This window comes from Monodon monoceros, unplaced genomic scaffold, assembly GCF_005190385.1.
Source record: "Monodon monoceros isolate NGI ecotype Baffin Bay Population unplaced genomic scaffold, NGI_Narwhal_1 Super_Scaffold_1, whole genome shotgun sequence".
In the NCBI taxonomy this organism is placed as follows: Eukaryota; Metazoa; Chordata; class Mammalia; order Artiodactyla; family Monodontidae; genus Monodon; species Monodon monoceros.
This window is the reverse complement of record NW_021703765.1, coordinates 23,078,689-23,149,608: the sequence shown is the minus strand read 5'-3', so window position 1 is coordinate 23,149,608 and position 70,920 is coordinate 23,078,689. Positions and strand designations below refer to the sequence as shown.

The 70,920-nt window shown below is 47.2% G+C and overlaps 2 protein-coding genes across 2 annotated transcripts; one reads left to right on the top strand and one right to left on the bottom strand.

The window, feature by feature from the left end:
- The first annotated feature begins 19,492 nt into the window (after positions 1-19,492).
- LIPG (lipase G, endothelial type) lies at positions 19,493-42,356 on the top strand. Its single transcript, XM_029216851.1, has 10 exons — positions 19,493-19,735; positions 22,638-22,819; positions 24,477-24,656; positions 26,187-26,298; positions 32,160-32,381; positions 34,659-34,901; positions 35,574-35,694; positions 36,628-36,846; positions 39,514-39,618; positions 41,674-42,356. Exons 1-10 carry the CDS (start codon positions 19,624-19,626, stop codon positions 41,693-41,695), a joined length of 1,518 nt encoding a protein of 505 aa, XP_029072684.1. The 5' UTR covers positions 19,493-19,623; the 3' UTR covers positions 41,696-42,356.
- A 14,238-nt stretch (positions 42,357-56,594) lies between these two features.
- LOC114892632 (apoptogenic protein 1, mitochondrial-like) lies at positions 56,595-65,798 on the bottom strand. Its single transcript, XM_029217786.1, is given in 4 exon segments — positions 56,595-56,700; positions 56,909-56,963; positions 56,966-57,260; positions 65,709-65,798. Coding segments are annotated over 4 exon segments (546 nt in total).
- Between the last annotated feature and the right edge of the window lie 5,122 nt (positions 65,799-70,920).

Below are 70,920 nucleotides of genomic sequence, written 5' to 3'. Positions count from 1 at the left end.
CAAATAAGGGCTGATGAGGCATCAGAGAAGCAACAGAAGGAGGAAGCGCATCCTGACAACTCTGAGGTCAGACGGTCGAAGGGAGGAAGTAGTATTATCACAGCCAGGGGCCAGGATCTCCCAAGGGAGACTGGAACCACAGGGGGTCTGACAGATAGCAGTTGGAGCCGTGGTGGACACATGCCTCCCCTGGAGAAGCTGCCAGAGACAGAGAGGGAGGGGGATGAGCACTGTGGCTTCTTCCTTTTTTCCATGGTTCACTGGCCATTGGCTGAAAGAGCAAAAATGGAACACGGAAGTAATACAGAGATTGTAACCACAGAAAGCAGGTGGGGATGGGAGACAAGCAGAAGAGGTTGAGGTATCGGGATTAGAATATCAGAGGAGGGGCCCCATGGAGGCTTCTGCGAAAGGGGCGTTTCCCAGCTCCTTCTGGGACCTCATGATTGGAGAACAGGCTCTGCTAAGTCGGTGCTCAGACTCCTGAGAAGGTCTTCCCTTCACCAAAACTAATATGGATACTGCTCTTACTGAGAGCCTAACCTGCCAACAGCAGGGGCCATTGCTATGAGGCAGGAGGTAGATGGGCCCCCGGGGTAAATGGTTGGAATTTGCTCCTGTGGACAGATACTCCGAGATGCGAATAGCAGAGGCTGAGCCCTGCCCAGATACAAGAGACGAGACCACATATTTCCCATTCTCGAAGTCAGGAGACCTCCCTGACTACACATGTGCAGAAAGGCTCCTTGGAGGTCAAAAGGGGAGTAATGCTGGGACTTCCCTGGTGGCGCAGTGGTTAAGACTCCGTGCTCCCCAACCTAAATGCCCATTGACAGACGAATGGATAAAGAAGTTGTGGTACATATATACCATGGAATATTACTCAGCCATAAAAAGGAACGAAATTGAGTCATTTGTTGAGACGTGGATGGATCTAGAGTCTGTCATACAGACTGAAATAAGTCAGAAAGAGAAAAACAAATATCGTATATTAACGCATGTATGTGGAACCTAGAAAAATGGTACAGATGAACCGGTTTGAAGGGCAGAAGTTGAGACACAGATGTAGAGAGCAAACGTAGGGACACCAAGGTGGGGACGCCGTGGGGAGGTGGGGATGGTGGTGTGATGAATTGGGCGATTGGGATTGACATGTATACACTGATGTGTATAAAATTGATGACTAATAAGAACCTGCTGTATAAAAAACTAAATGAAATAAAATTCAAAAATTAAAAAAAAAAAAAAAAGACTCTGCGCTCCCAATGCAGGGGGCCCGGGTTCAATTCCTCGTCAGGGAACTAGATCCCGCATGCATGCTGCAACTAAGAGTTCACAAGCTGCAACTAAGAAGCCATCGAGCCACAACTAAGACCTGGCGCAAACAAATAAATAAAATTTAAAGAAAGGGTCGGGGAGTGATGCTAAGTGATGCTAACTACCCATAGCCCTCTTCGGTAGAATCCATCTTGGCTAAGAGATTTGTGCACACACATAGGAAGGTCTGAGATATACCAAGTACAGACTTTGAACCCGGCAAATCAAAATGATTGGCCAAAGGAAACCCGGAAGAAATGTCCCATAAAAGTGATTCAAACTACCATGAGGGCGTGACTCTCTCTCTGAGTCCACCTGTGTGTTTATCCACACGCACTGTACTCTTTTTTTCTCCTAATAAATACTTTACTTGTTTCACTACTTTCCATCTTTGTGGGAATTCTTTTTCTGCAAAGCTGTAGGGCCAGGGCCTTGTCACTGACCACTGGTCTAGTGGCTAGGATTCAGTGCGCTTACTGCCACCACCCAACCTCAATCGCTGCCTGGGAACTGAAACCCTACTTCAAGCTGTTGCAGGCCAAGGCCACCCGAGATCAGCTAAGCCCCCAATGGAGCAGTTTTCCCTGGGGTGGGCAGGTCAGCCAGCCACATGGTGGCAGATTGATTACAATGGGTCTCTTTCATTCGGAAGGGGATAATGTTTTGTTCCCACTGGAATAGATAGTATTCTGAATATGGATTTGCCTTCTCCAGTCTTGACACATAGCACTGTCACCATCTATGAATTTATAGAATGCTTTATACACATAATGTATCCAAACAACATTACTTCTGACCAAGAAACTGATTTCAACAACTAACAATGGGCTCAAGCCCATGGAAATCAGTTCTTACCCTGTGGCCCCTTTTGGCCTGAGTGATAGAATAGAAGACTTAGATACAGCGCTAATTGGGCTTAACAACCTGAAATGCTGAGGTTTTGGTTTACAGGATGTAGAATATGCTTTGAATCAGTGACCAAAACATGGTGCTGCTTTTCCCACATATGGAACATAGGGTCTAGGAATCAGTGGCTCCCCTAATTATTATACTTAACCCATTCACGGAATTTTTGTCTGTGGCTCTTGCACCTTTGGGATCTGATGGTTTGGAGGTCTTAGTTCCTAAGAGAGGAATGGTTCCAATGGGAAACTCCATAATGGTTCCATTGAATTGGACGATGAGGGTGCCTCTTGCTTATGAAGTACTGCAGGCGTGACTGACCCCAATTACCTGGGGAAATTCGGTTACTGCCACTCAGTTGGGGCAAAGAGGACTATGTCTGGAACTCTGGGCGTTCTCTGGGGTGTCTCTTAGGACTTCCACGTCCAGTAATAGAAGCTAATGTAAAAATACAGCCACTAAGAAAGGCAAGCCCAGTGAAGATTCAGACTTTTCAGGAATGAAGGTTTGGGTCGCCTCACCAAGTAAAGAATGGAAGCGGTTAAGATAATGGCTGAGGACAGAAGGAACGTGGAATGGGGTAGTGGGAGAAGAAAGTCATAAATATCCACTATAGCCTTGTGACCAGTTATAGAAATGAGGACAGAAACAGCTATGCATATTTTCCCTCATTTATCCACTCATAGTGTTAGCTCACTCATATACGTCATGCATATATCCTGAGTACTTTCTTATTTTCTTTCCTCTTCCTTTCCCTTGATTATCTTGTTGTAGCATCTTTGTAGAACTGATAGTTCGTGTTAAAATGATCTGTTATGTGTCTGCCTCCCTGTTAGACAGGATCCTGGAAAGAAGGGACCTTTTATCTGTACCTCAAACACAGACCCAATCAGCAGGGCACACCTCCTGGCCATGTTCTGTTGCTTCTGCCCAGTGATTATCTGCCAGCTACTTGGTATTCCCTGCATAGAAACAGAGGGTTAATTCAGCTTGGGTTGTCACAGCCCATTAGTAACATTTATCACTTGGCTCAGCAAGCTTGCCCTTCTGGTAAACCTCACAAGTGAGGAGTCAGGCACTGTTTAAGGAAGCTGCTGTAATCCACGGAAAATAATAACCATTCCATATATACATTTATGTATTGAGTGCTTAATAATTATAGCTATTAAGAACTAATATTAATTGAGTATCCAGGCTGGAGATACAATGAAGACATAGTCCCACCCTAATGGGAAATGTACAAATAGGTCCTTGAGTACAGGACATGGTGATAAGTGTTATGCCATAGGTTAGGGGGTGGCTACAGGAGCATAGCCGAGCAACACTTAACTTAGGCTGGGAGAGATCTGCAAGGAAGGCTTCTTGGAGGAGGTGGCCCTTGAGCAGAGTCTCCAAATAAGAGTAGGAGTTAGCTTGCCCAGTGGGGTAAGGTTGTATTAGGCACTTTTGGTGCAGGAAACAATATCTCCTGCTAGAGAGTTTATGCTAGCTTTAGCAGTGGGGTTTGTTGTAAAGACACACACAGGCAGGAATCATCCACACAGAGGAGACCTAGTACAGCTGGACCTCAGGTTCTAAGGTCTACGGCAGTGGTTCTAAGGTACATCAGAATCATCTGGAAGGCTCGTGAAAACACAGATTGCTGGGCCCCACCTCCAGAGTTTTTGATTCAGTCGGACTGGAGCAGGGCCAGAGAATGTGCATCTCTAACAAGTTCTCAGGTGATGCTGAGGCTGCTGGTGTGAAGACCGCACTTCATCACCCTCCTGTCTAAGACAGTTCTGGTAACCTTTTATTGTTTTTTTTGGCCACACCCCAGGACTAGTGGGGTCTTAGCTCCCTGACCAGGGATTGAATCCAGGCCCTTGGCAGGGAAAGGGTGGAGTCCTAACCACTGGACCACCAGGGAATTCCAAGGTCTGGCAACCTTAAGAGCATAGTTCATGGACCTCGGCCCTTAGCCTCGTGTAATCACCATTATTGTGTTTCAGCTACTTTCTCTGTTTTTGATGTTTTCATCCTTCAGGAATTGTTCCTCACAATCCCCTGCTGCTTTGTGCATCTTTTTTTTTTTTTGCCACGCTGCTCGGCTTGTGGGATCTTAGTTCCTGGACCAGGGATTGAACCTGTACCCCTGCAGTGGAAACGTGGAGCCCTAACCACTGGACGGCCTGGGAATTCCCTGTGCATCTTTTCTTTATCTCCCATAGCTGGTTTTGGCTCACTTGGATCCTAACAAGCCCCCTCTGCCATTCTGTGCATCTTTTTGGCTTCCCTCTTCCGCTCCTTCTTGATTCTTTAGTATTTCTCAGATCAGATGCTGAAAGGAGAGAAATCTGATTAAGGTTCTAGGTTGCCGCTGCCAGCCGGTGAAGGGGCTTTGTTTGCTTAAGATCCACATGTGAAGGTGGGATCAGAGCACTGAGGAAGACTCTATTTCCATGACTATGTTGAAACCTCTTTCCTGAGGACCCTCCATAGTTACTGTTCTCCAAGCCCAAGGTCTCTTTTCAGTCCTCAACATTTATTTTCTTTCGCTTTACTTTCATCTATTTAGTTTTTTTTTTTTTAAACAAATTTATTTATTAATTTTCGGCTGTGTTGGGTCTTCATTGCTGTGCGCGGGCTTTCTCTAGTTCCGGCAATCAGGGGATACTCTTTGCTGCAGTTCACGGGCTTCTCATTGTGGTGGTTTCTCTTGTTGCGGAGCACAGCCTCTTGGCGCTTGGGCTTCAGTAGTTGTGGCATGCGGGCTCAGTAGTTATGGTTCGTGGGCTCTAGAGCACAGATTCATTTGTTGTGGCACATGGGCTTCGTTACTCCGCAGCAGGTGGGATTCTCCCGGACCGGGGCTCGAACCTGTGTTCCCTGCACTGGCAGGTGGATTCTGAACCCTGCGCCACCAGGGACGCCCCTCATCTATTTAGTTCTGAATAAGGTATTCATGTGGTTCAAAATTCACAAGGTTCAAAAAAGCTATGGGATTAAAAAAAAAAAACCTCAAAAAGTTATTTCCACCCTTTCCTCCAGCCACTCAAATGTCCTTCCCAGAGTCAACTAATGTTTCTAGTTTCTTCTAAATCTTTCCAGAAATATTCTATGAATATATAAACATGTACATATATATTTTGTTTTTTAAACAAAATTATGGCATACTCTACACACTCTTCTATACCTTGCTTTTTTACTTCAATTTATAAATTGAAGATTGGTCATATCATGACATAAAGTGCTTCCTTATTCTTTTGTACAGCTGCATATCATTCCACCACAGCCATGATTTACAGTTCGCTGTTGATGGACTTTGTTTATAATATGTTGCTATTGCAAACATGCTGCAATAAATTATCCTGCTGGTATATGAATTTGTACAGCAAAATGAAGGATACATTTCTTTAGATAAATTGGATAATTCCGAGGTATTGGTAGTTGTGATTGTCTTAGGATGGATTCCCCAGAAAATGAACTTTGAAACAGAATTTTTCGTGCAGGTGGCTTATTAGGGAAGTGCTCTTGGGATCTTACCTTTGAGGGGTCCAGGACAGCACAAGACGGCAGAGGGAGGAGTTGAACTGTGATGCTACAGAGATATCACAGTCAGTCCTGCAAAGCTGTGTTGAACTGGGGCAAAGGGAACCTGGCCTTTCTACCCCACAGTTGACGAGACATTATATACCGGCTGCCTTGGGGGAAGGGAGAGTGACTTTGGGCAGGCAATTCCCTTAAGCCAAGAACAAGCCCAGGGAGAGACTCAGCTATGGATCCTCAGCAGCTGACACTCCGATTAGCTGGGGGCAGGTACCTGCCTTGGACCTGCAGGGGCCATTTGGGTCATGACTCATGACATCCACTATGGTCTACCATTGACACAGTTGGCTCCTTTTGGTTTACAGTATAAATTCACCTCATCTGGGAACAGCGTCTCCAGAATTCTAGTTGGTTGTCTTCCGGGCAAGGAGGGTTTCATGGAGGAGGTGATTTCTGACTTAGACCTTTAAGGATGAACAGGAATTTGCCAAATGGACAAGACAAAGGGATTGGAAAGATACCTTAGAGTGTACTTCTCCAGTGGTTCTTGCTGAGGGTGTGGATTAAAATTGTGGATTCAAATCACTTAAGGTGTTTTTGCAAGCTGAGATCTCAGGTTGCTTCCCCCAACCCCCGCCTGTGTTTTCCAAACTATGTTGCTTCTGGTGAGTTTCAAGAAAAGATAAAACATTCTTAACTTAAATGGAATAACTGCCTTCTCCCAATTTGCAGAAAAAATTGACAAAAATAATATTCTCAAATTCAAGTGTTCTTCCATAATTTTAAAAACTTTATTTGGACTAATTTTATTTATTTATGGCTGCGTTGGGTCTTTATTGCTGTGTGTGAGCTTTCTCCAGTTGCGGTGAGCAGGCGGGGGGGCTACTCTTTGTTGTGGTGCGTGGGCTTCTCACTGCGGTGGCTTCTTTTGTTGTGGAGCATGGGCTCTAGGTCCGCAGGCTTCAGTAGTTGTGGCGCACGGGCTTAGTTGCTCCGCGGCATGGGGGATCTTCCCGGACCGTGTCCCCTGCATTGGCCGGTGGATTCTTAACCACTGTGCCACCAGGGAAGCCCCTTAATTTTTACTTTACAGAAAAGCTGTAACAATAGTCCAGAGACCTCCGTATCCCTTACCCAGCTTCTTCTAGTGTTGACATCCTGCATAAGCACAGTACAATGATCAAAACTAAGGACTCGGGCTTCCCTGGTGGCGCAGTGGTTGGAAGTACGCCTGCCGATGCGGGGGACACGGGTTCGTGCTCTGGTCCGGGAGGATCCCACGTGCCGCGGAGCGGCTGGGCCCGTGAGCCATGGCCGCTGGGCCTGCGCGTCCGGAGCCTGATGCTCCGCAACGGGAGAGGCCACAGCAGTGGGAGGCCCGCACACCGCAAAAAAAAACAAACAAAAAAACCCCAAAAAACTAAGGGCTCAACACTGGTACAATACCCTTAACTAAACCACAGTCTTTATTTCAATTTTACCATTTTTATTTATTTATTTATTTAGTTTTGCTATGTTGGGTCTTCGTTTCTGTGCGCGGGCTTTCTCTAGTGGCAAGCGGAGGCCACTCTTCATCGCGGTGCGCAGGCCTCTCACTATCGCGGCCTCTCTTGTTGCGGAGCACAGGCTCCAGACGCGCAGGCTCAGTAGTTGTGGCTCACGGGCCCAGCCGCTCCGAAGCATGTGTGATCCTCCCAGACCAGGGCTCGAACCCGTGTCCCCTGCATTAGCAGGCAGATTCTCAACCACTGAGCCACCAGGGAAACCCTACCATTTTAAAAAACTTTATTTTGAACTCATTTTAGGCTTACAGGAAAGACATAATTTTTCTTCAAGTTTTTGTGCTTTCTACTACTTGCGTGCTTCCAACAGATAAAAGAACACAAATAAGTAACAAAGGAGTAGTAACGGAAAAACTCAGAACTGGCTAATAATGCTTTGAAAGCTGGTTTTTCATCTGTATTTGTAATTGTGTTTTCACTTTATTTTGTAGTGTGTAAAGTTAATTAAAATGACATTTTAAAACAACGCACTTTAGCTAAACAAACAGTTTTATGTGAGATCATAGTTTATGTGCTGGAATGAAATATTTTAACATTTAATGCTCTTCAGCAAAAAGCATCAGCAAAAAGCATTTCAGGTGCTTTCTCATCTGAACAAGTCTGAACACTACTGCACTCTATACCATCCGTCTACTTAGAGATGCAAGACGCAGCGGGGGTGGTTGCTGATGTTTTTCTTGGGGGAGATTCAAGCTCTTGGCTTTCTGGACCAAGTTCATTCAACTAGTTACTGCTGAGACCTTGGTGGACCTCAGACCTCTGTTACTATTATGTACTGGGATAAATATTGCGTGTCTTTTACTGGAATCACTCTTTCATCCCTAATACTTAGCTCCTCTCTAGAGTAGTAATTTAGTTTATTTATATTTTTATATTTAATTATTCATTTCTTATGCATGCACATGGTGAAAAATTCAAGCTGTATCGAAAAGCATAAAATGAAGAGTTAAAGTCTTCCTTTATGCCTTCCAATCAATCTAGACCATTGTTCTCCAAGAGGAGTGCCATCTCCTGGGGACATTTTGGAAAACTGACAGTGTTTATGATTGTTTCAATGATTAGAGGGTATTACTGGAATTTGGGAAGAGACCAAGAAAGCTTATAATTTTGCAAAAGAAAAAAATTTTTTTTAGTTGTATCCCACACAAACTTTTAATCCTGGTGGATGTTCACATAAGTGAATAATACTATTTTCAATGATCTAAGTCTAGACTATAGATGTTTTTAATGGTTGTGGGGGTTGTATGCTGTCCAACCTAGCAGGTGTTATTCACATGATAGAAATCATAGATTTCAATATTTCTTATGCCATTTTTCTAGCAGATGGCAATGAAGTGTCTTGTCCTAACAAAATTAGTATAGCATGATAGCTTTTTCCAAAAGTAAAGCATCTTAAGGAGGGAAATCCTTTTTGTAATTTGCATGAAAGTGGCATATTGAATTGTTGGTTTTTTTGGTAAAATTTTATTGAAAATTAATAAAACAAGTTCTTGTATGTAACAAATAATTTATAACACAGTTTAAATTGTCTTTTGAATTTGTTTAAACTCTTTTTTTTTAACTGCAGACAAGTTTTAAAAAAATTTTGTGTAGTCAAGATTATTATGTCTTTCTTTTATCTTCTGTGTTTGTATTCTGCTTAAAAACCCTTCCCTATGAGGCCACTCTCGCCTTCTGAGATGGCCCACACTCTGTGGAGTGCGTTTCTCTCTAAATAAATCCACTTCTTACCTATCACAAAACAAAACAAAAAAACCCCTTCCCTATGATATTGGAAAAGTAGAGATTTTTGTATGGTAAATATGTAGTCACCCTTGTTACTGGATTATCTTATTTCTAATTTTTTCAAGCATCTGTTGAAATGATTTTTTTTCTCCATCTTTGATGTATATATGTGGCAAATTATAGATTTCCTTGTACTGAGCCATGTTTATATTTCTATGTTGAATGTACCTCAATTGGTCATGACATATTGTCCTTTTAATGCAATTTATTTATTTTAAATTTTGGCTGCATTGGGTCTTTGTTGCCGTAAGCGGGCTTTCTCTAGTTGCGGTGAGCCGGAGCGACCCTTCATTGTGGTGTGCAGGCTTCTCATTTGCTGTGGCTTTTCTTGCTGCAGAGCACGGGCTCTAGGTGTGCAGGCTTCAGTAGTTGTAGCATGCAGGCTCAGTAGTTGTGGCATGCAAGCCCTAGAGTGTGCAGACTTCTGTAGTTGTGGTGCGTGGGCTCAGTAGTTCTGGCTCACGGGCTCTAGAGTGAGAGTTCAGTAGCTGTGGTGCACGGGCTTAGCTGCTCTGCGGCATGTGAGATCTTCCGAACCAGGGATCAAACCCGTGTCCCCTGCATCGGCAGGCAGATTCTTAACCACTGTGCCATCAGGGAAATCTGTACTGTTGAGTTTTATTTGCTAAAATTTTACTTAAAATATTTGAAATAAAATCAATTTACAGTTTTTCTTTCTTTCTTTCTTTCCTTTTTCTTCATTTCAGTCTTTGTCAGATTTGGTATCAGTGTTATCCTGAATTTGTAGAAAACATTTTGAAGCTTTTATTTTTTGTCTGGTTCTGAAAAAGTTTAATTAGTTTCAGAATTTGTTCATGCATTTAGTCAACAAGTATTTAACAAGTCCTGGGGCTGGGAATACAGAAATGGTCAAAATGCACAAAAATCCCTTTCATCCTAGTGGGGGAAGGCACACTGTAGATAAATAAGTAGCTAAGATATATGTGTCAGATGGTGGTAAGTGTTATGGAGAAAAATAAAACGGGGGGGGGGGAGGTAGGAGGAGCTTTGCAATTTTCAGGCGGGTGTCAGGGAAGCACCAGTGACATTTGGGCAAAAATCTGAAGGAGGTGAGAAACTGTGCTCTGAAAATACCTGGGGATCAGAAGAAGGAAGAGCAAATGTAAAAGCTCTGAGGTGGGAACATGCCAGGTGTGTTGAAAGAACAGTCAGAAAACCAGAATGAGGAGGGGGTGAGCCAGGGGAGAAGAGTATGAATTAATATCAGAGAGGTCAAGGGGAGACCTTGCAGAGCCTGGTGCGTTACTATACGTTACTAGTCTTTACAGTGAATGAATTAGGGACTCATAGGAGGGTATTTCAGGTGGTTTATTTCAGATGAAAGATGATGGTGGTTTGCACTGTGGTGGGAAAAATGGAGGTGGTAAGCAGTCGTCAGATTCTGGATGGATCTTGAAGGTGAAGCCACAGGGATTTGCTGGTTATTGGCTGTGGGATATGGAAAAAGGGAGTCAAAGCTGACTCCAGTTTTTGGCCTGCGTGACTGGAACAGTTAGTTTTCCATTTATTGAGACTGGGAAGACAGAGTCAGGAGTAGATTTTGGGGGAAGATCAGGGATTTGGTTTCTTTTCTTTAAAACATTTTCCCCATTTATTTATTTATTTTAAAAATTTTATTTATTTTATGTTTGGCTGCGTTGGGTCTTTGTTACTGTGCAGGCTTTCTCTAGCACCGTTGCGGTGCATGGGCTTCTCATTGCAGTGGGTTCTCTTGTTGCGGAGCACGGGCTCTAGGCGCGTGGGCTTCAGTAGTTGCAGCACGTGGGCTCAGTAGTTGTGGCTCGCGGTCTCTAGAGCACGGGCTCAGTAGTGGTGGCGCACGGGCTTAGTTGCTCCATGGCATGTGGGATCCTCCTGGATCAGGGCTCCAACCCATGTCCCCGGCATTAGCAGGCGGATTCTTAATCACTGCGCCATCAGGGAAGTCCAGGAATTCAGTTTTGAACATGGTAGGTTTGAGATGTCTTTTAGGCATCTAAGGTGATAAAGAAGTTTGGATTTCAGGGAGGAGGTTCAGGCTAGAGGTGTATACTGGAGAATCACGTATAGATGGCTTTGAAGGCATGAGAGTAGATGAGATTATCAAGGGAGTGATTTTAGATGAACAAAAAAGAAGAGATCCATAGATGAACCCTGGGATGCTCCAACAATGAGAAGTCAGTCAGCAAAGGAAACTGGGGAGGAGGGACCAGATGAGTTCAAGGAGGAGGCAGTGACTGTGATGGAGCGAGGGGAAGACTGAGGATACAGCTGGCTGTGTGGGGTGACCTTGGTGGGCAGGGCTGTGGGGAGGAGTTGGAGCTCGAGAGGAAATGGGAGGAGAGGGCTTGGAATCAGGGAGCATAGAGAACTCTGTAAAGGAATTTCACTGTAAAGGGCAGCAGAGAAATAGGGTGAGTCTGGGGAGGGAAGTAGAGTCACTGGAATTTTTTTTTAAGGTGGAGAATTTGTAACTTGTGTTGGTATGTTGATGGAAATCATCCAATAGAGAGGGAGAAATTGTTGGAGTGATGTCCTTATGTGAGAGGGGATGGAATCTGGTGTGTTAATGTGTGTGTGGACACAGGGGGTATTTAGAAGCACAGACAGCTCATCTTTAGTAACTGGCAGGGAGGCTGAGGACACGGGTACAGATGCACATAGTTGGGGGTGTGACAGTGGTGGCTTGTGGATGTTCTCTTCTGATTGATTTTATTTTTCCAGTAAAATGGGAAGTCAGGTCATCAGCTCAGAGTAAGGATGGGAGAGATGTTGGAGATCTGAGGGGAGAGAAGAAGGTGTGAGAGCGTCATCTAGGAGAAGGAGTAGGAGGGGTCTAGAGAAATATGGTTGATTGCTAGGCAGAATTAAAAGACCCCTTGAGATTAGTAGTTACTAATTTAATTTAGCAAGCTTGTTTGTAGGTGTAGGTGCAGAAATAGGTGAAAAATGGGATTTAATCAAGGGTTAGTTTGAGGGAATTTGCCTGGGGAACCATATTCATCTGGCATTTTGGAGGTCTGTGTGGATAGGATGATTGGTCACTCTCAATATTTTCTTGTGGTTATTGGTCTATTTATTTATTTACTTTAAAAACAATTTTATTTATTTAGTTTGGCTGCGCTAGGTCTTAGTTGCGGCACGTGGGATCTTTATTGCGGCACGTGTGATTGTTTAGTTGCGGCATGTGGACTTCTTAGTTGCAGCATGAGGGATCTAGTTCCTCGACCGGGGATCGAACCTGAGCCCCCTGCATTGGGAGCATGGAGTCTTACCCACTGGACCACTAGGGAAGTCCCTACTGGTCTATTTAGATATTCTGAGGTCAGTTCTTTCTTTCTTTCTTTCTTTCTTTATTTTATTTATATTTATTTTTGACTGTGTTGGGTCTTTGCTGCTGCACGCAGGCTTCTCATTGCGGTGGCTTCTCTAGGTGCGCGGGCTTCAGTAGTTGTGGCGTGCTGGCTCAGTAGTTGTGGCGCACGGGCTCAGTTGCTCCACGGCATGTGGGATCTTCCCGGACCAGGGCTCAAACCCGTGTCCTCTGCATTGGCAGGTGGATTCTTAACCACTGCGCCACAAGGGAAGCCCTGAGGTCAGTTCTTTGTAACATATTTTGCTAGAGAATGGACCTTTTGGAATCAGGTTTAAATGTTTTTGTTTTTGTTGTTTTTCCCCACAGAGCTTTGGAAAGGCCCAGAGCATTTAAAAATGGACTTAGTTTGGTGATCCACCCCTCCAGTCTGTCACTGGAAACACTTTAAATGCTTCTCAATTTGGCAATGAGCCCCTTTGCCTCGGCTTTTCTTCTCTCTGTTCTGTGGTGTGGAAGTGATGGACAAGTGAAAGGGTCTGGCAGGTGGAGCAGCGGGGTTTGCTCAGCTGTGCTTCCTCCGAGCAGGGCTTGCTGCTGTCCTCCGTCCTCTCCCTGGGAGGTGCTGGTCTCCAGGCTGCTCAGAATCCTCAAGTTCTTCACTGATCCCGTAGCGGTCATTTAGCTTTTGTGTGCAGGGCTAGTTGCAGAAGACGTGTTTTAACATTGTGAGTTAAAATGGCATGTGAGCTGAACCACTCTGGTAGTTTTTTTTGGGAGGTTTGAGTGCAACTTGACAACCTTTCCCTGGGTCTTATCCTCTGGGTCAATTGATCATGTAGCCCATTATCATGCTATCTTTTCCAAAAGAAATGTGTCAGGCCTGACTCTTTTCTTAGGTGAATTCCTTTAAACTACCCCAAGTCCTGGTTAAACTCAATATTTCACCTCTTGCATGCTTGTATAGATGCAGGAGAAAAACATACAATCATTCATGAACTGCATGTCTGAATTTGCATAAAAATCTCTTTATTAAGAATAAAGAATAACTCAGCTTCCTTTAGATGTCTTCTAAGTGGAAGAATTCAAGGAATTTGAGCTTGTGGTTTGCAGAGGAAGGGAAACATAAAACAAAACAAAACAAACCTACCCAGAGCTACCTTCAGCACATAGGCGAGCTGAGGTCGTATTGCAGATGGAGATTTAAAATGGGGCTCAGTTAACTCTCTCTCTGTAGTTACAACCCCTAATCCAGTGCCTCCCAAGCTGTGTTCCTGGGGAATTCTGATCCTTCACTAAACCCCTTGTGGGGTGAGGGTTCTGTGGTTAACTTAATTTAGCAAAAGTTGAATACTTTGTCCCTTTCTTGGCGATTCATCACACACTTGCTTTATGTAATCATTCAACAAATATTTGATGAGCCTTCTATGCACCAGGTTTTATGCTGGGCTGTGGGAGAAAGAATAATAAGCAAAACCAAATCCAGTTGTTGCTTTCGTGGAGCTTATACACCAACAGGGAGAGAGACATTAATCAAATAACCAAACAAATAATGTCTAATTAAAGACCTAGGTAGGTTCTATAAAAGAAAGCAGAATTCTTATAGGAAACCTAGGCCAGGGGTCAGGAAAAGTTTCTCTGAAGAAGGGACACAAGCAGATATCTGAAATTTGAAAAGAGTTAGCATTAACTAGGTCAAAAGCCAAATCTTGATGCTTTAGAACATTCACTAGAAATATAATATGAGCCACATATGCAATGAAAAATTCTCCAGCAATCATTAAAAATGTAAAAAGAAAAAGGTGAAATTAATTTTAGTAATATATTTTACCCAACTCAATGTATCCATGATATTGTCATTTCTACATTTAATCAACATAAAAATTATGAATACAGTATTTTAAATATATTTTTTGGTTTTAAGTCTTTGCAATCTGGTATGCATTTTACACTTAGTTTAGACTTGCCACATTTCAAGTGCTCAGGGGGCCGTGCGTACCGGATTGGACAGAGCAGATAAAGGAGCTAAGACAAGGCCAGGGTAGCAGGAAGGCAGAGAGAGGAGAGGAGGGTGGTGGGAGACAGAGTGGTGCCTCTCGCCTGAGCCAGTCCATGGAGGGTGTTGTTGGCCATTTGAAGGGTCTTAATCTCGAACCTGAAGCTACTGAAGGGTTAAAGTATAATAAAGGTCCTGAGAAGTCCTGCAGTGAAGAAGCCTGTTTTAGCTTGTCTAACTCAGTGTTCCCATATTTATTCCATGTAACGCCTATTAACATCCCAGGCCCACATGGAGAAATGCTTCTCTAGCTTATTCCTTTTGGAAGAAATGTTGCTTCTGAGTGATATAAGCTTCAGGAGTTGGAGACCTCAGGTCTCTGAATTTATCAAGAGAAGAGTCTGGCGACTTTAACTCCTGCTTGTCACCCAGAACTAACAGCCGAGTAAGCAGAGGAATGCTACCCCCTTGTTGGAGGTTTGGCACTCCCTTTCCAAACTTTGTGGTCAGTACTTCACTCAGGGGGATCCAAGTGCCAGTCAAGAGTTGGGACTTAAGGCCTTTTCATTCTTTAAAGTCTTTTTAAGTCCCATCTCCACCTAATAGTCTTTTCTATCAGTTTGATTCACTTATATTTTTCTCTTCTCTGACCTTGGAAAGTAGAGTTTGAGTACGCTGTGCATTTAATTATATTTTCCATTTCTTTTTGAGTTGCTTATAGCATTTAGCATAATGCTGGGCCTATGACAGAGGTTTAATAAATATTTGAAGGGGTCCAGTTTGTGCTAGTTTTTTCCTTCTTTTTTTGAACCAGTGGTATGATTTTTATTCTAGACTTTCCGCTAAGTCTGGTCCTCTCAGCTCTCCATCATCTTCTCTGTCTTCAAACAGGGAGAGGAAGTCCTGGAATCAGAAACTTGGATTTGTGTTCCATCTTTGCTTTTTTACCAGCTCTGTGACCTTGAGCAAGTGAGTCAATCTGGTTGGGTCTTAGGCTCACTATTTGTAAAGTGAGATGGTTGTACTAAGTGATGTCTCAGATTTGTTTTAGGTTTAACACTCTAAATCTATGTATGCTGTCTAATAGGGTAGCCACTAGCTCCATGTGGCTATTGACCACTTTATATGTGGCTAATCCAATTTGACATGTGCTGTAAGTGTAAAAACACACCAGATTTCAAAACAAGAATGTAAATAGTCTCAGTAATTTTTTGATGACATGTAGAAGTAGTAATATTTTGGATATATTGCATTAAACAAAAAATTATTAAAAAATTAGTTTCACATGTTTCTTTTTACCTTTTTATGTGGCTACTAGAAAAGGTAAAATCACATATTTGGTGTTTAGACTGAATTGTGTTTCAACAATCCCTTCCCTCACTGCTATCCATATGTTGAAGGCTTAACCCCGAAATGTGATAGTATTTGGAGATGGAGTCTTTGGGAGTCCATTAGGTTTGGATGAGGTCCTGAGGGTGGGGCCCTAATGATGGGATTAGTGCCTTTATAAGAAGAGACACCAGAGAGCTTGCTCTCCCTCTCCCCGCCATGTGAGGACACAGTGAAGCTATCTACAAAACAAGAAGAGGGTTCTCATCAGAACCTGACCATGCTGGCATCCTAATCTCAGACATTTAGCCCTGAAAACTGTGAGAAAATAAATTCTTGTTGTTTGAGCCACCCAGTCTATGATATTTTGTTATGGCAGCTATAGCTGACCAAGACATGTGGTTTGTATTATATTTCTATTGGACAGCACTGGTCCAGATGTCTCGTAACTCCTACATACCACACTTTCAACATCATGTCTGTGAGAGCACGGATGGCCTCCTGAACATTCCTTGGGGTGCTCAGTGTTTTACTCCAGTAGCCATTCAGTAAGCATCGGGTGATTAAATCATCTTCTTAGTTATAAGCAACACAATCTTTGGCTCATTTATGCAGAAGAGGAACTCATTAAAAACATATTAGATAGCAATCAGAATATCTGCAGGGCAAAAGAACCAGCCTTGGAAAGTATACTCAGGCAGACTGCATTGCCCAAGTACCACTGCAGACTGGTCTGTGAGCGATGCCACTGCTGCCCCCCAAAACTAGAGCTGGCTGCTGCTGCCCCGCTGGTGGAGTGGAGTGGCTGTGTGCCTTCAGGCTCGCTTGCTTTCACCTCAGGGTTTGATTGGCTGAGTTTAAACCAGGAACTCTAGCTGCAAGGGAGGCTTCTGAAGTAGAAAGTGGGTTCCTCTCATGAGAGGGAGATTTATTCCTCTAACATAGGCAGGTGTCTTCAGATGACAAACTGCCTAAAAGAATGACCAGAACCTTTGCTAGAGTAACCTGAGACCCTGACATTTTGACTGCGACACAAACAGAAGTTTCTGCTGAAACTCCCCAGGCAGGGACTTCCTCCACACTGGGGGCTCCCCAAATCTCCTCATGGTTCTTCTGAAAAATATGTTTTGCATATTTTATACACATGTTATGCTTTGCATAACTGACAGTTGATGTTATCCATTACTTTAATACTGTGATTATAATTTCGTGATGTCCTTTGGAAGTTCTCACATGATGTTTCAATATAATGACACAGGAGGGCACTCTAACCAACCAGCAATAAAATGTAAAAAAGATGGGCGTTGATCTTGTTGAATCTACGTTTTTTTCAGGTAGGATAACCAACTTTGTAGGAGTACCTAAGCTCTCCTAGGGGATCTCACTTGTGACAGGGGTCCCCAAGACACACTCTCTACACTGTCCAGTTAAGGTTCTAGGGACTGTGATTTGAGTAACTCAGAACAGAGAGGGTTTTTTTTGTTTTGTTTTGTTTTTTGGTTGCATTGGGTCTTCATTGCTGCACACCAGCTTTCTACAGGGAGCAGGGACTACTCTTCCTTGAAGTGTGCGGGCTTCTCATTGTGGTGGCTTCTCTTGTTGTGCAGCATGAGCTCTAGGCCCACGGGCTCAGTACTTGTGGCTTGCAGGCTCTAGAGCGCAGGCTCAATAGCTGTAGCACGCAGGGCTTAGTTGCTCCGGGCACTGTGGGATCTTCTGGGGCCGGGCTCCAACCCGTGGCCCCTGCATTGGCAGGCGGATTCTTAACCACTGTGCTACCACTGAAGTCCCCAGATAAGGGGAGTTTTGACTCACAGGTTATCTACTGACTGGACCACAGAAGAGATGGAGACATGGCTCCCAAAGGCTCATATTTAGAGGTCAACTGGCTAAATCAAGCTGAGAGCAGAAGAGAGAGATCTGGTTGTCAGACTTGCTTCAGACCGGCAGCCTGTTCCTGAGACTCAGTTTTCCCATCTGTAAAATGGAGACGATACCTGACTTACGTCTGTATAGTTTGCCAGTGGAGAAGGAGAGCGGTAAGAGGAGGGAAAAAACATATCCGGGGGTGCCATTTACCATCCCATAAAATACATTGAGTTTTACACTGAAAAAATAAAGCCGGCCTGCCTCTTGTTAATGAATTATAGCACACAGGAGGGACAAAGCATGCTTTGCTGGGCAGCTGGAGTAACAAAAGTAACGAGGATAGGTTGGAACAGGACTTGCTCCTCCAGACTGGTTTCCCCACACAGATCTTCCAGGAGGGGCCCCCCGACACCAGGGAGGAAGGGGCGCGGGGCTGCTCGGGCCGTTTTCCTCCCCAGGTAGGAGCGGGACCGGTTCTGGCGAGGGCGGGGTTACGCCCAGTCAAAGGTGTAGTCTGGGAGAGCCAGTTCTGGCTGGAAGGAGGCGGGATGACGGTGATCGGCCCCGCCGAGGCGCTTTGTATCTCTCCCACCTCCTCGGCGTTCCTGAGGGCTGTTGAGGCGCAGCCGCTCCCTAGCTGTCCCGGCCGCTGCCGGCCTAGCGCCCCGGGCTTCCCGCCAAGGTCGGGGCGCTCGCCGCCCTCTGTCCCGGGGTCCCCCGGGCGGAGATGGAGCCGGCATCCGTGGGAGGAGCAGGGACACGCGCAATAAAGGGAAGGAGAGGAGGAAAAAATGAGGAGGGAGAGGAAGAAGCTGCCTAATTCCTCTCAATAAGTAGTTGCGCGCGTCAGCCGACTCTCGGCGCTGGTTACGCGCCCGAGATCCCCAAGCCTGGCTTACTGTTTCCTCTGGGGAGTGTCGCCTGACATCCCTCTAGTCCTCCACCCGCAGGTGTGAGAGTGCCTACCACGCGGCAGGCGCCGCACTGAGCGCTGTACTATAGTAAGTTTTAAAATTTCCCCAACATCCCTAAGCGACAGGAACTGTTACCGCCCGCGTACTGGGGACGAAGGAAAGGCCTTGGAGAAGTTGGGTGGCTTGCCGCGAGTTTTGCAGCTAGTGGCTGAGCGAGGACTCCGAGAGGGGTCTGAACGATCCTGATGCCCAGGCCACAGCCCGCAGCCCCTCCGCTCTGCCGGGTTATTGTCTGATCACGCCGTCTGCACCTGTCGCGGGCCTCGCTAGGCAGGAGCGCAGGAGGAAAGGGAGAAAAGAAGGACCACAGGGTGACCAGGTGGCTTTCCTCCATCCGTACCCTTGGCCCGGGGCGAGGAGAGATCATTTCGGGCGCGGGGATGGCTTTGCGCCTTGGAGAGGACAACCTTCCTTCTCCAGCGATCGAAAGCGCGGCGGGAACAGGGCTTTGGGGCAAGGACCCTCCTGGGGCTGCAGGGGCGACCGGAGAATCTAGGGTCCGGGAGTGGACACTAGGAAAAAGTGGGGTGGCGAGAGCGCGGCTGCCCGCGAAGCTGACTGGGGAGGAGACAAGGCGGCGCGTGCAGAGTGTCCACGCGGTGGGTGTGCGGCGCTTTCATTCAAACTTTGGGGAGTCTTTGGTTCGAGCGTCAGAGAAGGTGTGACCAATCAGAGTCCGGGGACGGGAATAAATTATGCAAATCACCATCTGGCGATGGGTCAGATGACTCCAATAGTTTAAAAAACTACCTCGCCGGAGAGCTCGCGGTGTGACAGTGGCGAGCCCTGGCTTCCCGGGCGAACGGCACGGGTGAGGGCAGATCTGGTTCTGGTTGGAGCATCTTCGCACTCCCCTCACCACCCCGTGGCTCAGTTTAGCCAAGTTTTCATTTTCCACCTTCTCCACCTGCAGCTGTCTAAGGCCACCACTCTCTCTGGTCGAGAGAAGCCTTCCCACTTCGGGTCTTACGGGCTCGGACTGCTGGAAACATCGAGAGGCGGCTCTTTTTTTGTGGTCTTTCTAAAAGTCCCGTTTGGGGGAAGGGGATGTGGCCGGGAAGGATGAGAAACTCCGGTCTTCTGCTCTGCCTCTGGAGCGCTTACTGTTGCTTTGCCGCGGGAGGTCCCGCAACCCTTGGTCCAGAGGGTCGGCTGCAAGGTAACGTGTCCTTGTTTTTATTAACACCCCACAACTTCTTTTCTGTGCCAGTTCCCCTCTGTCTTGCCCACCCTTCTTCCTCGATCCTGCGACATTCTTCTTCCTTACCCCCGTGCTGTCCATTGGGTCCTCCTAATCAGCCTTGGAGATCACTTGTTCCTCGGCGCTTCCGACGAGGACATCCCCGGCCAGGCGTCCAAGAGGCCGCAGGCTCGCCCGCGCTCGCTCTCGCCCCGCCCCCTTGTCGTTATACGGTTCTCCTCTCGGTGCTGTCCAGTCAGCAGAGTTGGCTGCCAGCAGCTGTTTTACCTTGTCCTCCTCTTTGAACCTGGGGTTTTCGAGGCAAGAAGGTTGTTAGAGCTCTATCACCTGGTGCCCTTCCTTTTAATCTCGGTGTAGGTGTCTTGAAAGTTAAGGTATCAGGGTAGCTGGCTCTGGTTTGAATAGTGCTTGCCGGGAGTATTAGGTGAGTAATTTGTGCAGAGAAGCTGCTGGGCTTATTCCCCGGGTTGCCGGCCTCCTCTTCCCCAAGTCTTTCCAGCCCTTGCTCTTCCTCTTCTACCTCTCCGTCCTCCTCCTCCTTCCAGCTGCCAGCTTTTCTTCTGAGTTCTGCGTGGCAGTCTTTTCTACTGGAGGGACCTGCCCCGAGGGGCAAGGGTAGGGTCACCCAGCGGGAGTACCAAGTCAATTAGTTAAGCAGAGGAGAGCGGGGAACCTCTGAACCACACACTATTATTTCATTTTCTACTATTCTGCTGAGGTTGGGTCAAATGATGTTGGTCCATGTTGCTTATGTGCATGCAGGAGGTTGATTGGAACGAATGGAAAAAACTTGTTTTATTTAACATGTTCCCAACTCTAGTGCAGTTGAACCAGGGTAGGTCGCATCTCTAGTTCCTCTCCTGTAAAGTGCTAACATTCCTTCCAACTTCTATGTTCTGCGATTCTGAGTATTTGGGGGCCATCTCATTCATTCAAAACAGTATTTATTTGCCAGGCATGCTTCTCGGAGTGAGGGATAGAGCGGTGAACAGAATGGGTGTAAACCCCTACCCCCATGGATCTTACATTTCAGTGGTGGGAAAACAGCTAGTCAACTAATTAAAATATATAAATAGTGCTCAGTGTTATGGAAAAAAATAAAGCAGAGGAGGAAAGTACAGAGGGCTGGTGGGAGAAGGTGGTGCAGTGTTAGCCTGGGACCAGGCTTCCATCCCTGAGGAGCTAACCCCTGAGCAAGGGGCTGAAGGAGGTAAGAGAATGAGCCTGAGGACATCCGGATGAAGGACGATCATGAAGTTCCAGAGGCTGAAGTGACTCAGGCTGGAAGGTGTAGAAATGAGCTAGAGAACTGTGGTGTCAGAGAGAGCCAGCTGCTAAGGTGAACCTTTTACGTCAGTTTGTGAGTTTATCCACAAGTCGGTGGCAGGAAGCCAGCAGACTCACTTTCCTTTTCTCCTGGACTTCCCACCTGGTCTCTGTGAGTGGCTATCTGGGTGGAAATTGGGAGATATTGAATGAGTTATGTCGGTGGTTCAAATTTCTGTCAGTTGGGGCTTTTGTTCTTTACTTTAATGACAAAGTTCTGCTCATGCATATTTAGTCGCATTTTCTGGAACCTTACCCTTTTTACATCTGGTGCATAGCTGTCCTCCCCCTTGTCCGCTTCACCACCAACCTGTCCCCCACTCTGGTCTCTCTTTCCATGACTCCATTTGTTTTTTAACTCTGGGATAAATGAAGCTCCTGGGATGGTCATTTGGTACCTTTTCACTTGATTTCTGGGTGACCGGACAGTTTGATTTTCTAATTTCCTAGCCTGTTATCAAGGGATGGTATCCTGGATGGTTGGAAGAATGCTAGATGAGGCTCATTTAGGACCTTCTGAAATAGTGTGGTGATGACGGTACCTAGTGTTAAAAGGCCATAGGGACCATCAGTGACATGGGCTGTGTTTTGTAGTAGGGCCATCTCCTAGACGGCACTGTGTGTGTGCAGTGGAGCTGAAAAAAGAGGTTTTGCTGCGCTTATGAGCTTCCCCGTGGCTTCAATAACTTATTTAATTTATTCAACAAACTAGAAGACTGTCTGGCACATGTCTGGTACCGCAAGGAGCACTGAGGATGCATGAGATCTTTGGAGCAAGTGTTGAAATCGAGATGAGAGCATTAGGGAGGCCCAACAGCTCCTTACCTCCAATTCCAAAATCCAAAATCTTTGAAAATTGAAAAATTTGTTTGGTAACTTGTTTGGCAGCAAGAACTGGCCTTACCTGACCTGAACTCTTACTCATTTGGCAGCAAAAACTGACCTGAACCGATAAGAGGCTATTTAGAATCTTTTTTTTTTTTTCCCCTCGAGTGTGAGTAGTTATGTATTTCCCTGCAGAAGTATTATTGGTGCATTTGATGAATGGGAATGTCCCAGAACCTGCTGGGGGTGTTATATAATAATAATATTATATATATATATATATATATATATATATATATATATATGCCATAATACCTTTCTAAAATCTGAGAATTTCTGAATTCTGAAACTCAACTGGTCCCAAGCATTTCAGGAAAAGAATCAAGGACCCATACTCTGAAACTAGTAACTTGAGGGAAGGAAAGAGCACTCGTTTGGATGGGGAAGAAGAAAGAAAAGCAAGAGAGACTTATTTCAGATTCACAGTAATTGATCCTAGTGACTCATTAATACTCAAATATTGGTGAGATGTCCCTTTTAGAACATCTTCGCAACTCTTCTGGGAGGTGAGGAGGAAACATTCAGCAGATGTAAAAACTGAAACCCAGTGGGGTTAAGTAATTTGCTCACGAGTGAATTAGAACTAGACCCTAGATCTCTCACCACCCAGGCCTGCTAGTTATACCCTTGCTCTGTTATTTCTCCCCAGATGAGCTCAACAAATCCAGGGTTGTACCGGCTGCTGCCAAACCCCCTGTGAGATTTAACCTCCGCACCTCTGAGGACCCAGAGCATGAAGGATGCTACCTCTCCTTTGACCACAACCAGCCCTCAGAAGACTGTGGCTTCAACATGACAGCCAAAACCTTTTTCATCATTCATGGATGGACGGTGAGCCTCTGGGGGAGGGAGCTCTACAGCTTTCCGGGAGATTTGGTTTCCTTTGTTTTCGTCAATTAGAAAGAATACTGGTGCTTCCAGATTCCACTCTGTCTCCCCCTCTTTTCTTGTGGGCTGCTTGTATTTCAGACAGCTGTGAGGAATGTAATGGGCACTTTGCTAAAGGGGCAATCTGGACTCCAGCAGGGCGGTATTTAACACTGGCACACAGCGGGCTTTCAGAAAGTGGCTCTCCTGAGGGCAGCAGCCCAGCTCCACTGGCTCTTAAGGGGCCCTCTAATTATGCTTAATTACATTGGTCAACCACTGCGTCGCGGGGGCCATCCCTCCGTAAGAGCTGAGCTGAACGGAAGCAACTTGACTGGCTCAGAGAGTCTGTGAGGAGGCAGCTGGCCTGGCTGGCTGGCCCTGGTTGGCATGGTGCCCTCCTGTTTGCATAGAGATGGCTCCGTTTAAAGGCACTGGAGTCTTTATGTGACCTAGCTGAGCAATTCACATTGAAAAGCCCATGACGAACTTCAACAAAAAAGGGCTTTAACACTCAGCCTCAGAAGCTTTTGACCAGCGAGGGATTTATTCATTCATCTAATGGCAGTCTGTAGGAAAATGGCACTATTAAGTGAGCAGGTTTCTGCCTGGGCTAATTGGGAGGGGACATTCCTCCTCTTAATGATGAGAAATTCATATCCGTTACATGCTTTCTGGGTCTTTAGGTCTATCACCAACTGTTGGGGTCAGGCCTGGTGGGGGTGGGTGGTATGTAGGCACCTACCTACCTAATGTAATTGAAGGGATGATTAAGGGCCTGCCATCCATCCTCACCCCACAGCCTATGATTAGAATTATGCATTTGAACCTTTATAAGGCCCCCTGTCAAAATGCAAGTACAAACTGCCTGCAACTTACAAATGGGTTGCATTCCAGAAAGTTCTTTTATAATCTGTTTGGAACTTGGAACAGCAGTTTCCCATAGAAGCAAGATTGTAAATGGCATTAGGGTTCCCAGGCCAGGCACAGAAAATTTGTTTATCTAATAATGTACTTGTGGATGGGTTTACAGCTGGACCTAGTCACCATTTACACTTTGTTTCTGTGGGAAAGTGTGTTCTGAGTTCTGATTTGGGATTCCAGGGACAGATCTTCCCTACTCTGGGGTCAAGAAGGATGGCAGAGATGGCTTGTGGGAAGGGGTCATTTGTTAACTCTGCATTTGCCTAAGAGACAGAATCTCCCTGCATCTCTGAGAAAGAAACTAATTCTCCAGGGCAACCCTTCTCAGCTGCCTTTGAATGATGGACCAGGCCACTTACTGGCCTGACTGTGACAGGGACTTGGGTTAACCTCAGGCCAGCATCGCCACCAACTTATATCTCATAGGGGGCCTATCGGTCAGTGGGGCAGCAGCAGAGGACATCTGACATCTTTGATGGGAAAAACTGGAGATGTCAAGCGCAGTGGAAGACAATCACCCATGTAGCAATCCTGCCTGTGGCTGGCCCGGCTCATGTGCAAGTGCTTGATGCCTGGGTAGCCAATGTGAAGGTTCCGGAAGTGGCTGGGGAGAAGGTCGTGGAACTGAATTCCATATTCATTAGGATTTCTGAAACCCAGAAGAAGAATTCTTTTAAAAGCCCTGTTTTCTCTGCAGATGAGCGGCATGTTTGAAAGCTGGCTGTACAAACTCGTGTCAGCCCTGCAGACAAGAGAGAAAGGAGCCAACGTCGTGGTGGTGGACTGGCTTCCGCTGGCTCACCAGCTTTACATAGACGCAGTCAATAATACAAGGGAGGTGGGACACAGCGTCGCCAGGATGCTCAACTGGCTGCAGGTAACGGGACCAAAGGGAGTCATCTCCTTTTACGAGCAGGACCCTGAACCCTTTTAAGAAATATAGGTCAGGGGCTTCCCTGGTGGCACAGTGGTTAAGAATCTGCCTGCCAATTCAGGGGACACAGGTTTGAGCTCTGGTCCGGGAAGATCCCACATGCCATGGAGCAATTAAGCCCGTGGGCCACAACTACTGAAGCCCATGCACCTATAGCCCGTGCTCCACCACAAGAGAAGCCACCGCGATGAGAAGCCCGCACACTGCAACGAAGAGTAGACCCCTCTCGCCGCAACTAGAGAAAGCCCGCACGCGGCAACAAAGACCCAACGAAGCCAAAAATAAATAAAAATAAAATAAATAAATTTATTAAAAAAATTCTAAGACTGTAAAAAAAAAATACAGGTCAGACAGGTCAGTTTTAGTGAACTTCAGGAGTCTGAGAATATCTTTGAGCTTCCAATTTTTTACGGAATTAAGTATTGCTTGAAGCATTTGGAAGCTGGGACTTTTAGAAAGCTTTCTAATTATTGACACATTTCTGGATTTTTCCTTTTACTTTACTTGAGGGAAGAAAATTTGCCTTTTGGTTCATTAATTGCTGATGCCCTCAGAAGCCAGGATCAGCTTGTAATCTTAAATACCTACTGAAGTCTGCTCTGGCCTCTTAAGGGTGGCTGGGCTGAGGGTACGGAGGGTTGGTTCAAACCAATGTAGCTTAGTGCCTTGCATAAAATGTGGAAAACAGATCTTGAGGTCTTAAATTTACTTTTTATAGGTTAATGATTTACCTGAGCTCAGTGGACTTAACGGGAGGCAGGGGTACACTGGCTGGTACACTGGCTAAGTGACCCTATAACCTGGGTAATTACAGCCTGAGCTTCCTTTTAGAAGCCAATGGAATCTAAATAATTTTGGCAGAATTCTGGTCATGAGTCTTGAACAGTCCTCAGTCCTCTACATGGGTTGTTGTTTTTTTGTTTTTTTTTGCGGTACGCGGACCTCTCACTGCTGTGGCCACTCCCGTTGCGGAGCACAGGCTCCGGATGCGCAGGCTCAGCGGCCATGGCTCACGGGCCCACCCGCTCCGCGGCATGTGGGATCTTCCCGGACCGGGGCACGAACCCGTGTCCCCTGCATCGGCAGGCGGACTCTCAACTACTGCGCCACCAGGAAAGCCCTACCTGGGTTGTTTTGTCGAGCTTGATTCCTGAGCCATGGGGTCAAATCACCACCTCCTCACCCCCACTGCTGAGTGCCCTGTGAGGGTCTGATGCTTCAACTCTGGGGTCCCAGGCAGGTTTGGGATGAGGAGGTCGGCAGCTCGTGGGCATAAGAGGGTGGGCAGTGGTCACCCTGCTGCAGGTTGTGGCTGGCACTTAGTCTCCAGTGAGCCCGGTGGCTTTGAGCTCCACACTGCCACCCCCCTCCCCCCTCCCGCGTCTCCCCAACGTGATTGACTTGTTGAATTGTTGGTGGCCTTGGGGCTCAGGACCACACTCTTCGTTCACACACCTCTGTGACTTCCTGCAGGGGAAGGAGGATTTTTCTCTCGGGGATGTTCACTTGATCGGCTACAGCCTTGGAGCTCACGTGGCCGGGTATGCCGGCAACTTCGTGAAAGGCACGGTGGGCAGAATCACGGGTAAGTGTTGCTCCCTTCACTCACGGCTGATCCTGGAGCTCCCTCAGCTGCTCTGCCCACCAGGCTTTCCTGAACCAGAGTACTCCCTAAGAGGCAGCAGGAGTGAGCTGTAGAGGGTTAGCCTTGGAAGAAACCTGGAGAACATCTAATCCAGGGCTTTTCAAATGTCCAAAAGTCCCAGAGCCCTTTTTCAAATTGAACCTGTGCAGGTCCCCAATGTATGAAACAGATAGAAGGTGTGTTCTGGTCAAAGCTGGGTATTTGCAAGTAGTGTTAACCTTGTTATTTGAGCCTCCCCCTTTTCTGGAGGAATTTCCGGGTCCCAGAGCACCAGGGAGCACAGTTTGAAAACCAGGTCTAGTGCAACAGGTGAGGAAGCACCCAGGGGCAAAGAGCTAAGACTCAGGGGCAGACCTGGGGTGGAGCCCAGGCCTGCAAGCCTCTGGTGCTCACTTCTAGTCTCTGCCCATGGTAATGCCAGGACCTCAAGGGAAAGGAATGAGAGATGGGCTGTGGTTTGAATTCTGCCTCTGGTTTCTATTTCATCCACTAATAACCTCTTTCCCATGTTTAGTTGGCATATTTATTAGTGATAATTATCTGTTTAGAATGAGTGTTTAAGTGTTGTCGTTAAAGAGACCTTTCTGTCTGATATTGGTACCCAGGTAGTCGATAGAAATTTGAATTTTCCATGTTAGTGAGCTTTTTTTTTTTTTTTAAGTGAAAGCAAGTTTATTTGGAGAAATATACATTCCATAGGCAGAATTGGTGACCTTTTTTTAAAAAATTTTATTGAAGTGTAGTTGATTTACAGTGTTGTGTTAATTTCTGCTATACAGCAAAGTGATTCAGTTATACATATATATATTCTTTTCATACTCTTTTCCATTGTGGTTTATCACGGGACATTGAATATAGTTCACTGTGCTATACAATAGGACCTTGTTGTTTATCCATCCTATGTATAATAGTTTGCAATTGCTAATCCCAAATTCCCAATCCTTCCCTCGCCCCCTTCCCCTTGGCAAATAATTGGTGACCTTTTGATATGAGAGTTTGATTTAAATCATTGAATGATAGTGAAAAGTGAAAAGGATTCTCTTCCCCATTTGGGGGCCCTCTCAAAAAACATACTCTCCTCTAGGAGAAAATTAATGGCAATTTTTTTTTTAAGATTATATATTTATTTTAAAATTAATTAACTAATTAATTTTTGGCTGCCTTGGGTCTTCGTTGCTGCACGCGGGCTTTCTCTAGTTGCGGCGAGTGGGGCCTACTCTTCGTTGCGGTGCACGGGCTTCTCATTGCAGTGGCTTCTCTTGTTGCGGAGCACGGGCTCTAGGTGCGCAGGCTTCAGTAGTTGCAGCATGTGAGCTCAGTAGCTGTGGTGCGTGGGCTTGGTTGCTCTGCGGCATGTGGAATCTCCCCGGACCAGGGCTCAAACCTGAGTTCCCTGCATTGACAGGTGGATTCTTAACCACTGTGCCACCAGGGAAGTCCTTAATGGCAAATTTGTTGCCCTGAATTTTTATCCCCCTGCTAGCATTCTTTTATTTGTTTTCCCTCCCAGCTTCTCCCTCACCTCCAACATACTAAGGGCCTAACTGGCCACCCAGAAGGAAAGAGTTAATCATTTCCTTCCTGGCAATGTTTTTGTTTGAAAACAGGGTTCAGGTAGAAGGGAGTCCTTAGCTAGAGAATGATTTAGTAGAGGTAGAGTTTCTGGTTTCAGCAACAAGCCAGTGGGGCAGATTTAAAAATATATACATTTGTGAGGTTTAGTAGCCCTGCTTAAATCATTGTCCCTGGGCTTAAGTCTAATGAGCACACACACACACTCCTTTAGAGCCAACTGTTTGATTCAGCATAGCTTGAGAGCTTTACTTTTGGTTATCAAGATGCGGGGCCTGAACTGTCTAACGGGCAATGTGGCCACACATGACTGCTCATTAACCCATCGCCGGAGCAAAGCCGTTGGGCCTCAAGACCCTCAGGGTTCTATTGGCTGAGCACCTCCTCCTAGCCCCCAGCAAGAGGCAAGATGTTGCAGAGCTCGGCCAGCTGTGCTCAAACTGGCGCACACACAAGGCCCCTGCCAGAGCACCAGGGCCAGTGTCCTTGGCAACAAAGACAAGCTGCAGATCCTCCCTCTTCCTCTTTCTAAATCTGAAATGAGATGGGGCTAGTAGGAGAGTTCCAGTTCTTTCCCCCTGCCTGTCTGGGTGGGAGCAGCTGAGATGCGGGCTTTGCTGGCAGAATGCTAATCAGTGCTCTGGGCTGTCTGCGTGGAGCATTGGGGCCGGCATGTCCTGAGCACAGCCCCTTCTCTGCGGCCTCTCTGTGGAGCAGGGGACCGGGGTGAACATAACAGGAAGGAGTGGCCTCTGTCCAGTTGCCAGGCAGCACCTCAGAGGGTACCTGGCTGACCTGACGCATGCTGCTGTGCATGTCTGAGGGGAGAGGCCTGTGCCCTCTCCTCTCCCCTCAGACTTCCCATGGGTCTGGGAACCAGGTGGTCCTGACTGGTAAGAGGACCAGAGACTGCAGCTCGTGTGGGGCAGAGGCCAGTGACGCCGCTGTACAGAGGCCAGCAGGGGTCCTTAGCCTGGACCTGCAGGAGGTACCTGAACCCAAGTCTTGCTTGGACCAGAGAGCTGTGGACTGAGGTTTGCTAAAGTTTTATCCTCTTAGGCTTCTGAGGGAATTCCGTGACATATTAGGGAAGAGGTCATATATTTCTAATTGACCTTGTGTCTTGTTAGTTACAAATAAATAAGCAAGCAGATCTGTTCGTTCATGCAAGAGATGTGAACTAAGTGTCCACCCTGCAGGCTGTGGGCTAGATGCTACCTAATGTCAAGCACTCAATGTGTGACAGGTATTTTATGCCATATGTAAGCCACATAGCGTCCAGGCAGAAGGGTCCTTGGGCTTCATTTTACAGATGGGGAAAATAGGACTCAGTACGTACTTTAATGATATCTCACACCCTGAGTAGCAGAGCTGGGATTCAAACCCGGGCAGGCCATCGGATTCCAGAGCCTGCACCTCACCACTGCACAGTGCTGCCGCTCTCCTGCTGCGAGAGATGCAGTAGCTGTTACAGCGCAGCAGCCTCTGCCCTGCCAGGCCAGAAGGTGGAGGTTTTCCTGTGTGTGTGCGTGTGCACGACAGGGTGTGTGCGTGTGCATGCGTGTGTATATTCCATTTGCTGGACAGAACACTTTGAGGGGAGTCTGACTGAATGGAAGAAGAGGTGGTTCTCCATCATCTCTTTTTTTTTGGAGGGGATGCGTTCACCCTCCCATTCCTAGTTAAGAAGTAAATTGTGAAACTTTTCCCCAGAGTCGGTGGGCCCTAGCTACGTGTCAGGCGGGGTCAGTCTGGGGAGGTGAAAGCTCTGCCTGCCAGCCGGCCTTTCCAGAAGCCCTGTCAGCCGCCTGCATTCCTCCAGCCCAGCTTGGTTTCCATGGCACTGACTGTCTGGTGGAGACTTTTGTTCACCGATACAAGAGCCCCTCTCTTATTGGCTGCAAAGCAGAATGTTCCTCTTCTTTCTTTTTTTTTTTTTCTCCAGAGGACATGGTGAGAGGCAGGGAGAGGCCACCTGTGTCAGTACTGCGTCCGCTCAGTCCCTAAAAAGAGTCATCGAGGGCTATTCCAGGAGGCCACTGTTTTTGTGCCATCTTTCTTTTGGGTCCTGGGCTAGAGATGAGCCCCCAGGCAGCCTGGGCTCCCTTTCTGCCTCTGTCATTCATACATTTTTCTCAACTTCAGAGTGTTAATCATTACCAGTTCTCATGAGTAGCGAGTTCCACAGGTTTACTGTCCGCTCTGGACAACAGTTCTACCTTTTGTTTATCCTAAAATGACCCCGCTCAAGCCTCACGATGTGCTCCCTTGGTCCACTGCACTGGGGTCTGGGAAACCCTGTTCTATTGCTCACCTGCTGCTTTCACAGCTCTGTTCTTGGTCATACCTCCTCCCTACTTTGGTGTTTCTAGATCCAGGTTTCTCAACCTCAATAACTATTCATATTTGGGGCCAGATAATGCTTGTGTGGGAGCTGACCTGTGCATTGCACGATGTTTATCAGCATCCCTGGCCTCTACTCCCTAGATGCTAGCAGCTTCTTTTCTCCCTCTTCGCCAATTGTGACAACCAAAAATGCCTCAGAGGTTGCCAAGTGTCCCCTTGGGAGCAAAATCCCTCCTAGTTGAGAACCACTGTTCTAGACTAAACAAACCCCCTTCCTCTGCTGCACATAATCTTTTCTTAACTTTCTCCAGGTCCTCTCTCTGTGTCTGTAGGGCTCTAGGTTGGGACGAATCCAGCTCCCATAATTACTTAAGCTTGGTAATAGTAGCTAGTATTACCTTGACAAGCCCTTACTCCTTAATATTGCACAAGAACTGTATGAATCAAGACATTCAGATTTCATTTTCGAAATGCTACTGAAGCATGGAGAAGTTTTTCCAAAATCTGGTCCACAGACCACTTATTTTTAGGATCAGCTGGGGAATAAACCTCTATTTCTGGGCTCTACACCAGACCTACCAATCAGAATCTCTTGGGGGTCAGGGAATCTGCATTTTAAGCTTTGCAAATTCTATTTTGAATGGTTTTACACTCATGTGGTTCCCAAACTATTATACAAGATGGTGAAAGTGTCTCTGTCTCTGCCACTATCTTTGCAGTTGCCTACTCTGCCTTCTCCCCCGGCACACATACACACAGGTGACCTGGGGCTTGTGCGTCCTCCCAGAGTTTTTCATAGCTACACGGTGGAATCCAAATTTGTAAGAAGCTCCCCAGAGATATTTGTGCTGTTTCAAATGTGAGAACCAGTGCTCTCTGCAGTGCTGTTTGTTTGATACAGAAAGTTTGCAGACAAAATGTTTTCTCCTTGTGGCTGCAAAAGAGAGGAATTCTGGAGGCTTGAGATATGGCTGCTCGGTGTGCCTGGTGTACCCCCCTCTTGCCATTCCACTCCTGGGCCTGATTCATAACTAAAGGAAGGGGAAGTGTAAGTCCAAATACAAATAGCTCAGTTTGGGGAGACTGAGTCTTCCCTCTTGAAGATGTAGGTAGCTTAGTTATTCTGTCAAAATTCTGCTAAAATTAAGACTGTGGAAGGCTCCCAGTGGCAGAATAAATGGAATGAATGGCTTAGTTTCAGCCAGCCCAAGTTCTTTCTAGAACTGCTTCAGTTCTTCTTTTTTTTCTTTTTAATTAATTAATTTATTTATTTTTGGCTGCATTGGGTCTTCGTTGCTGCACGCAGGCATTCTCTAGTTTTGTGAGCGGGGGCTACTCTTCGTTGTGGTGCACAGGCTTCTCATTGCGGTGGCTTCTCTTGTTTCGGAGCACGGGCTCTAGGCATGCAGGCTTCGGTAGCTGTGGCACACGGGCTCAGTAGTTGTGGCACACGGGCTCAGTAGTTGTGGCACACAGGCTCTAGAGCACAGGCTTAGTAGTTGTGGCTCACGGGCTTTGTTGCTCCGTGGCATGTGGGATCTTCTCAGCCCAGGGATCGAACCTGTGTTCCTTGCACTCGCAAGTGGATTCTTAACAACTGTGCCACCAGGAAAGCCTCTAGAACTGCTTCAGTTCTGACAGTGCATGGCCTCAGATCCACGTGTCACTTGAACCCCGTGGCCAATTTACTGAGTCAGCTGAGTTGTCAGGACAGGTGAAGGCTTCAGAAGAAAGCATACGTTCCTCTGCAGCAGGCACCACACCCTTTAGGATTCCCAGGGTGGGGATGTCTTCATTTTACACTTGCTGACTTAGCTATCCGTCAGGACTCACTGCCTTAGCGCACCTGACACAGCTGGTCTTGGCTCCCCCTTCTGCTGTAGGTTTGGATCCTGCTGGGCCCATGTTTGAAGGGGTTGACATCCACAGGAGGCTGTCCCCTGACGATGCAGACTTCGTGGATGTCCTGCACACCTACACGCGCTCCTTTGGCTTGAGCATCGGGATTCAGAGGCCTGTGGGTCACATTGACATCTACCCCAATGGAGGTGACTTCCAGCCGGGCTGTGGACTCAACGATGTCTTGGGGTCAATTGCATATGGAAGTGAGTTCCTTATTATTATTATTTATTTTGCGGTACACGGGACTCTCACTGCTGTGGCCTCTCCCGTCGCGGAGCACAGGCTCCGGACGCGCAGGCTCAGCGGCCATGGCTCACGGGCCCAGCCACTCCGCGGCATGTGGGATCTTCCCAGACCGGGGCACGAACCCGTGTCCCCTGCATCGGCAGACGGACTCTCAACCACTGCGCCACCAGGGAAGCCCCGAGTCCCTTATTTTTTGTTTTGACTCAATTATAGCATCTCCTCCTAAATCAGCCAGAGCTGTTCGTGCTCCCGACAGCATCCGTTTCATTGTTCCCACTACCCCCCAGTGGCCCTTCAACACTGTTTATTCTACAGTTCATCATCCTGCAAGCCAATTAACAGCCTTCCCGTGGTCTCTGCTTTGCTTTCTTGTGCTTTGAGGTCACAGTTATTATTGATTAATTTCTTTTTATAACAAAAGGAATACATATTTGTTGGGAAAATAAGCAAGCAATATAAAATTGCCTAAAGCAAGAAGCAAAAATACCGGCTCATTTCCCACACCTACTCCTACTTTCACTCTCCAGATGTAGCCAATATGAACATGTTGTGTGTATCCTTCCACTCATCGCTTTGCAAATTTATTTGTGTGTGTGTGTGTGTGTGTGTGATATTTTTCAAAATCACATTGAAAAAGCAACTTTGCTTTTTCAGTCCTAATATATATTACGGACATTCTTAGACATCAGAGTACAGATATCTACTTACCTTATTCTTTTAAAAGGCTGTACAATATTCTTTAGCATGGATGTACTATAATTTAATTTTTGGTAACATTTTAAAGAAATAAACTCAAGATTCTTCCTCCATTCACTTATAATCTGTCTTCCTGGATGCCTAAGCCTATTCCCAGCAGTCTTGGGCTGAAGTGAGTTTGCTGCTGAAACTGAGGTGCTTGGTTTCTCATTTGCTCACCGCCTTGCATCCTGGCAGCATTTCTAAGCCTTGGCCCCAGTTGGCTCTCTCCACTGTGATGCTCTGCTCTTGGGATGTCCACTCTGTCACTCAGTCTTAAGTTGCCCTCTCCCAAGGTGATAACATCCAAGGAGCCCCTGCGGGGCTTGGGGGTTCATGCAAGGGGAGTTCAGCCCTGCAGCGGGGATCAGATGATGGCATTTCTTAAGGCTGGTGATATTAATGAGGAAGGGGAAGGGGAGCTTTGCCAAATTTTTCTTAAGGTCCAAGGATTTACTGGAACTATTGGCTTTAGCCTCTGGTTACAAGAAATAATGATTACTGTGGGTCACAAAAATACAAATCATACTCCTAACTTTGCAACCAACTGACTCTGTGACCCTGAGCAAATGACTTCATCTCTAAGGGCATTTGGGCCCATAATCTACAACTGAAAGTATTGGACTAGAATGAGGTTGTCAAACATTTTCTTTCCTTTTTCTTTTTAAGTTTTTTTTTTTATAAACTTATTTATTTTGTTTATTTATTTTTGGCTGCTCTGGGTCTCTGTTGCTGCTCTTGTGAGCTTTCTCTAGTTGCAGCACGCAGTCTCGGTAGTTGTGGCGCGCTGGCTCTAGAGCGCAGGCTCAGTAGTTGTGGCGCATGGGCTCTGTTGCTCCGTGACATGTGGGATCTTCCCAGACCAGGGATCGAACCTGTGTCCCCTGCATTTGCAGGTGGATTCTCAACCACTGCGCCACCACGGAAGCCCGGCATGACTCTATCGGGACTTAGTGACTCTTACTGCACAACTGGTCTCCATCACACTGTTTAGTGCCTGTGCTATGCATTCTCTTGCTCTTTATTGCTTCATGTGTATCAGTGCTGTCTTCCCACCTGGAGGGCAAGCAGTCCGGTGGCAGGACTGGCTTTCAGTTCTAAAGACAGTATATCACTGGGCATGCATTAAGAATGACACAAACGGGCTTCCCTGGTGGCGCAGTGGTTGAGAGTCTGCCTGCCGATGCAGGGGACACGGGTTCGTGCCCCGGTCCGGGAAGATCCCTCATGCTGTGGAGTGGCTGGACCTGTGAGCCACGGCCACTGAGCCTACGCGTCCGGAGCCTGTGCTCCGCAACGGGAGAGGCCACAACAGTGAGAGGCCCGCGTACCGCAAAAAAAAAAAAAAAAAAAAGAAAGAAAAGAATGACACAAACAAGCATACTAACAGCGACATGAAAAGCAGTTATTTCTGATGAAGTGTACAGTACTTACTGATGGAGTGGGCGGATCACCGAGAAGCAGCTCAGCCTGATGGTCTCCATCTCTCTCAACCCCAGCAATTGCAGAGGTGGTGAGATGCGAGCACGAGCGGGCCGTCCACCTCTTCGTCGACTCCCTGGTGAATCAGGACAAGCCGAGCTTCGCGTTCCAGTGCACGGACTCCAACCGCTTCAAAAAGGGGATCTGCCTCAGTTGCCGGAAGAACCGTTGTAATAGCATTGGCTACAATGCCAAGAAAATGAGGAACAAGAGGAACAGCAAAATGTACCTAAAAACCCGGGCAGGCATGCCTTTCAGAGGTAACCTTCATCCAAACCTGCATTGCCTTGCGGAAGGACCTTTTTCCTCCTAAATACCACATTGTAGATGGGCACATTCCTGCAGTTAAATCAAATAACTGCAAATCACATTAAATTGTGTATGCCTAGGAAAGTAAATCTTTAAAAATAAATGATGGGGACTCCTTTTGTGATGTGAATCACCACTCTGTGATCACAATATCGCTATCTTAAATTTCTATCTTGCATTTAGCTTTTCAAAGCTGTTTCATATTTGTTTTCTCATTTGATCATCAGAATAATCTGTGATAGGACTAACAGTGGATCCAAATGATATCTCGCATTTTTATAGCATGTTATAAAACCGTAAGGTTTTGTGGGTATTGTGGGTGGAATTTGAGGCTCAAGAAGTTAATACCTTGGTCCTTAATTCAAGGTCACACAGCTAGAAAGTACCTAGGTCAGCAACCCCCAAAGGTCTCCCAAACCCAAAGTTCAGGGCTCCTTCTTCTATACTGCAGTGACCTTTTACGCCATTGGACAGAATGAGATCAAAGGGAGGCTAGAGGATGGGCTGGACCCAAAGGATGAGAGTCCCTAAAAACTCACTGTGCTGGGTGACTCAGTTTGGGTCAGGGTGACCTAAGATGACAAGCAAGGCTCACAAATGTCTTTGTTCTGCTGTCTCTGCAGTTTACCATTATCAGATGAAAATCCATGTCTTCAGCTACAAGAACATGGGAGAAATTGAGCCCACCTTTTATGTCACCATTTATGGCACCAATGCAGACTCCCAGATTCTGCCTTTGGAAATGTAAGTCACGGGTTTCCTTTGCTGAGTTCAGGACAGAGAACGAATTGGTTTGAAAAGGAGAGAGAGCGCAGGAGCTCTCTGTGTGCCAGGTGAACAAGTGCAAGGGAGCTCGTCTGCGTGCCAGGGAGGAGCTGTGTGGTTCCTCTCCTGCTTCACACTCTCCACCTAGCCCTTGATTCAGAACGTTTCTGGAAGGGCAGCTCCTGGGATGAATCAGCAGCGTGAGAATCTGCTGGATCGGCTGGGCAGAAACTGCTGTTTCATTTCAGAGAACGCCTGATTCCTGAGGCTTTAGGAAATTTGGAACTTGATAAACATCATCCCTGGCATGTTTCTAATTATCTGTGGGAGGGGCACACAGTGATCCGTATACGTTGAGCACTTGTAAGGTGCAAAGCGCCACGCTGAGTAATGCTGGGCTTGCAAAGTAACGTCATCAGAATGCTCGCTCTCAGGGCTGGGGTTCCAGCAGGAGGAACAGGCTTGTACGCACACACTCATGCACACACATGGGGTGAGACAGGCTCCCCCAAGCGCCACGTGAGAGGGACAGGCAGGAAGGGCTGAGAATTCCCAGGGAGATGGATGCCTGTGGGCTGAGAGGAGGAGGCGCTGTCGAGTGGGGATGTGACTTCTTTGCGCTTTCTCATTTCTGTTCTTTCCTGGTCTTGTCCCCCCAGGAAGTAGCATGAATGGGGAGATGCTCAGGAATGGTTTGGGGTGCGGTGGGCAATATTATCTCTCTGCTCATGTGGAGCACAGCTGAGTTTTCACCCCGGTCCTGCTGGTGGGACGTGGAGAACGTAGGGGGGACATCTTGTGCATTTCTCTCCCATCCGAGTGGGGCAGGTGCTGCCACTGCGTCAACCCCCACGGTGCTGCAGTTTTCCAGGTGGCGGGGGGACTGAGACCAGCTTCCCTCTCCCCTTGCAGAGTGGAGCAGATCGGGCTGAATGCCACCAACACCTTTCTGGTCTACACCGAGGAGGACTTGGGAGACCTCCTGAAGATCAGACTCACCTGGGAGAGGACTTCTCAGTCCTGGTACAACCTGTGGAAAGAGCTTCGCAGCTACCTGTCTCAGCCCCGCAGGTCCGAGCAAGAGCTGAATATCAGACGCATCCGCGTCAAGTCCGGGGAGACCCAGAGGAAGTAAGTGCCTCGCGACCCTTTCCCTGTTCTGGGTCCGTGGTCAGCAGAAGGCGTGCGTCTCTGCAGCGTCCTTTCCTTTGCTAAGCGCACAGCTTCCATCTTTCCGTATCCAGAGTACATGGGCAAAACTGCAAACCCTTTGCGAGGAGAACTGAATTCCAGACCAAGGCCTCTGTCAAGTGTTGTGCAGCTTGTACCCTGATCGCAGGCCCTGGGCTGAGAGGGGTGGGCAAGCGGGGGCTGGAATCCAGCCCTTGTTCCATTTGCCAAGCCCTGTGCTGGCCCAGAGGAAGAGGGCTTCTCCTGGACAGGGCTCTTTAGGAGTGCTGCCTTGTTAATTTGTTTGCTCTGGGGTCCGTGCAACCAAAAGCCTTTGCTTGCTCCAGTCCAGAGCAAACCAGACTATCCAGTTTAGGGAGCCTGCATGGATGAGGTCTGTGGGAGTCCTGGCTTCCCTTGCATCCAGTTTTCAGAGCATTATACCTCTCCTTGGGAGGCTCTGACTCAAGGACATGCGTGGGGCGCTAACGTCAAGTAACAGATTCCTCTGTGCCACGCCAGCTAGCAGTTTCCCCACGTCTGTTAACCAAGCGTAACGCAAAAAATCCACCCCTAAATCAGCCGCTAAAATGCGGCTCGACTCTCGGAGCAGCCAGGAAGACCTTTGTCAAGAGAGGAGGGTTTCCTTGGCCAAATCCTTCAGCAGACCTCCGGGACATCACTGCCAGCCTTGGGATGGTGGGAAGAAGCCTCCACCTTCTTTCTATCTCTTCTGGTATTTTCTCCATTACAGTTCTTCATGCGTCCCGTTTCCATCTACCACCTATGGTGCAGCTTGGCCACGCAGGGGGTGGAGGCTTAGGTTGCTTGTCTGAGTGATTCTGGTCGAAAGACCTGTGCACCGGTGTGTATGTGGCAGGGGTGGGTGCCAGCTGAGGGGAGCTGTTAGTATGAAGGCTGTGATCTAGATAATTGCGTGTCTTTTTCCTTCTGTCGGTGCTTATAAGTGCAGCCTGTACCAGAAAGATGTGTGGTAGCAGAAAGATGATCATTTTTATAAAATATTTCAAATTTAATAAACCACTGAGACTTAATAAATGTAAACCATTTTCATATTGGTTTCAGATACAAGATTTTAAACAGTAAAACATTACAGATAAAGCCGAAGCCCCTTTGTGCCCCTCCCCCGTCTGACTCCTCCCCTTTCAAACCAAATGTACCGATCTTCCAACATTAACTAATGTCAGTGTGTTTTCCTCTTCATGATTTTTATACTTTCCATACTTCTGTTTGTATCCATAAACAACCTATAGAAATGTTTTGGTTGCTTCTGAAGTTTATGTGAGTGGACATATTCCTTTAAAAGTTGCTTTTCTCCATTTAACATAGCTTATGAGATTTATCCAATGCATACAGATCTGGTCTATTCACATTCAACTCCTGTATGTAAACTGCCATTGCACAAACAATAGTTTCACCATTGTTCTGCTGAATATTTAAGTTGTTGCTACATTTTTGCAGTTACAAATAGTGCTGAGATGAACATCCTGGGACATTTTCCTTGTGTACGTGTGTAAGGGCTTCTTTGGGGCATGTTGAATCACTGGGTTATAGTGTATGTATTCTCCAACTGGACTGGATATTATTAAATCCCTCTCCAAAGTGGTTGGACCAATTTTTAATCTTATCCACAGAGTAAGAGCTTCTTTTTCCCCTCCTCCTCACCTGCCTTTGGTGGACATTCTTGCTATTCCGTTGAGTGTGAATTGATCCCCGACTGTTGTTTTCATTTGTATTTCCTGATTGTGAGTGTTGTGGGTGTTTATGGGCTGTTTGGGCTTCCTGGCGAAGGTTCTGAAAGCTGTTGGGAATGTGGCTTTTGTCCCGCTGGTAAGCATCACAATCAGGTGTACCACATGTCTATTGGTCATGAGGTCATGCTGTCCACACACTACTGAGGCTGGGGCAGCCCACATGGTTGGGCTGTAAGTTACAGTTGAAACGATTATTAGATCACTGATTCTTCCTGTGATCTTGGTTGTCTACTTCTTGAATCTTTGATATTAACTCACAGCTGAGTTCCAGTTACGCTTGTCAATGGGTATTTCTGGACACCATGCTGGAGGGACCTGGAGTTCCTCCGTTCAAGGAGTTTATAGTCCACCAGGGATGCAAGAATCCACAAGCTATTCAAGGCAAGATATAATGTGTTAAAATGAGCTAAAGCTTTCATTATTAACTCCGTGCCATAAGAAGTAATGACAATAACAAAAGCAACATTTATATAAGGATGTGCCTATTTATGAAATTGGAAGGTCAATGGAGGGTTAGATTAATAAGGTCTCGGGCAATCAGGGAGGCTTCAGAGAGGATATGCCTTGGTAGGCAGGCAGGCTTTTGGATAGACAGAAGGAAGAAGGTGGAAGGGGTGTGATTAAAGTCTGCATGAGCTGAATCATGGGAGACATCAAAGTGAGACGCTTTTAGTGTGCTTGTAGCAGCAGTGGGGAGTTCTGAAGGGTCTTGAGTCAGGGGTCACATGATAAAAGCTTCTCTTTTCTCCTTATTCCATCTGCCTCAGGTCCAGAGAGCACCATACGGCTGGTGCACAGCCATGTACCTACCCCTAGAGTTTTGGCTACATCAGTGGTTTCTTTTTCCTCCTAGATTGACTTTTTGTGCAGAAGATCTTGAGAACACCCGCATATCCCCTGGCCAAGAGCTCTGGTTTCACAAGTGTCGGGATGGCTGGAGAATGAAAAATGAAACCAGGTAAGCAGGACATTCTCAGAGGTTCAGGCAATGCACGTTGATGGGTCCCCTAGTGTAGGCTGGACATGTGTCTGGCACTTGGGACACAGAAGTCAACAAAAACAGATAAAAGTCCCTTCCTTGATGAAGATGACCTTCTGCTGGAAGGAGGTAGACAAATCAGTGTGATAGGATGTTGGATGGTGTGAATGTCCCTTTGACTCTTGCTCTGCTTCATCCTGTAGGTGTCACAGCCATGGTCCTGCTGGAATGAGGTCTTTCAGTGACTAAGTCCCAAGCTTGGTACCCATGTCCTCATCTTAGATGGAGCTCCTCTGTAGTGACTGGGGCTGTGGGAAGTTCCAGGGCTCCCAGCTTCTTTCTGGGCACCAGGTTGGAGTGGGGAGTTGGGTGGGAGGTAAGGGATAAGCACAAGGCATAGCCTCCCTTTAAGGTTTTCTGGAACCCAGGTTGGTGTGAGTGGATATTAGTGGGCAACTCTCCCCCTTTTTGAGAAGCAGGAATGCTCATGTGCTCTTGCTTCAGGGTCCTCCTTGCTCCGTGCAAGTCTCATGATCTCAGAATTGAGGAAGGATGATCTCGTGGTATGAGGCAGTGGGTGCACCCAAAAGGGGACTCCGTCACACACCCTCTGAGTCTAAATGCCTGCTGAGGAGGAGGGAGATGGCCCCCACCAGCCCCTACCCCTGGGTCCGTCAGAGGTACTAGATAATAATGCTGCTGCCTTACACCGAGCACGTAGTGTGTGCCCACCCTGTGTCAGTGCCTTCCATACATCATCTCATTTACTTCGATCATCAAGCTCATGATGCTGGTGTCGTAACCCTGTGAACAGTTGGGGAACCTGAGACTCAGGGAGGTTTGGTCACTCTTTCCAGGTCCCCCACTTGGTGATGGCAGAGTAAGGATTTGAAGCAGGTTGGTTTACTCTAAAACCTGTGCTCTTTCTCGCGCATGGAGGTGCCACTTGCTCAGATAAGTCACCTCTCCTCAATCTGGGTATCAGTTATCAAGCAGCCGCGCCCGTGCTGGGATCCCCTGTGATTAACTGTCTGCCAGCCTGGAGGGCCGGGCTACATCCTGGCTGCTCTGTCTCCTGTTCAGGAGCATCAACGTGACCACAAGCTCGGTGATCACAGGACTTGTGGGATTCTGAAAACTGCCCATCTAATTAAGTGACTCAGTCTAGTCTGGATATGATTTTCTGCTATAGTAATAATTTTAATTCTTTATGTTTGTATTCAAATTTATACCTTTCCAAGTGCTTCCACATGTATTAACTTCATTGATCCTCAGAACAGCCATGTAAATTGGACACACCCAGGAAGGATTGCTCTTCTTCTTCTTATTCTTATATACTTCTTTTCCACTCCAGAACTTCATAACAGTTGAGAACGTTATACCTCGCCTCAGAATACCTCTTTGAGAAAACAGGTCCTTTCCTTTGCCTTCAAAGGAACAGAAAACAATAGGAGCCCGAGTAATAAATTAACACCAGGAAGTGGTGAATCCCTGGACATATATTACACTGTCAGTACTCTCTCTCCTGCCATGGAGACCGTTCACCTCTTCACAGAGAAGGAGACTGAGGTTCCAAGAGGCTCAGTAGTGCGTTAGTGTAGCTGAGACTAGATTCAAGATGTCTTGACTTTGCCTTGCCCCCTTCCTGCCATACTGCCGGCTCTCTTGTGTTTCTAGATCAAAGCAAAGGAGCACTTTATAGTTCTCCCCGAAGTTGTGTTTGTGTGTGTGTGTGTGCTTGTGTGCACATGTGCGTGCTGTGGGTGAGTTTTCTGCTAAATATGCAGATGTCAACACTGAGGTGTATGGAACTAGGAACCCGGAGCAGGCTCCGGTGTGGTGTTTCTCAAAGTGAATCTGTGGCTTGTTGGGGGAGGGGGAGGAGGGAGCATTCAGGACTTTCTCCATTTGTTCTGAAAGGGAAGCAAATAAAAGAGGCTGATAGGTATGGAAGAAAGCTTGGTCTTGTGGTAAACAGAGTTGCATGTTTGCAAAGCCAGCTAATGAACACCACTCCCACGTGGTTCCTTTCAGTCCAACCCCGGAGCATCCTTGAAGATGCCCGCAAGGCCCCCCACTCCCTGATTTCCAAGCACATGGAGGAATGTTACTGCTGAGGACCCACCTGATGGAAAGACCCTTCTTGGCCTTGACCCTGGAGCAACGGGAGGAGCCCACCTGCTGGGCCCAGCACCGTGCCTCCCATGACGGCTGGGACTTTTCTCCAGAGGAGACCACATCCTGCTGTTCCTGCTGTGCCCGCTGCTGCTCTACGATAGCTCTAACTCCAGATCTGTGTGCAAATGGCCAATGCCCTGGCCTCTATGCATACCAGGCTGGCTTCTCAGGACTGGATGAGCCTGTGCTTCACCCAACAAGGAACACAGGCTCCGAGTGACTCTGCGTGGAAGGCTGTCATCTGCCTGACCTGACTTGAGTCATAGTGAGGGGTCTTGCTGCTGGGAGCTGACTCGTGTCAGGATGGCAGGCCTGGGACTTTGTTCGCCGGGGGAGGGAGAGTAGATCTGGGGAGGTGTGGCGGCCCTCGCCCTTGGGGTTCGATGGGTAACTGGTGACGTGGACTGGTTACATTTTATTCAGTCCTGCTCCCCAGCTCCTTCTCCAATGCACACATCATTGGCTTTCTTCTTTTTCCATTGCTCTTTTTTTTTTTTAAGAAGATGTTGGGGGTAGGAGTTTATTAATTTTTATTTATTTATTTTGGCTGTGTTGGTCTTCGTTTCTGTGTGAGGGCTTTCTCTAGTTGTGGCAAGCGGGGGCCACTCTTCATCACGGTACGCGGGCCTCTCACTATCGCGGCCTCTCTTGTTGCGGAGCACAGGCTCCAGACGCGCAGGCTTAGTAGTCATGGCTCATGGGCCTAGTTGCTCCGCGGCATGTGGGATCCTCCCAGACCAGGGCTCGAACCCGTGTCCCCTGCATTAGCAGGCAGATTCTCAACCACTGCGCCACCAGGGAAGCCCCTCCCTTGCTCATTTTTTGATTGGACAAATGTTTATTAAGCACTGAAACTTAATTAGCACATGGCAGTAGACACCTTAGTAAATCTTTGCAGACCATCTTCTCATTTGAAACCTAATGGGATTGGGATGTCTAGGCTCCCTTCCCGTTTAGATGATCCATGGATATGCATGTGATGAAAGGCATGAGGGGCACTGGGAGGGCTACAGGATGTGAGAGTTGGGGACCCTGAGGCTTTAAGTGATTTCTACCTATTTCTTCTTAGTTAAAGTGCATTTCCCTTAAGAGTGACATCTTTGATCACCAGCAGAGTGGCAAGCGGAGTGTCATACATGTTAGGGACAGAATGGTGCCAATCGCTGAATATGATTGGCAAAATCTCTTCTGTGTAGGAAGCTGGAGGCTATTACATATGTTACACATGTCTGTTCATACAGAAACCAGCACCTGTCACACACAGCTGGTACCAAGATTGAATTAATGCCATGCTTTTTCCTTCTTGAAATATCTTGTTCCAATACAAGTGCCCTTTCTGTGCTGAACTTCTTCAAAAAGCCCTTAATTCTAGATCTTGGTTTGAATTAATATACATGATATCTGAGGAACCCTTTTATAATTTTCAAAAGATTTGAACATGCATCACTTAATTAGAGACTCACAACAGGAGGTGAGCAGGGCAGTTACTATTATCTCTATTTTACAAAACCGAAGCTTAGTGAGGTTCAGCACGAGCCTAGAATTATATACCAAGTTGGTGGAGGAGCCAGGTGAGGACCTAGACTTCCTGGAGGCAATGCCCATGGTATGCTCATCTCTGCAACTTCACCAGGACTCGTATAGCCATTTCCCACCAATATGCCCCAGATGTAACAAACAAGGAATTTTCTTCAGAGCCATCCATGAAACCCGAAACTCTTTTATTAATATATAACTGGGAGAACAACTGGGCCAAGGGTTGGGATTTTTATGGATGAGATTGATTTGCAAGGAGATGTGATGTCAGGTAGGAAAGGGGGAGAGCGATTTTCTCTGTACTTAGGTTTTTAAAGGACATTGTTTTAATCTCTATTGTGCCAAGGTTGTGTCATTGTTCTGTGCCAAACCTCTGAAGACATAACCAGTTAAATACCTTAATTCAAGGTATTTTCTCAATCCAATTGTGTGCCTTTTCTGTGGCTTCTGTGATTGCATTCTGGCCAAAGTAGAGCTTGTATTATTGACTGTGCATCCTGGTTACTTCTACTTTTGTAATGGAAGCCTTGGGAATCGAATCCTCAGTGGGTCCTGTATTTATACATTTGGCTTGAAGCCTTATTTGTATATAATGATGCTTTTTTAAATGCTTAGAATACTATTTATTTCTCAAGTGTATATAATGTATAAAAATAAATATATGGTTAGTTTTTACTTTATGATTAACCGATTTCAAGATTTAAAATTTTAATAGTAAAATAATAAAAATCTACAAAATTCTTCATGGTCTAGCAACTCATTCTCAAAATTTGAAAGGATTATCCTGCCTAAGCCTAGGTTTTGACAAAAAGTTACTTTAATATAGGATATATTCTCTATTTGATACTAATTGTTGGTAAGAAGCAGACAACAACTCCTTTCACTGAAGAACAAGAGGAGAAATTATTCGAATCGCAGTAGGAAGTCCTGAAGGTGGATGTCTGGGAGGACTGGGGAGGAGGGCTGGGTATTGGGGAACGTTGGTGAGGATATAGGTTTGGTCCCATGGGATCTAGATAACAGTGACTTAAACCAGATAGAAGATGAATTCTCTATTGTGTTAAACTCTCAGCTGGTATTGAGGTTCTGTTCCATAAAGCCAGGCTCTTAGTTTTTGCTCTGTCATTCACAGGATGTTCCCCTCACCCCCGCAGTCCAAAGTGTCCCCCATTAGGTCCACTTCTAGCCCGTGGGAAGGTGGAAATGGGGGGAAATGTTACCTTTTAAGAGCATCAGTGAGGAGTTGCCCACATTGTATGGCCAGAAATCAGTCGGGTGATCACACCAGAAGCTGAAAAATACTGTCTTTCTTCAGGGTGCCCAGGGGCCCAGCTGAAAATGCAATTAAATATTTATTTATTTATTTGGCTGTGTCGGGTCTTAGTTGTGGCATGCGGGCTTTTCCTTGTGACGCTCGGGCTTCTCTCTAGCTGTGGTGGGTGGGCTTAGTTGCCCCGAGGCACATGGGATCTTAGTTCCCTGATCAGGGACTGAACCCACGTCTCCTGCATTGGAAGGCGGATTCTTAACCACTGGACCACCAGGGAAGTCCCAGGAATTCATTTTTATTCCCTTTAAGTTGTCCTTTAAATCATTCCATCTTGTAGTCAACTTTTAGTAAATTTAAACTGATCTATCACTATGAAGTTTGATGAAGTACATACATTTGACTTTATTTCTAGCCTTAAATGTTGAAACGTTTTAAAATGAGAAGAAAACTCTCTGCAAGGGGCCTTCATGATGGTGGGAAGTGGCTGTTCTTCACTTCCACCCAAGACATTCTGAAATACCAGGCTTAATCATGGACATGGTGGGGGGACTGGGTTAGAGACTAAGAAATATATTCTTAACCTAATTCAGGTGACAGAGGAAAGGGCTGAAGCCTTCTTTCTGGCCGACTAAAGGAACTTTTTGAAATTGCCGAAAGGTAGAAGTATAGTCTGGGTGCCTCCATTGTGTCTTGTCTGACTTGGGAGTTCAGTGGCGCCCCCTCTACAAATTAGAGTCAAGGTTCTTCCATGGGGCCTCCTTTGACTATATGAACAAACTGAAACACTGAACTCCTTGGAAGGATGGATGCCAAGTAGGTACTAGAACAGCCACTGTTACCAAATGTACTTTTCTCAGTTTTCACCTCTGTTTTCAGCGCTACTTTCTATCCTTCAACCCAGGCTCTTGTTTATTCAGAGTAGCTGACATCTGCAAGGGATCTGTTGGAAGCTTTGAAATGAACTCAGTCCTGCTCATGTATCAATGGCTAGTAGACCTCTAACCAGTTCAGAGTTATAAACATTGTTAAAAGAAGATGCTTGTTATCCAAATTAATCTTTGCCCCGAGGTAGCCAAGCACATCAAAAGGAAAATTTCCTGTTAGGGTAGGAGATCACTGGGTCAGGGCGGTCACCTTACAAATAGGCTAGTCCTCTTTGGGAATCTTTCCTCTAATCAAGTCCCCTAAAATATTGCTGGGTTTCCACAGCTGATTTCATTCCTCCACTCCTGATGCTGCAGATCCTCTAAGCACCAGCATTTGTTTTTCCATCCCCCTCCTACCCAATGATTTCCATGGCAGCAGTAGTTGCCTTGAGAGGGGGAGAAAGGTGTCAAAGCTGTCTTTGCTAACTGTGGGTTTATCTATAAATTGGGAGTGGTTTTTCCTAAAAAAAAAGCTTAATAAGCAAATAAAAGGAATAAGAGTAAAACAACTATAAACTAGGGTTCAAGTCATTTGTCTTCCTAAACGTCTGTGGTTAGCAATACAGTGTAACTTTGACTTTCCTTATGTAATATCAGCACATGTATGTATCGTGGTGGTGAGACAGGCTGGGACCTCGGACCATTTGCTGCAGTGCCGCAGTGCTTGCACCTGGACACACCTCTCCTTGAGCAACAAAACATAAAGAAACTATATGGGACTAAAAATAACTGTGTGCATGAGCAGGTGGGGCAAATTCTGGACCCAAAATATACAAAGAGACCAAAAAACCCAACTGCCACTTTCTAAGAGCCTGGAGCAAAAACAGGCGTGTTGGGAGCAAAAGCAGGGTACTGAGCATGACCCTGTGTGCAGCACCACCTAAGGGGCGGGCAAACCACCTAAGCTACGCCTCCGGCCCAACCCCTGGACACATCCCTACCTTCACCCCCTATAAAGAACAAGTTCGCCCCCCTCGGGGAGGGGGGAGTGAGCAAGCAATGGAACCTGTTTTTTGTTCTCGCTCCCCCGTGCTGCAGCAGGGGCCCCAATAAAGCCTCACCTAAATTTCTTGTCTGGCCTCTAGAGACAAGAAATTGTCTTCCCCTCTATTGATTGGGGAAGGCCAAGAACTCTGGTTGGTAACAGTGGGAAGAGTCTGGAAGCTAGGACAGGTCTAAGCAGGCAAGGGTTTAGGACCAGAGGTCAGCTGTAGCAGCAAGGAGCAGAGTTATCTGGACCAGCGCTAATTATCTCAGCCCAGAGGTATTCACACTCAACTTTGTTTATCATTTCACAGGAAGTGGGTGATCATAGTCAGACGCCACATACAAACTTGGAAGCGTTGAGGCCGGGAGCAGAGGGTGGGATTATCTGAATGGAGATGATCAGAATGGAGAAACTAAGAGTATACTATAGAAGTAAACATATTTTTGCTTCTGCCCTGGTCATCATCCCAGGACAACTTCAGTGGGATTGCTGTGAAGCTAGAGCCTCAACCAGTCACTGCGAAGGAGCATATTCCATCACGGCCTCAACTCATTGCCTGTATTCTGTCGGAGATATCGGTCCTCCTGTGGGTCCTGTGTCTTTTTTTAAGACACGCTCGTCTTCTTTCTGATTAGGCTGTCCCAAACTCTCTACACAGGCTTTTTTTTTGGCCAATCAAAAAGAAACCCTCAGCGATGTGGCTTCACAGACCCTGCAGTTCGTTTCCCTGGTGACCCAACTGCACTGCTGCAGAATTGCTCTTTCCAAATATACAAAACTTCTTTTCTTTTTTTTTTTTTTTTATCATTTTGGCCACACCACACAGCGTATGGGATCTCAGTTCCTCAGCCTGGGCTTGCACTCAGGCCACGGCAGTGAAAGCGCTGAATCCCAAACACTAGACCACCAGGGAACTCCCAAAACTTACGTTTTGGATAGAACAACTTTAAGTAAACACACAATTACTTATTTACAATGGCATTTTTATTTTTTTTATTTTTTTAACATCTTTATTGGTGTATAATTGCTTTACAATGGTGTGTTAGTTTCTGCTTCATAACAAAGTGAAGGCATTTTTATTTTTAAACAAAATTTTGAACATTAAAAAATGCCAAGATACCACTCAGATGGTGTAGTGGATGTGTGGAGGGCCAACTAGAAGCCCCCTTCAGAACTGAGGCACTCATCCCCCTGGCTGCTGGGAGTGTCGGCAGTTGAGGGCTCTCATCTGAGTCTGTCTGCAGGAATTACCCTCAGTCAACAAAGGGGCTTATGGTCACAGCCCCTCCCCAGAGGCAGTCCACAACCAGTGACCTCCTTGCCTGAAGACAGGACAACTCTGGAGGACTGTAGGAGCTGCACAGCTCCTGGTGGGATCAGCCAGGGCCTTTGTGACATCATAATTCACCTCTCCCCTGCCCAGTAGAAGTCCTGCCCTCAAACCTCCATCTCAGACAGTCTGTCTCCCAGGGAATCCAAGTGAAGACAGATGAGAATTTCCTAATCAGCTTGCAACTGATGCAAGAGCTTCAAGGAGTGGAGACAGAGACTCAGGGTCAGCCCGCAGGGCCCAGAGGTGAGATATGGAGAAAACAGGAAGCCAATAATCACTGGCCTCTTATGCCTGTTGGCTTACGGTCAAAGTCACGTCTCTCACTCAGAAGGGCTTCCCCTTCACACATCACCCTGACTTTGGGAGGAGGAGAAAGCACCTGGCAGGCTTCTGCCTCCTCATTGACACATGGGAGAGAGAGGGAAAGAAGACTTTTCGTCCCTTGAAAGCCGGAGGCCAACTGAAGCTGAATGGAGAAGCTCGGCCTCTGGGAACAGGGTTTCACAGCTGGAGGGGAGCTGATGGAAGGCGAAGACTCACTTTATAACTTTTCTCAACTCTTGTTCGATGGGAGCATGAGTGTGAGATGGGAAGTAGGAGGAAATAGTACCAAAAACAATTATAATATTAAGCATCGTGATACTCAAATGTATTTTTAGTCACTTATTGATGCTAATGAAACCCAGAGCGATCAGAACTGAAAGGTGGGCAACCAGGAGCCTCAGGAATGGATTTCCTCATCGCTCTTTGCTACAGATATTAGCCAGCATTCAGCCTTCCATTTTGACATAAATCCTGTCCTACTCCGATTCCTCACAGAATCACCCCACATTTTAAAAAAAAGTTAGAATAGGGCCTTTAAAAACAACCTTGGGTTAGCCCATGTAAATGAGTTTCACATTGCACAACAGATATATTTATGTAAATTTAGTTATGTAATAATGACTAATTAAAGGCATTATAAAGTCCTTTCATCTATGTTCCCTCATTTACCCTTTACAACAATATATGACAGGGGAGAAAACTGAAGCTCAAAGACGTCAGTGGGTGGTCCCGGGCCTCTCAGTAAGTGGATGAACTTGGACATAAACTTGGGTCTACAGACACTAAGCCTGTGTTATTTCCTTCCCTTAAAATAGCACTAGAAGAATTTACCTTCCAGAAGACTCCTGTATGAGTCTGTTTGTTCTCTGTATAAATCTGGATGTTCATCTATTACAAGGCGGGGGGCACCTGCTTTCTCTGAAGGAACACCCATTTCAAAACTTTCTCATAAGAAAACGACCAATGGGGCTTCCCTGGTGGTGCAGTGGTTGAGAGTCTGCCTGCCGATGCAGGGGACATGGGTTCGTGCCCCGTTCCGGGAGGATCCCACATGCTGCGGAGCAGCTGGGCCCGTGAGCCATGGCCGCTGGGCCTGCGCGTCCGGAGCCTGTGCTCTGCAACCGGAGAGGCCACAGCGGGGAGAGGCCCGCATACGGCAAAAAAAAAAAAAAAAAAAAGAAAACGACCAATGAAGAAACAATCTCTGTGGCGCTCAGGTGAGTGGGAGATTGGCATTCACTGAGATTTCCAAACTTGCCTAACTGGCTTGCTGTGGGACACCAGAATTGCCCACATTCCTGAAGAAATGTCCTAGAGATGTTTTACCGCAGAACCAACACACACAGTGGGAGGGGATGCTCCCTGAGGAGAGGAGCAGCTGGGGGACAGGAGCTGCCGTAGAGGATGGGGCTGCAAGGGAGGCCTGGACACTCCAGCTATTAGTGAGGCAGGCCCAGAGGGTTCTGGAAGAATAGAGGAGCCAGTGTGAAACCAGGCCCTATCCAGCCCCACTTCATTTAATCCTCACTCCGCTGCTATGAGATGAGTTTTCCTTTTGTTTCAAACATGGAACCCGAGGCTTGGAGAGGCTGAGTTGTCACAGGTCAGAACAATAAGTGGGATTTGAGTCCAGGCCTCTGACTCCAAATCTGCGGTTTTTAATCACTCGGTTCTATTGAGTCTGGAGGTAAGAAGGATAATGAACTGCACTGCATATTTAAAATATTTCTCCAACACTTACTCAGTGGAAAGGTCCAGGCTGAGAGGGACAGGTTGATGAGGGGGCAGCACCCAGCGTGGATACTTCCCTCAGCAGACAAATTCCTGCAGTCAGCATCCCCTCCCTCCTTGTGAGGCAGTCGGGGGCAGCACTGTGCTCCCCTGAGCTCACCTGAGTTGGGAGGTATGTCTTCTCCATCTTAATTAGCCCATCAGAGTATCCCTTATAAAAACAAGCAGTTCAGTGCCTGAGTGGCGGCCTCATAAACAGCATCGCCAGGAACGTGGCAGTGCTGAAGGCTGGATCCCAGGCGCTGCCGCCGCTCCCCATGTGGTCACCACAGACCACATCCGTGGACACTCTGGAGAAGTCTCACATTCTGTCTCCTGGCTTCGTTCTTTTTTCTTTTTTTTTTTTTTTGCGGTACGCGGGCCTCTCACTGTTGTGGCCTCTCCCGCTGCAGATCACAGGCTCCGGACGCGCAGGCTCAGCGGCCATGGCTCACGGGCCCAGCCGCTCCGCGGCATGTGGGATCTTCCCGGACCGGGGCACGAACCCATAGTCCCCTGCATCGGCAGGCGGACTCTCAACCACTGCGCCACCAGGGAAGCCCCTGGCTTCGTTCCTTACGGCCTGCTCCTAGGCTCTGCTCAGGGCTGGCAGCCTGCCTGGGAGTGCTGACTCCACCTGGTCCTCCTCCATCTGGCCCGGCCACTCCTGTTCCATGGCAGGGGTGCAGGAACGCTCCTCTCTGCCAGGAGAACAGGAGCTGAGGGAACCTGGTGATTGCTACCTTCTTGGGTGGCTTCCTCCCAGGAGACATCCCCTGCTTCTCAGAATGCCAAGAGCCCCAGGAAATCAGAGGACATCCTGCATCTATCCACCTTAATCTGTAAGAAGTTTGGATTATAGGGGCACCATCGTCTAGGAAGTGTGCCCCAGGGTTTGCACAATATGGTGAATAACCAATGGCCTATTCTCTTCATTTGATTTACTGTCCGTAATCATCTACATATTTTACTGAGGCTGAAGTCCATGGAATTTTGTTGAAAAGGACTTGAACTGAGTATTTTTTATTTTATATTATTTGTTTATTTACTTTTGGCCTCACCATGCAGCTTGCAGAATCTTAGTTCCCTGACCAGGGATCGAACCTGGACCCTCGGTGGTGAAAGCCCTGAGTCTTAACCACTGGACCGCCAGGGAAGTCCATGAACTGAATATTTTTTAAAAGTATAATTTTATACAGTCATTCAGACAGTTTTCCATCAAGGAATTAGTATTCTACCAGAATTCAGTTCACAATGGTGCAAATCTTATTGGGCCCAAGCCAATTTCAACATTTAGGAAAAGGTAAGCTAAAAGACTGTGCACAGGTGATGTGGGTGTGTGGGAATAAAGAAGAGAAATGGGGAAAGATGACCAGAGGTGACTGGCAAGGAAGGAAGACTCAGGAAAAGCCTGCATCTGCTATGATGTGCTTATCAGAAGGCTGGTAATTATTGGGAGAAAGGAAACACAAAAGATGAATATTCTGTCTAGGAGGTAAGCCAGCCTAGAGGTGTCGAGGAGCCTGTCCTAATCTATGTAAAGCAGGAAGGGTGGTCACCTGGTATTCACAAGATTCACCTGAGCTCTAAAGATGTGCAGGTTATTCCATGAATGAGAGACTCTGGAAGAACACTCGGCTGATGCTGGCAGAGTTTGAACTTCCTGGTGGAAGTTGGACCAGCCCAGCTTGCAGATGTGTACATAACTTCCCAATGCCTACTGGTGGGTTTGAACAAATTCCATGAAGATATAAATCAGCTAACACTATAAAGGAGTGTCATGAAGGCCAGGGGAAGATGCTGGTGCAGTGGGTCTGGCCACCACAGTGGCAGGCAGGAAGGTTTGGAACATCTGTGAATGTAACATCTGAATTCTCCTGTGTTATCCATCATGATGTCAATTTTCCCTTACCTTGTTCTGGAATAAGTCTCTCATGCATAATAAGTCGATACTCTAATAATGACTTAATTAATGGTCTTCCAATTTCCTTAGGAAAGAGAAATTAAATCCGTTAATTAAAGTGGGAAAATGAAGGAAAGAAAAAGCAAGTGGATTAGCCAAGATCTCACAGCTCAGTGACACCCAACTTGAGATTTTTGACTTAGTAAATGGACCAGAGGAATGTACCCTGATGTCTTCTCTCCCTGTATCAGCTTCTTTCCACTCAAAATGTTGGGGTGACCAGCAGGATTCTTATTTTTTTCTGGTCCTTTAAGAAAGCAAAAGGCAATTTTTTGTACACAAATGTTCATAGTAGCATTATATGTAATAGCCCAAAGTGGAAACAATCTAAATGTCTGTCAACTGAAGGATAGTTGAACAAAAAGAGGATATCTATACAATGCAATATCATTCAGTCATAAAAATGAATTAAGGTCTGATACACACTACAATATGGATGAATTTTGAAAACATTATGCTAAGATAAAGAAGTCAGTCCAAAAGACCACATTTGTATGAATCCATCTGTATGGAATAGAGTAGAATCTATATGGAAATGTCCAGAATAGGCAAATCTATAGAAACAGAAAGTTGATTATTGGTTGCCTTGGGCTGAGGAACTTAGGGGTGAGGGGGTGATACAGGGTTACATTTTTTAAAATTAATTAATTTATTGTTGGCTGTGTTGGGTCTTTGTTGCTGTGCGTGGGCTTTCTCTAGTTGTGGCAAGCGGGGGCTACTCTTCGTTGCGGTGTGCGGGCTTCTCATTGTGGCGGCTTCTCTTGTTGCGGAGCACGGGCTCTAGGCATGTGGGCTTCAGTAGTTGTGGCTCACGGGCTTAGTTGCTCCGTGGCATGTGGGATCTTCCCGGATCAGGGCTCGAACCCATGTCCCCTGCATTGGCAGGTGGATTCTTAACCACTGCGCCACAGGGAAGACCCCAGTATTTCTTTCTGAAACGATGAAAATGTTCTAAAATTGACTTTGCTGATGGTTTTGCAACTCTGTGAAAATACTAAAAATCATTGAACTGTACACTTTCAGTGGGTGAATAGTATGTTAACTATATCTCAATAGAATGGTTAAAAACCAGTAAGGAGAGACCATTAGTAAGATTTGGGGTGTTGTCGATGGGAAGCCTCAGTTTTTTTTGGACTTCTTGGCATAGTCCTGGGACCAGAGCTGAGTGCCAGTGCAAGGGGTAAAGGAGAGAGCCTGGACTGGACACACTGGAGGCTGAAGCCAGTAGGCATTCAATAGCTGAATGAACAAGTATTGAAATTCCTGCCTCTTTGTTAATGCCCAATCAGTGAGGAGGGAGAGGAAAGAGTTTGGCTTAAGTCTTAGGATTTGGAGCTGGGAAGTGTTTCTGAGGGTGGCCCAAAGCAATTTTGAAGTAAGGTTTTAATAGAACCAACACTACTGTGTATTCACTCATCTCTTACTCCTCAGAGAGTACTCCTCTGGGGCCTCATTCGAGGTCTTGGTGCTGAGGGATTGAGAGGGGGAGGCCTTCATTTGGTACCCAACATGGAAACCTGGAACAGGAAACCAGCTGCCCTGAGAAATGTCATCTCCCATTGTAGCGTGTGGCATTATAAGTTAAACGTGAAGATTTCTCCAGCAGCAAAGCTCACCAAACACTGAAATGAGTCATCTCTGGGAAGATGTGGAAACCTTTATGTATGAGGACACATGGGAATTAGATACAACCCATTATGAGACTGGAACATGGATTATTCGGCCTCTGGAAAGCCCACGGTCAATGGAGGCTGCAATTTCACCTGCTGAGGGATCAAGTTCAGGTGTGGTCTAGTGGGATGAACACAGTCAAATGGGTCATTTCACTCAAGTTTTAAACCGGCTCTTGCTACATTAATTTATTGGGTTATGCTAGGGCAAGACACTTGCGTCTACAAATCTAGTATAAAACTCTGAGCCAGGACTGGTTTTGAAAGAAATGGTGAAGCCATCCTGTGCTTTCCCCATCACCCCTGTACTTCAATTCAACTGTGCTGATGCCCAAGTGCCAGCGTTACACCAATCTAGTCCCTCCCCCTGTCTCTTATTAAGCTGGCTGGTAGAGAAGCTTCAGGAAGAGAACGGCTTAGGCTAAAACCTTCTGATAAACAAATTCATGCTAAGATATGTGTGACCAAGAGTTATTTAATGTGTTGCAATTTAAGAAAGGAAGTCAGTTACCTTAAGGAACAATTTAATGAACCCGTACCTCATTGCAGTGGAATTTTTTGTTTTGTTTTATTTTGTTTTAGGTGGCTGGGCTTTCTGGATGCTTCTTAATTGACCTCAGATCAGCGTATCTCCAACTTTAATGGACACATGAACAACCTGAGACTCTCGTTAAACTTGGCTCTAACTCAGTAGATCTGGGATGGGGCCTGAGAGTCTGCATTTCTATCAAGCTCCCATGGGGTGCTAACATGGCTAGTAGGGACCACCTTTTGAGAGTCCTTAGTGACCACCACCCTACATTTAGCAATACTAATGCACGCAGGAAGTTGAGCTGCTCTTTCTTGGAGTCCCCTTGACAAGTTGTACATCCTTTCATTAGAGCACTTAAGACATTGTGTTGTAATTATTTGTTTAGGGGCCAGCATCTCTATTACACTGAGAGCTCTCACACAGCATGTCTTACTCACCTCCACCTCCAGGTGGTCGGATAAGGTCATGAACTCTGAGAGCTCTTGCATGGTATCTCTGTTTCTGCTTGGCCATGTGGTGTAAACCAGTGCTTTTCAACCCTAACTTCAGATTAGGGGAATTTAAGAAATAATCAATGCCCAGGTACACTCCAGTGCTTTGATTCAATTGAGCTGTTTGGGGGCTTATGTAGGGATGATTTTAGAAGCCTTCCAGGGTCTTACAACTCAACAGTAAAAAGACAAATAAACCAACTGAAAAATGGTCAAAAGATTTGGAGAGATATTTCTCCAGAGAAGACATACAAGTGGCCAATATGTACATGAAGAGATGTGCAAAATCATGAGTCATTAGGGAAAGGCAAGTCAAAGCCTCGAGATACAACTTCACACCTGATAAGGTAGCTATAATAAAAAGTAAAAAAGAAAAAAAGAAAAGAAGTGTTGGTGAAGATGCAGAGAAATCAGAACATGTATCCACTGCCGATGGGAATCTAAAATGGTGCGGTTGCTTTGGAAAACAGTTTGGCAGCTCCTCAGAAAGTTAAGTATGGAGTTACCATATGATCCAGCAATTTCATTCCCAGGTATGTCCCCAAGAGAACGGAAGACATATGTTCTCACAAAAACCTGTACATTAATGGACCTAACAGCATTATTCACGTTAGCCCCAAAGTGGAAATGACCCAAATGTCCATCAACGGATGAATAAATAAATAAAATGTGGTATATCCATACAATGAAATATCATTTGCCATAAAAAGGAATGAAGTACTGATACATGCATAGATGAACTTCAAAAACATTGCGCTAAGCGAGAAAAGCTAAAGGCCGCATATTGTATGATTCCATTTACATAAAATGTCCAGAATGGGCAAATCCATAAAGACAGAAAGTAGACTAGTGACTGCCAGGGGCTAGGGGAGGGAGGAATTGGGAGGCACGGGCTTTCTTTTCAGGGTGATGGTAATGTTTTAGGACTAGACGGTAGTGATCGTTGTACAACATTGTGAAGAATGTTCTAAAATGTTCTAAAAGCCATTGAATTGTCCACTTTAAAATGGTCAAATGATGTATTTTATGTTGTGTGAATTTCATCTCAAAAATAAAAAGTTAAAAACTTTCTGGGGATTCTGATTTGCAGCCAAGTTTGAGAACCTCGGTGTAAGGTAACCTGGGGTACATGCTCCAACATTTGCTATCAGAAGAGGATGGTGTTAAACTGAAGGTCTCAGCTTTAAATGCACATTGCCATGACCTGGGGACTGTTAAAAATGCCCATGTCTGGGTCCCCACTCCCCAAATCTGATTTGATTGTTCTGGAGGGGCGGACTGGACAAGCTCCTCAGGGAATTCTAACAGGTAGCCAAAGTGGAGACTGTGAAGCACAAGTTCCTAAACTTTAGGGTCACAGTGATCACCAGAGGCCTGGAGGAGGAAGGGGGCACTGGGAACTTTTTTTAAAAATTTATTTTATTGGGGCTTCCCTGGTGGCGCAGTGGTTGAGAGTCCGCCTGCCGATGCAGGGGACACGGGTTCGTGCCCCGGTCCGGGAAGATCCCACATGCCGCGGATAGGCTGAGCCCGTGAGCCATGGCCGCTGAGCCTGCGCGTCCGGAGCCTGTGCTCCGCAACGGGAGAGGCCACGACAGTGAGAGGCCCGCATAACGCAAAAAAAAACCACAAACAACAGTAACAAATTTATTTTATTGAAGTATAGTTCATTTATAATGTGTTAATTTCTGCTGTACAGCTAAGTTATTCAGTTATACATATATATATACATTCTTTTTGTTTGTTTGTTTGTTTTCACAGTGCTTGGGTTTTATTTAACATCACTTCCATGACCAAGAGCCAGCTTGGAATCCACAGTCAGGATGGAGCCACGTGGGCCACAGCACACCAGGACCCGCGTCCTCCCAGCCTGCCCTGCACACACAGCTCTTACAGCCCTCGTAAAACGAGCTCCTATAAGCAGCTGTTTCTCGTGGAAACTTAGATGCTGGGTGGGTGGGTCAGGGTGGGCTTCTAATTGCTGGTCTTCTTTCGTTTCAGTCTAAGCTTGTTCCAAATCCTCTCCAGGGCCACTTTTCCCATGAAGAAGGGAATAGCAAAATTACGCTTGTACCAGTCCCTTTTTATAGGTGGTTTGTCTGTATTAGGATCCAAGCAATGTCTACAAACTGCATGAAGTCTCTTTTATTCTATAATATTAGTTGCCCCGTGTAGAACCCACTGTCTACGCACTAGGGGTGCAAGCTGCTTTAGGGCTGCCACGCAAGTAACTTTAATCTGTCAATTTTATTTAAAAGTGCAAAAACTAAGTTGATAGCGACTTCTACCTGTTGTAATACATGTGCTTCTGAAAATTTTTACTTAAAAATTCCTTGTAAAATCAACCATTTCTTCTGCATTCAATGTTGCTTTTTGACCTGACTCAGCTCTCAGTTCCAGACCTTTGGCTTTCAGTCTTGAGTCAATAAATTTTTCTTTTTCCTTAAGAAAAGTCAAATTCTGGTTCTCCCAGAACTGTTGGTTCCATTCTTGTGTTTCTTGTCTTAATTCTCTTAACTTTTGTTCCAATGGTGATTCGTTTTCAGGGACGTAGAAGTGAACAGGTCGAAGGTTTGAATATTTATCTGGGGGTCCTATCCAATCATGGCAAGATTTTCCTGGAGGGCAGAATCTTGAGACCTGCTAGTATTGGAGGGTCTGCTGCGGAGTCGGGGGGTGGCTGTGGCTCACTGTGGGGACAAGGACACTGGCAGCAGCAGTTCTGGGAAGCACTCCTTGGCGTGAGCCCTCCCAGAGTCCGCCATTAGCCCCACCAAAGAGCCCAGGTAGGCTCCAGTGCTCTACATTCTTCTTTATATTCTTTTCCATTATGGTTTATCACAGGATATTGAATAGAGTTCCCTGTGCTATACAGTAGGCCCTTGTTTATCCATTCTCCATATAATAGTTTGCATCTGCTTATCCCAAACTCCCAATCCATCCGTCCTCCACCTCTTCTTCCCCTTGGCAACAGCAAGTCTCTTCTCTATGTCTGTGAGTCTGTTTCTGTTTCACAGAAAAGTTCATTTGTGTCATATTTTAGATTCCACATATAAATGATATCATATGGTATGTCTTTCTCTTCTGACTTCACTTAGTATGATCACCTCCAGGTCCATCCATGTTGCTGCAAATGGCATTATTTCATTCTTTTTTTATGGCTGAGTAGTATTCCATGTTCTTTATCCATTCGTCCGTCAATGGACATTTAGGTTGTATCCATGTCTTGGCTATTGTAAATAGTGCTGCTATGAACGTAGGGGAGCCTTTGTTATCAACAAGCTCCCCGGTGATGGTGATGCAGGTGGTCTGCACCACACTTTGAGAACACTGCTTTGGGGAAGGGATCTCAAAATTTAATGTGCATACAAGTCACCCAGGACCTTGTTAAAATGCAGCTTCTGGTTCAGTGTTTCTAACCAGCTCTCAGATGATGCCAGGGATACTGGTCTGCAGACCACAGTTTGAGTCACAAGGTTATAAAGCTGTGGTTCTCGGAGTGGGTTCTCTGGACCGGCATTAGCATCACCTGGGAACGCATTAGAGATGCAGATTCTCAGGCTCTACTTCAGACGTACAGAAGCTCTGTAGCTGATCTGTTTCAACAAGCCCTCGCAGTAATTCCGTTGCAGGCTGGGGTCAGAGGACCACTGCAGAGCACAGCAAGTGCTCTTACCCCCCAGAAATGCCTCACACAAAAGCCTGGACCAGCATCCCAATAAGGGAGCTGAGGGCTGTAAACTCAGAGGTGCCAGTGGCCTCAGGGGGCCACTGATTCTGAGCAAAGGAAGCCGTAGAGAAGGAGGTGTTAGAGTGGGGTGGTGGGCACCCCTGAGGACTAACGAGGTCTTCAGCCCAGGATGGTGGCAGAAGGAAAGGCCAGCACAGAACCGGGCCGTGGGGCAACAACGGTCAGGGGTGGGGGGGTACATTTGTGGCAGAAGTGAATCTGTGACCCAGGGCCTCCTGTCTTCACTGTGTCCCTTCTACAGCTCAGGCACCTGCCTTCCCAGGTCCCCAGACCCCTTGGGAAAGCTAAACAGCCACCCACTTATACGGAAGGTGTTAGGAACTTGATTTGCTACTTCTTCCTGGGTCATTTGCATTAAAAAGTGGCTTTCAGGGGAAAGCAATGTTTCTAAAGTGCAGTTTTAAGGTTTAGGGTGCCTGGCTAGGAAGCTGCCTGGTCTTCAAATCACACGTCTCAGAGACAGCCTATGGGACAGATGAATGCGGCTCTGCCTCCAGCTTTCCCCGGTGAGGGCTGGCGGGGCCCCTCCCTGGGTTCGGGCCAGGCTGCAGGAGCTGAGGAATTCCCCCTCTGCTCAGCTGCCTCCTGGAATCTCTCACCGCCCTATCCTCTGTGGGAGAGAGGCAGCAATTAGCATAACTGGAACAGATCCTCTTTGTCTACATTCCAGACTGTGGGATTCAGGCCTCCCCCAGAGACATGTTAATTACGTGGAAGGGACCCTGGGTGCCCATTGGCACCAAATCCTCGCCGCAATGTTGCTGCTGCTGGAAATGAACCAGGTGTAGGTGAAGCCACAGCCCGGGCTTGTGCATTGATTAACCTGCTTCCCAACCAGGAAACCTGCTGCTCCAGTCCTTCAAGCTCTCTCAGTATCTTCCTCCTCCAAGTTTCCCCAGTCCTCTGTGGTCAGGAAAATATGCTTACTCTTGGCATGAGTATCTTCCATCACCTCACCCATGACTGGCTTTCCTTCCCATCTGGACTGTGGTTTCTTCACAGGGGACCTTGTTTTATACTTAATTAATGAATCAACCAAACAATCAATCAATGTTTGTTAAAGAAAGCTTTTTTGCCAAGCACCGTGCAAAGATCAGTAAGGCACCATCTGCAACAAGGCCTGTACAACTTAGTTAGGGGTGCAGGGGTACATAGCCAAGTGATCAGTTACATGCCAATGGTGAATAGAGGATGCTCTGGGAAGATTGAAGGGGGTTACAGAAATGTGTCTGGGAAGGAGTGAAAGGAGGAGCAATGGAGGGCTTCCTGGAAGAGGTGCCATTTGAACAAGATTAAGGATGAGTAGGGTTTACCACATGGGGGTTACAGACAGAGGAAAAAGCATGTACAAAGTCACCTGGTGGGACAGAGTTTCGGGCTTTTCTGGGGTCACAGGCTTCAGAGGCGAACTGGAGAGGCAGGTGGCTGGGTCCTAGAAGGTTTTACCTTCCAAGCCAAAGAGTTTGGAGGTTGACTTGAGGGCACTGTGCAACCAGTGAAGGATTTGAATAAGGGGGTAGTGTGGTCAGAGTTTTAGAAAGAGAGGGCCACAGTGCGGAGGGCAGACTGGGGGGGATGACCTGGAAGGGGGGACTAGGGAGGCATCAGGAGGGTGGGATCAGGGAGACTGAGAAAGGAGGAGGCAGGGGCCGAGAGACCAGGTACCACAGGGGTTTATGAGATGAAGATGGGCGTGTTGGATTATCAATCATGAGGTTACTGGTGATTTAAGAGCAGTTTCAGTGGAGCGGGGAATAAGTGGAAGATACTTTCAAAAAGCTTTGCTTGGAAGGGTGGGAGATGATAAAATGAAGTGAAAGGGGAGCAAGGGTAGGGAAGATCTTCTTTTTAAGACAGATTTTGTATATATCTCTATCGTTTCACTTTCCCAGTTTCACTGAAATTATCTGTGCGGGTGGATGCCTGCCTCTCTGACCACCCCAGCATCCCACGCATCCCAGTCTGGGTTAGGGGCTGCTCCTCTCTCAGAGCCCCAGCCCTATGAAGAGCTCTGGCAAAGCACACAGGTGGTGAACTGGGTTGTCAGTTTCTTACGTGTCTTCCTCTTTTTTTTTTTTAATAAATTTATTTTATTTATTTTTGGCTGCATTGGGTCTTTGTTGCTGCGCCCAGGCTTTCTCTAGTTGCAGCGAGCGGGGGCTACTCTTTGTTGTGGTGTGCAGGCTTCTCATTGCGGTGGCTTCTCCTGTTGCGGAGCACAGGCTCTAGGCACGCAGGCTTCAGTAGTTGTGGCATACAGGCTCAGTAGTTGTGGCCCGCGGGCTCTAGAGCACAGGCGCAGTAGTTGTGGCTCACGGGCTTAGTTGCTCCACGGCATGTGGGATCTTCCTGGACCAGGGCTCGAACCTGTGTCCCCTGCATTGGCAGGTGGATTCTTAACCACTGCACCACCAGGGAAGTCCCGTGTCCTTCTCTTGACCGTGAGGAGCACAAGAACTGAGCCCATGTAGCTAGGGGTTCCCAGAACCTATCCCGGTGCCTGGCACAAAGGAGGTGCTCAAAAAATGTGCCTTGAACCAGCTTGTGTGAATGAGATGGCTGATGAGGGCTCCTGCTTCCAGCCACTGCCTGGAGACCCAAGGGAGTGAACTGTGATTGTCCTCGTGCTGGAGCCACAAAGCATCTGGTGACTCTCGTGTGATCAAGAAAAATGGTGAAGAGCTGAGGGCTTTGAGGTTTCCCTGCTTGTCAACCTGGAGCCAATGCCTTGGGAATAAATGTCTAAGTGCAAGTTCAAGCATGTCCATATCAGGTATGTGGACCCAGAGTAGCTCACCTGTGTTCCTGGAACTGTTGTCTGTGGGTGCCAAGGGTGTGCTAAGTCTTATCCCTACTAGGTCACACAGTCTCCAAAGGAAGCAGAGTCATCAGTGATGATTTTGTAAACAGGGGCTGTAAGTGAAAGGCTCTGACCACTCACAGATGATGTTCCCTCCTCACTGATCCTGGAATTCTCTTGATCTCTGAGGGTGTGAGTTGTACCTTACCTGTACGGCAGGTAAGTTGTACCTGACGTAACCTCACTCTCCTCATCTGGAAAGTCAAGGCGTCATTCCAGCTCCAGTCGGCTTGGATTCTTCTTAATTTTTAGATCCTTTCTTGAGATTAGGTTTTGATAGGAAGAGCCTGGAAGGATGTTATGCACCTGAGAGGGAAGAAGGGCTTCTGTGGAGGGTGAGGGACTGAGAAATGGGAGGTTACGGCTCTGGGAAACACTTGTCCACTTCCCTACCCTCACGTCACTTCCCACACAATTGAGGAGTCAGGATGACCACAGCCGTGAGACAGCCTAACAATCAAAGCACGTTCTTGGTGATGGCAAGTTCACGTGAAGTCATATACATGGTCTCCAATGGGAAGTGGAAATTTGGACCAGATCTGTTCAGACCTGCCCTGAAAGTAACCCAAAGGCCCATGAGGTGGTCTCAGAACTCCTGGGACCGTTCTCTGTGGGATCTGCTCACTGGATCTGCTCTGGCCTGGACAGCCTCTAATTCTGTCCTGTGCTGTAACCAACCTCTCAAGGTAATCCAGGGCCAGATCAGACCCAGCCCATCGGGAGGAAAGGCAATCTCGCTGTTCTACAGAGAAAGCACTGAAGGAACCTCTGTCTGCCCTTGATGCCATGAAGACGCTACCCCACGAAGGCCTGGTTTGGAGTCTCGGTGGATAGAGCAGAGATTCTGCGAGAGCTTTCTTCACCCCCTGGTTCTGATCAGGCAGCGAGAGCGTATTCTGTGACTCGGTCAGAGCTCGCTGTAAGGAGTGGTTATCACATCTCAAATTGAGGAGACCATCCCTGATGCTTTGTTGCCAATTGGGCTTGAGAGGATGAAGAAGTTACAGGATCTTCAGAGTCTGTTTGTAACTTTCAGTACAATAATCACTCTCTAAAAAAGGAGGTATTGCGCTTTCACAGGAAAAGAACGTGAACTAGGAGTCAGAAGACCTGAGTGATTCTGCCACTTAAAAGCCAAAAACCCTTCACAACCTGGGTGTCAGTTTTCACGTCTCTAAAATGGGAATAAGAGTACCTGTCTTAGGCCCTCACGGGCTAGTCTTGAGGATCAAGTGAGCTAAAAATGTGAAAGAGCCCTTGCGGTAAGGGATGGTACTTTTGATTACAAATCACCTGGACTTTCCCTCCTCCAGATATTCGCTAAATCAGAACACGTGGGCCCACAGGGTGTGGTCCACACGGGTATATGTGGGTGTGGGGCTCTTTCAGCCCAGTTTGGGGTCCTCCAGCTGGTAGCACAGTCTGCTGCCTTGTGTCTCTTGCTCATTTTGTCCTACAGAAGAGCCAGCGAGGGCTTCAAAGCAGGAAATGTTTTCACAGTTTCTGCCACGAGAAAACCAAGCTTTCCCAGGCTGTACTTCGAGCCCCGCCTTGCTGGAGAAGATCGGAGACTGGTCTTTATCTCTGTGACAGTTAGACCCTTTATAGTCAGTCAGGCATTTTATTGTTTCCCCAGTGATGACATGGTTGGAATTCAGCCCATGTCTTTGTAGTACTTGCCGGTGTCAGATTAATAAGGGGGAAGGAGAAGGAATCATGTGCTGGACAATGAAAGCTGTGAGCCTGGGACTTTACAAACTCCCAGCAATTCTCTTTTGGTCGGGAGGCAGCTGTGCTAGGAAGGGTCGAAGATCTGGAATTCTTTCTGATCTGGCTGCTGGGAGTGGGGCAGGGGGCTTGTAAGTCTCTGGGCATCATCTTGTTAAAACTCTCTTATATGAAGCAGGCCAGTGCCAGAAGAGGGGCTTGTCTGGGGACCATCTTTGAGTGGTGGCTGAGCCAAAATGTCGGCATCAGGACTGTGGAATTTAGCCAGAAACAGATCAATTTCATGCAGAGAGCAACTTTGAATAGGGAAGCAAGGATCAATAACTTAGGATTCCGACTCTTCAGGAACCTACAGGAAAGGATATTGAATATAGCCACATACGGTTATGACCCGGGGGGACTGTGGTGACCACTACTAGGGAGGTACCAACACTGTGTGAAGGGGGATTTAGAGTTTTGCTATAGTCTTAATGTGTGTCCCCCCAAATTCCTATGTTGAAGCCTAATCCTCAATGTGATGGTATTAGCAGATGGGGTCTTTGGGAAGTGGCCTCTAATGTCATGAGGGTGGAGCCCTCATGGACGAGATTAGTGCCCTTATAAAAGAGATCTCAGAGAGCTCCCCAGCCCCTTCTACTATGCGAGGTACAGTGAGAAAACCAGAAAAGGGCCCTCACCCGACCATGCTGTGATTTGGACGTCCAGCCTTCAGAACCTTGAGAAATAAATGTCTGTCATTTATAAGCTATCCAGTCTCTGGCACTGCATTATAGCAGTCCAGATGGACTAAGACAGGTATTGTCGGGAGAGTCCCAGGAATCTGATGGTTGGTGGGTAGCTGCACAACCACGCCCATGGACATGTGTCTCCACAGAGCCTCACATTTTGGCCACCATGAGCTGGTAGCCTGAGAGCATCATTTCATCAGTCTGGGTTTGAAGTCAGTCTCTTCTGAGGCAAACAAGTAGCTATTTCATAGGCCATATCAGATGCGTACCCAGGGATGACTACCTGCCCTGGAAGACAGTTGCCCAGGGACTCTAAGCCTGTCACCCTACGATGCCTCCTCTGACTTGAACTAGCCTGTGTCCCAAAGATGAGGGCCCTCCTATTTAGAAAAAGAAAAGAAAAATAGAAACCATCAGAAGCAGCCTCTTCCCCTTCCTGGTCACCAAACTTTCCTTTATTTGTTTGCACCCTTTGATCCTTCTCTGGATCACAGTGGAAGTTGTGTCTGTGATCTCCTCTTGTCCACCTCCTACACCATCACCCCCAATTTCACAACGTACTAATCTCCTTAAACGTCTCCTCTCTCCCAGGTCTTTATCCCTTCTCCCTGGGCTAGTCTGCTTTCCACCTGCATTTAACACAATCAAGTCTCATTCATTCAAAAAAATAAAAGCCTCCCTCCTGTCTTCACATGCCCTGCCACTCTGTTTCTCACACCATCTGGAAGGTGTTTTCTATACTTGCCCTGTCCACCACTTTCCCCCCTCGTGTTCACGCCTGAACTCACTGCTTTCTGGCTTGTCCGTCTACCACTGGGCCAAGACTGCTCTCAGTGTGGTACCAAAGGCCCGTCTGTAGAGCCAGTGTGACTTTTCTCGGCAGATTTGATTCTTTTGACCTCTTTTTTCCTAACAAGAGAAAACCCCCCACTCTTTCCTTAAATCCCCTGACACCACACGTTCCTGCTTTTCCTGGGTCTCCAGTTTCTCCTGCTCTGTCTCCTCTCACCAGTTTCTGTTCTTGTGTCCTGAGCTTTCTTCTCTTTCTCTCTTTTTACACTCACCCTCACCTATTTCATCCAGTTATATAAGGCAAAATCCACCACCTGTCTCAGATTCCGGCCTAGGCAGATTTCCTGAGCTCTGCTTTGATGTCTCTGGACACCCACAGTGAGTACGTGAGCCGTCTCCCTCCCTGTGCTTCAGTGAGCAACATGGTTGGTAACTCTGTTAGTCAGAAACCTGGCTTTGTGAGTAAGGTGTGGGGTGAATGGTGAGTACATGAACATTTCCCTTGAGCCCACAGTTTCTCCCACCACCCCAGGAAAGTAGGTTCTGGAAGGAGAGAGAGAAGGTGGGGAAGGAGAGGAAGAAGGAGACGGAGAGAGAGAGAGAGAGAGAGGCATGAGATAGCGTATGATCTCTTTTCTAAGGCTGAGCATCTGTGACATGTTTTATCCATGTTTACAGCACGTTAATGGTGAAAAGTTGTCAATGCAGGATTCTGGCAGATTCCTCATCAGAGGACACTTCAGAGAATGCCCTTGAGGATGAACCCAAACAAGAAAATAGTCCTGATTTTTTCTTGAGCTTAGGTCTGGGTCAGGTGCCTCAGCAGAGCATTGATCCAAAAGCTGAAGTCCCCAGACAAGAAGCAGTGACTAGGAGAGGGCCGGTGGAGGGGGGGGGGCGGGGAGGGAGGAAAGGCTGGACGTGCAGACGGTGCCACCATCCTGACATTACAACCAGGGAGGGGCTGCTGAGCACTGGTGAAGGAGTCTGGCGTCACTGGAGGGAAGAAGGGATACCCACCATCTCCCAGGGACTCAGCTTCAGGCAAACAGACCCTGGAGGCCTGGGAGGGTGGGGGGCCCATTATGGGAGGAAGAGGCCGCAGGGAGACTCCAAAGATGATACGAGCCAGCCCTCTTCACCTCCAGTGGGGAGACCAGAGGCCAAGGGTGTGCCTGAGCCTTCAGTGGGGCTCGACCATCCAGCTTTTGGTGGAGAGGTTCTCGTACCTCCTCACAGGCTCTGAGCAAAAAGCCCAGCATCTCCTTGCTGTTCTTGGTTTTGAACAGCCTGGATAGCTCCTTGGAAGACTGGCTCATGATCTCTACTCTTCTGGTTCATTCTTTTTTTTTTATTTTAATTTTTATTTATTTTTGGCTGTGTTGGGTCTTCATTGCTGTGTGCAGGCTTTCTCTAGTTGCGGCGAGCGGGGGCTACTCTTCGTTGTGGTGTGGGACCTTCTCATTGTGGTGGCTTCTCTTGTTGCAGAGCACAGGCTCTAGGCACGCGGGCTTCAGTAGTTGTGGTGCGTGGGCTCAGTAGTTGTGGCTCATGGGCTCTAGAGTGCAGGCTCAGTAGTTGTGGCGCACGGGCTTAGCTGCTCCACAGCATGTGGGATCTTCCCGGACCAGGGCTCAAACCTGTGTCCCCTGCATTAGCAGGCGGATTCTTAACCACTGTGTCACCAGGGAAATCCCTTCTAGTTCATTCTGTCTCATTCTGCTTTTCCCTTGACGTTCTTCTAACTGCGTAATTCTTCTACTCCAGTTCTAATCTGTATCGGGCCCCCTAATCTCTCAAGAGACAGATATCTGTCATAAGGTTTGGCTTTAAGGAGGTTTTCTTTGGGAATTCCCTGGCGGTCCAGTTGTTAGGACTCTGTGCTTCCACTGCGGGGGACACAGGTTCGATTCCTGGTCAGAGAACTAAGATCCCACAAGACGTGTGGTACGGCAAAAAAAAAAAAAAAGAAGGTTTTCTTCAACATTTTTCTCTTTTAAAATATTCCTGTAACAGCAGCACTCTTGTAAGAACTCTTTCATCGTGTCGCTCCCCACACCCAAAGTGTTTGGAAGCTTCTCCAATCTGGTGGACCCATTCTAAACTTCACACTCAGGTGTCTGACACTCTCCACGGTCACCTTCCCCCATTTCCACCTTGTCTGCAGCCCATAATTACCCTGCTCCAGCTGCTCACCTTCCCACCTTCTTCAGTGTGTGTGTCACACACACACAATCACTCATACTCATGCTCTTCTTGTCTGGAATGTTTTCCTTGGGATCTCGTCCCGACTTTTCCACCGTCAGGCTGTACTGCCTGGACCAGGTCCTGTCCCATTTCAGAACCTCAGTTTCCCCGTCCGTAAAACCGAGGGGTTGGTCTAGGTGAGGTTCACTGGGGCCCCTTTCAGTGTTGAGGTTCTTTAACTTGGTGACGAGTTGGAAAGTCACTGGAGGACAGGGACTCTGTTCCATACACACCTTTGTGTTCCTGACAGAAGCCACGTAGAAACTGCAGTCTAGGTCAGTGTTGATTTTGTTATTGTAACAGTCTGGCCCATCGTAGGGATTAAAGATCTCCCTGCTGGGCTGGTTGTGGGCATGTGTGGGTGTTTTTGTCTCTTGGACTGTGCATTTGTCAATAGGATGTGCGCATATAAAGCGGGATTTATTTTAAGGAGTTGGCTCATGTGATCGCAGAGACGGGGGAGTCCAAAATCTGCAGGGCAGGCCAGCAGGCTGGCAACCCAAGGAAGAGTTCAAGTTCAAAGGCAGCCTGCCAGTAGAATTCCTTCCACTGCCTTAGACTTTGTTTCTGTAATCCCCAGTTTCACAACCTTTCCCACAAATTTCCATCAGCTATCAGGCCTGATTGTGTGGGTGAGAGTGAGTGCTTCTGTGGTATTGCCTCCCGGGCCAGAATGTAACTCATTCATTTCAGGAATTTTCTTTTCTCTGCTTAAAAGCCTCCCTGTGTGTGACTCAGACCCAGGAAAACTCATGAGTGAGTGAGACGTCATTGGTAAATTGCAAGGGTTCAGCACCAGCCACGTGGAATCAACACTCTTTTTTTCTGTGACCTTATATATACCTTAGGTCGAAAAAAAAGTAGAAAAAAAAAAAAAGATAAGAAACTGTCTTTTCTTCTCAGGCATTTTGCCCAGAAGATGGGTCTAACCTTGATTTTCCAAATCACTTTGCAGCCTGTTGTTCAGGGAAACAGAAGCTCCAAAGAAAATAGGATAATGGTTTAGTGACCCTGGGCTCATCTTGAACAAGACAGTGGGTGATGGGTTTCCACATTACCTTTGGCCGGTAAGGTTGGTTGGCAAACATGTTAAACAGGGAGAAGAATAGCATTCAAGTCCATCATCAAATATCCGTAATAGATGATTTTGTGAAAACAAACAACAAAGTGCTACAAAAGAGGTCCTATAGGATAACGGAAATCAACGCATCCCAGGTGATCACCTGCAGTGGCTGAGTGTGCCATCAGGATACTCAGGCTGCAAGGTGCTTCTCTGGGAGTAGATCTGGCTCTCCCATTCCATGTGCTGGCTCCGGGGTCTGTCTTTGGAGGTCTGCCTGTGGCCTTGAACAAGAGTAGCATCAATTTTCAAGGAACCCACATGGATCCGGCAACTCTAAACTCAGGAAGGGGAATGTGGCATGAGAATCCCAGGGGAGCTTGTTGAACACATGCATACCCCAATTTCCCCACCCCACGTGGCTCTGACTTGGTGGGACTGCAGAGGGACCCCAAGAATCTGCACGTTCGCTGAGCTGGCCAGGTGATTCTGCCATCCATCCAGGTACGGGAACCGCAGTCCTAACCAGTGTGGAGTGACTGGGGATGGAGCCCTGGCTTCCAGGTTGGCCCCTTTCTCTTCCCTCTGTCTCTGGGCCTCAGCAGTACGCCATGTGTGTGGGCGTGCTCTCAAGAGCATGCGGTTATCAGACGCTCTGGGTGTTTGACCCACCCTCCCCGCAATGAAAGACATCCTCACACACCCCTGCCTCCCCAGTTCTGAGGATTTATTAAATTCTATGTCTCTGGCTAGAGTGGGAGAGAAAGATCCCCTGCACACACACCTGGGCGTATGAAATCTTCTTCTTTTTTGCCTGCCCATCCTCCCGTGGTCCTGGGGGACATTGTGGAGCAGAAGGAGGAAATACGCCCCAGGGGTGGGGCGTTCTCTGACCTCGATGCTTGCCCTCTGACTAACAGTTTTGATGTCAGTGGGTACCCATAAAATGGGCTGTGTAAAATTCCTCTTGAAAGAAAGGGGTCGAGTTAGCTGAGAGGTGCGTCAGCAAGTTCCAGTCCATGGCAACTGCCTTCTCCTTCGAGTCTGTTCCTTTCCCTGGGAAAGGCATGAGTAATAAAAGGAATGGAATTGGCAAACTCTGCTCACTGTTATCGGTGATGGGACTGCATACACTGGCGGGCAAGAGGCCTGAGGCCAGAGGGGAAGGGTCTGGGGGAGGGCACTGCTAGGAAACCTCATGTGGGCATTTCTGCTCCTTGGGGAGCCCCAGAATGACTCCTTGACACCCAGGCTCACCCCACCACACTCGGTCCACTTGGCTGTAGGTCAGATGCTGCCACCTCCCCTTCACTCATGTTCTTGTCTCTGAGCCTCTCCTCTGCCCAGAAGACAAGCACCCTATGTCTTTCTGTCAGAGGGTCTCTCTGCCCTAACCACAGTGAAGGACACAGGAGCACGATGGCACCCAGGGGTCACACATAGGCTGTTCCATGCTTGGCCCCCGGCTCCTGACTTACTTCTGAGACAATAGGTGGAAGCCCCATGGACAGAGCTCATCAACGACCCCCTACCCCAACCCTTAGGCCCTCTGTGTACAAAGATGTGACAGCTCACACTTCACCTGTCTTTCTAGATCTTCTTTCTTGCCTGTCTGGTCTTCGCCTGGCTTGTTTTGTTTTGTTTTGTTTTACGGTACACGGGCCTCTCACTGTTGCGGCCTCTCCCATTGCGGAGCACAGGCTCTGGATGCGCAGGCTCAGCGGCCATGGCTCACGGGCCCAGCCGCTCCGCGGCATGTGGGATCCTCCCGGACCGGGGCACAAACCCACGTCTCCTGCATCGGCAGGCGGACTCTCAACCACTGCGCCACCAGGGAAGCCCCTCCTGGCTTTTTGAGCCTCCTCTATGCCTCCCCTTCGGATGGATAGTGCATGTGTGAGAGCTGCCTTGCATTCCCAAGGTGTTTCCTCTCAGATGAACCCCCTGAGTTAGCTATCCATCCACCACCCCACCCCCAATCTTGTCCCTTGTCCTCGCCCCATCTTTGGCTCTTTCTTACCTGGGTGGGGGAGCAGACATGGACAGGTGGAGTCTGGCTGGGGAAGAGGGAGTAGGGGCACTCTTTCATGCCTCCCTTGGACACCCAGCCTCCCCGCTGCCTCCATTCAACAGCCCTATTTTCTGCATCCTTCACATGCTCTCTGATTAGGACAGCCTAGACTGGTTGCTTTCTGCACCTGGCCATTCTTAGCCCTTACATACTGTGTGCATTAACGGAAACAAAGCTTCGTGTGGGCACATTCTAGCATCCCAGTTAGATCAAAGAGACATCTTTGATGTCTGCTCCCAGCAGCCACTAGTGCCCTGCACGCTGGTGGAAATCCAACTGTTCTGGCAACTGACTCCTCCTGGTGAAACATTCCTGGTTTCCCTGTGCTCTGGGAGGCATGGGAAGCAGAGTTTCCACCAGCACCTTCGTTGTGACGACAGCCAATGGAAAGAAGGGCTCTCTTGTTGGGAAGAATTCTAGGCGTGTAAAGAAAACAGAGCTCTGAATAAAGCAACGCCTATATTCATTCATTTGTCCTTTCACATTCACTGATTCCCAGTAGACCTACTAAGTGCCAATTCTAGGTAATGCATAGTCCCTGGGAGCCTACCATCTTGTTGGGGAGATAACACTTGAAACAATGAGACAACATGGCAAATCAGCATGTGACTAAATGCCCCAGATATTTGGTTTGAGTCACGAATTGAGGAGGTCAGAGAAAAAGCATGGTAGGGTTGCAGGGGAATGAGTAGGCACTCTACGGGGGAGAGTGGTCCCCCAGGCCATGGAAGGAAGGGCAGAGTTTAGACATGTAGAAGAGAATGTGGAAGACCTTCTCGGCAGAAGAAATGAGCAAAAACGTGGTGTTTTGCAGCAAGCAGGGGTGTTCTGGGGCAGTGGAAGGAGCTGGAGAGAATGGATGCTGGATCCATGCTGCTTCCGTGGACATAGCAGGCGTGTGGGCCCACACTGGCCATTCCAGGCCTCGTCTGGGAATCGCTTTGGTAACCAAGAGTGCATAAAAGAAGTTTGCCGGGGCTGCCTTCACCTCTCCCAGGCCCTACCAGCAGGCACAGCCAGGACCAGAGACCTCATCCAGGCCATTCTTGTCTCGCTCCAGGAG

Bases quoted from the DNA above. Each gene is read 5' to 3' on its own strand.
- LIPG (XM_029216851.1), top strand. From the start codon at position 19,624: ATGTGGCCGGGAAGGATGAGAAACTCCGGTCTTCTGCTCTGCCTCTGG. The intron at 24,657-26,186 runs GTAACGGGACCA...GACTTCCTGCAG, and splicing joins GGATGCTCAACTGGCTGCAG to GGGAAGGAGGATTTTTCTCT. The intron at 36,847-39,513 runs GTAAGTGCCTCG...TTTTCCTCCTAG, and splicing joins TCCGGGGAGACCCAGAGGAA to ATTGACTTTTTGTGCAGAAG.